This window comes from Mercenaria mercenaria, chromosome 11, assembly GCF_021730395.1.
Source record: "Mercenaria mercenaria strain notata chromosome 11, MADL_Memer_1, whole genome shotgun sequence".
Taxonomy (NCBI): domain Eukaryota; kingdom Metazoa; phylum Mollusca; class Bivalvia; order Venerida; family Veneridae; genus Mercenaria; species Mercenaria mercenaria.
In genome coordinates, this window is record NC_069371.1 from 27,920,535 (window position 1) to 27,990,554 (window position 70,020).

General features: G+C 34.9%; 3 protein-coding genes and 1 long non-coding RNA gene across 6 annotated transcripts in view; 1 reads left to right on the top strand and 3 right to left on the bottom strand.

Moving 5' to 3' along the window:
* Nucleotides 1-1,125: 1,125 nt before the first annotated feature.
* LOC123531279 (uncharacterized) lies at nucleotides 1,126-3,362 on the bottom strand. Its single transcript, XR_006682386.2, has 4 exons — nucleotides 3,186-3,362; nucleotides 2,607-2,716; nucleotides 2,166-2,260; nucleotides 1,126-1,154 (listed from the first exon to the last, which is right to left on the bottom strand). It is a non-coding gene; the product is annotated as an uncharacterized LOC123531279 (long non-coding RNA).
* Nucleotides 3,363-13,766: 10,404 nt separating this feature from the next.
* LOC123532962 (solute carrier family 23 member 1-like) lies at nucleotides 13,767-30,676 on the top strand. 3 transcript variants are annotated; one of them, XM_053518792.1, is made up of 13 exons: nucleotides 13,767-13,884; nucleotides 14,130-14,318; nucleotides 17,841-17,998; nucleotides 18,714-18,811; nucleotides 20,421-20,521; nucleotides 21,911-22,092; nucleotides 22,332-22,452; nucleotides 23,270-23,426; nucleotides 23,756-23,905; nucleotides 24,277-24,380; nucleotides 26,143-26,416; nucleotides 28,700-28,795; nucleotides 30,176-30,676. In XM_053518792.1, the coding sequence occupies exons 1-13, from the start codon at nucleotides 13,837-13,839 to the stop codon at nucleotides 30,370-30,372; spliced, it is 1,875 nt and encodes a 624-aa protein (XP_053374767.1). In that variant the 5' UTR covers nucleotides 13,767-13,836; the 3' UTR covers nucleotides 30,373-30,676. The 3 variants fall into 3 exon arrangements, with proteins under 3 accessions (XP_053374767.1, XP_053374769.1, XP_053374770.1); XM_053518794.1 differs by having other exon boundaries at nucleotides 22,332-22,422; XM_053518795.1 differs by lacking the exon at nucleotides 28,700-28,795.
* Nucleotides 30,677-37,356: 6,680 nt separating this feature from the next.
* LOC123532042 (uncharacterized) lies at nucleotides 37,357-42,440 on the bottom strand. Its single transcript, XM_045313379.2, has 2 exons — nucleotides 42,281-42,440; nucleotides 37,357-38,523 (listed from the first exon to the last, which is right to left on the bottom strand). Exon 2 carries the CDS (start codon nucleotides 38,471-38,473, stop codon nucleotides 37,379-37,381), a length of 1,095 nt encoding a protein of 364 aa, XP_045169314.2. The 5' UTR covers nucleotides 38,474-38,523; nucleotides 42,281-42,440; the 3' UTR covers nucleotides 37,357-37,378.
* A 26,972-nt stretch (nucleotides 42,441-69,412) lies between these two features.
* The window catches only part of LOC123530842 (uncharacterized), a 1,913-nt gene continuing 1,305 nt past the window's right edge, over nucleotides 69,413-70,020 (bottom strand). Inside the window, exons 2-3 of the mRNA XM_045311619.2 lie at nucleotides 69,894-69,999; nucleotides 69,413-69,578 (exon numbers count right to left, since the gene is read on the bottom strand). Of these exons, the coding sequence (XP_045167554.2) occupies nucleotides 69,413-69,578; nucleotides 69,894-69,999 (272 nt within the window). The remainder of the gene's footprint in view (nucleotides 69,579-69,893; nucleotides 70,000-70,020) is intronic.

Sequence of the window (70,020 nt, forward strand, 5' to 3'; positions counted from 1 at the left end):
AACTGTGAGTTTTCAAAGTACTTTGTAAATTAATATAAAGCTGGTTTTTCATTCATGACAAATATTTCTTTATCCCTAATCTCTCATTTTCCCAATTTGTGTCTGGAAATTTGATTACACATTTCTGAACTTCCATTCGTTATTGTGAGATTTCAGTGTATTTTGCAAATTAATCTAAGGCATGTTCTTCATGCATGATGCATTTTTTCCTCTCTCCCTAATACTTTATTTTTCTATTTCTCTGATTCTGGAAATATGATCGACATTCTGTATGTTCCATCTAATAGGTCAGTTTTTTGTTGACCTATGCTTTAAGGTTTCGATGGAGGCCTTGAGAAACAAAAATCAAACAACACCAAATCATAGAAAGAAAGAGTTGTTTGACATGAAAATTGAACAGCATGTAAAACATGTATATTACTTTACGAAACAAGTGTCAGCATACTGATATAAACATTGAATTCCGGAAAAGGGCTGCCTAAAGGGGCTCCACTTCTGGACAGTTAAACGCATTTAAAAACTCACCATTTTCAAAGAACTGTTACACATGTTTGTTTTGATGCATTTGCAATAGCGTGCGAGTGGTGAAATTTCACGTAACAAGGTGGAACATAGTTTGCAGCAATTGTTTATCTTTTTTTCTTTACAAATGGCATTCATTTTCAAAGGGAGACAACTTTTTCTCAAAGATTACTTAAAATAATCGGAAACAGTTGTTTCCCTTTGAAAATGAATGCAATTTGTACTTAAATAATCGGGAACAGTTGTCTCCCTTTGAAAATGAATGCCATTTGTAAAGAAATAAAGATAAACAATTGCTGAAAACTGTGTTCCACCTTGTTATGCGAAATTTCACCACTCGCACGCTATTGCAAATGCATCAAAACGAACATGTGTAACTGTTCTTTGAAAATGGTGAGTTTTTAAAGGCGTTTAACTGTCCGGAAGTGGAGCCCCTTTAGGCAGCCCTTTTCCGGAATTCAATGTTTATATCAGTATACTGACACTTGTTTCGTGAAGTAATATACATGTTTTACATGCTGTTCAATTTTCATGTCAAACAACTCTTTCTTTCTATGATTTGGTGTTGTTTGATTTTTGTTTCTCAAGGCCTCCATCGAAACCTTAAACACTTGTGGTCCATAGATGAGCATCTGAAATGAGAACATTTAGTCATTTTTACATTAGCATATTAAATTCTTCATGTTTCATTTGTTCACAACTACTAGAAATTTTAGAATACAAAATGTAAAATGTTATATCTTAGAATTATAACAGTATCAGTCTGACAGATATTATAAAGAAAATGTCATGACTTAATTAAGAAGTGGTAAACAGTACTCTGATAAACATATGAGTTTCACTATGCACATGATCACTTCATGCTGATAATGTATACTATTTCTTTTGAATTGTTTGAAACTGTGAGTAGGCCTACACAATGTGCAAATGTATTTCTGATATTTTAAAATAACCTGAAATTGCGGTCTGGCAATACGTGCATGCCCACTTCATGTTGATAATTTCATTTCAACTTACATTTCCATTGTGACACAGTATGAAAAGTGTAGGAGGAGAGCATTACATTAAATACAAATATAATAGTTATATTTTAAAAGGGGGCATAACGTCCCTAAACTAGATAAAGGCCCTGACATTTATGGTAAAGATGTTTATCAAGCTACAAGAGTATTGGATAGAAAGTGGTGCAGGAGCTGTGTACATACTGTTATATTTAATCCAAAGTCTAAAAAAGGGCCATTATTATATAACTTTAGAAATGGGTCACAAGGTGTAAAACTCACTATAGTATGTGTATGTTTGCTGCCTGGCCATGAAGTGTACCATGATCCATTTGAATCTGATTGAATTTGCAGAAGTATTTTTATGCACATGGTATCAAAGTAGCTGGGATATGATAATTCAAAAAATAAACAAATTGAACATTAACTGAAGAAACAAATAATCAAACTTGACAGGCCTGCCCACTTCATGTTGATATTTTACTTTCACAATTAACTGTGTTTTCTCTTTAAAATATTAATGCTGACACTTTTAATATATCAAAACAATTCTAAGAAATACATATTTATCTTAAAATCAATTATTATGGTTTGTTTAACACTGCTAAATGTCACCTTTATTTTCAAAACTCTGACAACTACCTGTATAAAAATGGTGTGTAAATATGGCAGTCTTCTTCTTGATAATTACAGCATTCATTGTCCCAATATTTCTTTGGATCAGCTTACATCTTTATCTGAAATAAGTAATTTCAAAAATGTATATGGAAAGTATTCACATTATATGGAATCATGACAAGTGTTAATTTATGTAAGGTAGCTTTACTTCTTTAATTAGGTCTACAGCACAGTTGATTTACATATGTAGTTGAACAATTCGTGCATGCCATGAAAATGATTATTGTTCTATTTATTAATCTGGTGTAATATATGTCATTCAACAAGAATAAATTTGTTGATATTTTAATGCATGGCCATGCTTCATTCAAACCATTGACCTTGTCATCTATGCAGAGGTATCCTTTCTTTCGCTTACTTACAGACAGGAATATTGTAGATTCTTTATAGAATTTTGACATTTACCTTTCTGTACTCTTGGTCGCCATCATGATAGGACATGTTGGTGCCGAGGACAGGTTCCATGACAGTTTACAAATTAGATCTACATTATTTCCATGGTGCCAGGTATGCATCTGAAACAAACACAAGACGTTTAAATGCGCGGTAATTAACGTTACTTAAGAAATCTTTTAAAATGTTTTTTTTTTATTCATAACCGGATGATACAGCCTCACGTTTAATCACGTACATGTTTTATGAAGAGAGTTTCTGGCCGTCTTCTGTTTAAGTTTCAAATTGTGTCAATTTGAATGCAAAAAGTACATAAACGTTTTCCTGCTATGGCAATGACCTATTTCTGATTGATTTATATCTATGGAACATGTCGTTTCTTCTGCCTCTAATGGTCTGATGGTACTCAGTACTGTAAACTCTGATGACAGTACTGTCAGTATTACACGCATGCATATGCTATGTTCTCCACCCTGAACATACGTTTACATGACTGGGCAAAGCGTTTCAAGGTCTTGAAATACAGACGACTTATTATCAACATTGTTTTTAACTCGTTGCGAAATAATTAATTTATAAAATTGCACTTACCGTTGTTTCCGCCAGAGCAACTCGACCTGTCAAATTATGTAAACACATGGGTGGGAGGCCTTTTGACAGCACAGTCGTGTAAACATCCGAAGGTAATAGTCCAAATTTATTCCAGGTACTTCCATATGCGATACTTTCGTGAATTATTTTCATATGCATAATGTATCGCATTTACATTTAAGCATAAATTCAATGTTTGTGAATCCTGTTCTTTAACTGTGTTTACGTTAAGCGCCGAAAATAATGTAATCCATAAGGCCATGTGCTCAGCCTGATCACATTTCTACGCACAAACACATTTTTGTGTGAAAAAAATATGCTGACATTTACATTTTATTCTGTCAATTACTTTGTGAAAGCAACCGTTCTAAAAATAAAATTGTCATTTCTGACTTTTATGTGTATCGCCCTTGTAATGTATTATGGATTTTTGTCATAAATACACATATTTATCTCAAATCAATAGTGAAATGATGGCGTGTGTATGAAAAAAAAAAGAGAATATAAAAGCTATCTGAAATGATCGGCTCAAACAGGCCTGTTCATATTGATTGCTCGCAGGAAGTAGATATTTTATCTACGTAAGTTTTGGTCACAATTTTAGACAGATTACTGAAAACATGACTCTCTTTCTGTCTTCTGTCCGGATTTTCAGGTAAAAGTTGGCAATTATTTTTCAAGATATATACTTCAAAAGAAAGCTCAATCATTTTCAATGGGCGTTTCATTCATCAAATTGTGTAACTCTTCAGTAAAAATTCGCAAAATGGTAGTTCAGAAAAGCACTAAAAACTCGATATTTTGGCTATAAAATGTACCTTAATAACAAATAAATAAAGTAAATTATTGTTTTCGTAGTTTGTTTTTAGTAACTGAAACCGTTTTGAGTATTTTCAAAATAATTTAGCCTGGTGTTGGCGATAGAATGAAAAATAAACTAAAAAATGAGAAAGTTGTATCTTTGAATTTGTTGCACCGATCATATCACTTTCATGGTCACGTGGTATTTATTGCGAGCGCTTTGGCACACCCTATTACCTGATTTCCACCACGCCGAGGGATGCGTCTGCCACAGAGGTAGAAAATCAATAACGGTGAATAGTGGTGTTAGTTTTTTTAGCTGTATTTTTGTACCCCCCGACAACAAAGTTGTAAGGGGGGGGGTATACTGGTTTCAGGTTGTCTGTCTGTCTGTCTGTCCGTCTGTCCGTAGACGCAATCTTGTGCGCACCATCTCTCCTTATCCCCTTGACACAATTTAATGAAACTTCACACAAGTGATCAGTACCAACAGTAGTTGTGCATGGGGCATGTTAGGTTCCTTTAGGGAAAAAAATTGCAGAGTTATGGGACTTTGTTTTTTTGTTACTATACTATATACATAGACACAATCTTGTGCACACCATCTCTCCTCATCCCCTTGACACAATTTAATGAAACTTCACACAAGTGATCAGTACCAACAGTAGTTGTGCATGGGGCATGTTAGGTTCCTTTAGAAAAAAAATTTGCAGAGTTATGGGACTTTGTGTTTTTGTTACTATACTTAATATACATAGACACAGTCTTGTGCGCACCATCTCTCCTCATCCCCTTGACACAATTTAATGAAACTTCACACAAGTGATCAGTAACAACAGTAGTTGTGCATGGGGCATGTTAGGTTCTTTTAGAAAAAAAAATTGCAGAGTTATGGGACTTTGTTTTTTTGTTACTATACTATATACATAGACACAATCTTGTGCACACCATCTCTCCTCATCCCCTTGACACAATTTAATGAAACTTCACACAAGTGATCAGTACCAACAGTAGTTGTGCATGGGGCATGTTAGGTTCTTTTAGAAAAAAAAATTGCAGAGTTATGGGACTTTGTTTTTTGTTAACATACTATGTACATACAGTCTGCATATGCAATCTTGTGCGTGCCTAATCTACCAAACCCTTGCACACAATTTAATGAAACTTCACACAAGTGATCAGTACCAACAGTAGTTGTGCATGGTGCATGTTACATTCTTTTAGATAAATATTCTGCATAGTTATGGGACTTTGTTGTTTGTTACTATACTGTATACATACAGTCTATATACATACAGTCCACATAATTATGCAATCTTGTGTGCGTCAAATTGCAATGTACTGTGTCAGTGCATGCGGGGGGTACATTCATCACCTTTAGTGATAGCTCTAGTTTCATTTCGACTTTCCATGAAGATACTCTGGTGCAGGCATACGTGTAAATGCCTAAACATATTATATGATTAATCCTGGTCGTCAACTTTGCGAAATAAAGAAGTATTCAGCTGTTTAAATTGGACATTTATTAAAATTGATGCGAAAATCATATTCAACGGCCCAGTTCGAAGTGTTTACAAAATAATTTGATCGGGTTTACCTCACACGTCAAACGATCAATCATCTGAGGATAATCCTGGCAAGTTTCAAGTCTGTCCGTACGTCTACACCGACGTTCTGACCCTCCAAAGAGACCCGGGTATAGTCACGCATGATAAACTTTACCGCAGAGGGTATTTTTATATGATGCCCATCCCGTCGAGGAGTCAAAATATAGGATATCGTTTACGACAGAGGGAAATTTGGTGTAAAAACGTCTATTTTAGCTGTTTGTTTTGCTTTTGAGACCTGGGAGGTCATGGAATTATTTGCAGTATGCATTGTTTATACGCGTGTTTAATAATAGGCGATTTTCAATGGCGAACACCGCTGTAACACGGTGTTAATCAGTCTATATTGAACTTCTATCTATCTCCTACGTTGTTTTGCTAATATCCTTAGGACGGCCAGTACATATTTATGCAATCTCGCCAGGCATATGTATGTTTTTGACAACACAGAAATTGACGTCACTCGACCTTCAGCTATTTCCGGAAGTAAATAAAATGAAAGTAGAAATGCTAAACTTGAAAACGAAAGCCGCATTTTGATTCGTAGATAGTCAGGGGTCACGCGCAGGGGTCACCCCGTCTAAATGTATGCGCGTGGACTTCTTTTTTTTTTTTTTTGCTATTGGGGAGCCAATTTTCAGGACTTTATTACGAATTGAAATTACCTGGGCTTTAGTACAGCATGTCAGCTTTTAATCTATGAAAAAATATTTGAGCTCTGGATAAACAGAAATCCTACAGGGGTCCGTAACGGACCAAGGGTACATTGATAATTTTGAAACTTCATCAAATCGCTCAAAATGTCATTTTTGATGTTGTCTGAGAGTGTCAGTATATGCCTCAGATGTAAGATATAACCGTATTTGAGAGCTGCAGACCTAGACATTTCAGAAATATTTTCAAAATAAGTTTCGTGTAATAAATGTTGTTTCTACGGAAGCGTGAAAGGGCCATCACACGCTAATACGTTTTAGTACGTTAAGGCTGCGGAAAGGATATAAGTCTTCGTTTTGTAAACTCATTTTTTTTTCAATTTCTTTTATCATGAAATATACAGAAATAATGATATCGCAAGTCCTGATGGTATCGGTACTTGCGTTCTTGCTGGATTCAGTGTTGAATTTACGGTTTATATTAAATGATAAATCGTTTTGCAATCAGTCTAGATTGTATTTATATATATCTCCTACATTGCATACAAACTGATACTGTACATGTATAGAGTTGTTTTGCCACTGAAAGGCTTCGTTTTGTAAAATCATTTTTGGTTCTTTTTATCATAATATACAGACATTTGCTGCCAGCAATGAAATCCTAAGTCACTAACAATCCTAACTTGCGTTCTTGCTGGATTCAGTGTTGAATATAGGTTAATATTAAATATCAAATTGTTTTGCATTATCAAGCTTTCATACTAAGAGGCTACTGATAGTAACATAGTTCTACATAAAAGATCAGTTAGGCTAGAAAATTTAAATATATTTGTTGTCAGTGGCATAAGTCAATTGATCGGTTCTAAATAAAGCTGTTATTCATTAATCGTTTACAAAAATGTTCTAAATAATTTATTTTGTATTCAATTTCAGAACCAAAGATGAAGGCATACATGTGTTATTACTGTAACAATGATTTTGAAGTTAACACTGGAGTAATTGATCATTTAGTTAATTGTCATGTCAAGAGAGATCTATCAAAATGCAATGGAAATAACTAAACCACCTGTTATAACCGAGTTACTATCTGAAATGAAGATTTCATTCTGATCGATCTCTCTTGACAACTTTAAAGATGTATTCAATTTTGATATTTTGCTCTGTAACTTCGATAAATGCCCACACGCTGGTCACTAGAAATGAATATTTCACTGGTGGTATTTTATTGGTGGTGGCCTAAGGTTGATGAGGGGATGAGAGCGTTGTGGATGTGGTATGTTTGTGTGGTAGTGGTGTTGGCAGTGGATGGGTGAAGGGGTGGGAGCGAGGTGGATGTGGTGTGTTTGTATGGTAGTGGAGGGTGGGTGAAAGGATAGGAGCGAAGTGGATTTGGTGTGTTTTTGTGGTAGTGGTGGTGGTCGAAGGTGAGTGAAGGGATGGGAGCCGGTGGATGTGGTGTGTGTGGTTGTGGTAGTTGCCGAGGGAAGGTGAGGGGAGCGAGGTCGATGTGGTGTGTTTGTGTGGCATTGGTGGTGGCCAAAGGTGGTTGAGGGAATGAGAGCGAGGTGGATGTGGCGTGTTTGTGTGGTAGTGGTGTTGGCCGAGGATGGGTGAGGGATTAGGAGCGAGGTAGATGTGGTGTGTTTGTGTAGTAGTGGTGGTGGCCGAGGGTGGGTGATGGGCTGAGAGCGAAGTGGGTGTTGTGTGTTTTTGTGGTAGTGGTGGTGGTCGAAGGCGGGTAAAGGGATGGGAGCGAGGTAGATGTGGGGTGATTGTGTGGTAGTGGTGGTGGCCGAAGGTGGGTGAGGGAATGAGAGCGAGGTGATGTGGTGTGTTTGTGGCCGACGGTGGGTGAGGGGATGGGGGCGAGATGGATTTGGTGTGTCTGTGTGGTAGAGGTGGTGGCCGAGGATGGGTGAGGGGATGATAGTGAGGTGGATGTAGTAGTGGTGGTGGCCGAGGCTGGGTGAGGGGATGGGAGCGAGGTAGATGTGGTGTGTATGTATGGCAGAGGTGGTGGCCGAGGGCGGGTGAGGGGATGGGAGGGAGGCAGATGTGGTGTGTATGTGTGGTAGTGGTGGTGGCCGAGGGTCGGTAAGGGGATGGGAGCCGGTTGATGTGGTGTGTTTGTGTGGTAGTGGTGGTGGCCGAGGGTGGGTGAGGGGATGGGAGCGGGTGGATGTGGTGTGTTTGTGTGGTAGTGGTGGTGGCCGAGGGTAGGTGAGTGGTTGGGAGCGAGGTCGATTCGGTGTGTTTGTGTTGTAGTGGTGGTGACCGAGGGTGGGTAAGAGGATTGGAGCGAGGTAGATGTGATGTGTTTGTGTGGTAGTGATGGTGACCGAGAATGGGTGAAGAGATGGGATTGGGTGGATGTGGTCTGTTTGTGTGGTGGTGGTGGTGGCCGGGTGGGGGTAATCACTGCTACAGAGAATTTCGGTTTGACTTTGTACCGACGGGCAGGTAAGCGCATCAACCATGGCGACAAGACAACATTAAAAACGTATCATTCCATAATCCTTTACGCAGGCAGATTGAATTTCTCAGAATATGATATACCAACATTGTCTCCCGTCGTCGTAAATTACTATTGCTTCAAAAACAAGAAGTAAAATTTGCAAAGGTATTATTTCAAAGTTTCAAGTCGTTGTGAAACGATTTTTTGTAAAAGAAGACAAAAGGTAAGCATAGCCCAAATAGGATATTCAGTGACATTATCAGTGTGTTATTCACAAACACGAAACTTATGGCGTGGTCACACTACACGTAGTTAATCGTAGTAAGGAATGATCGTAGTTGATCGTAGTTGATCGTACTAAGCGTAGTTACACGTAGATAATCGTTGTCAAACGTAGTAATGATCGTAGTTCGAACTTATGATTTGTCCGTAGTAAGTAAATAATTTTTCGACATGTTCAAAATCTGACTACGATTAACTACGATGTTTTGACCCTACTGTGACCGTAGTTTGAACGTACTTGATCTTAGTTAAACGTACTTGATCGTACTTAACAGTAGTGTGTATTGTTTTTGATCGTAGTACAAGAAAAACACGGTTCAACTACGATCAACTAGGGCTCCACTACGGCTTAACTAAACTAGGGCTCCACTACGGCTAAACGCTTTTCCGTAGCTCAACGTAGTTGATCGTAATTTGTCGTAGTTGTTCGTACTTCGATCGTAGTATATACGTAGTGTAACGTAGTAACTCGTGGTAAGACGTAGTGATACCCTAGTTAACCCTACCCTATTTACTCGTAGTTGAACGTAGTTGTTCGTACTTACACGTACTTCAACGTACGACAAACTACGTTTAAAATGAACTACGACCAACTACGTGCGTGAACGTAAATGTGACCATTGCTTTACTGAATTATGTGGGTTTAATTTCAAAAGACAAGTACTAACAATATTTCTTATATCCAATATACCTTCGCATTTTACGTTGCATAAACGCATTTAAAATCAAAACATCCTATGTGCATTTTCATGCATTTTGGTATATTTAACGTTCTATTGAAATATTTAATATTGTAATACTTTTCTTAACTTGTTTACAGCACAATCTATACATATTAGATAAATAAAAGATTAAAGAGAGTCAGGACATTAACAATAATTATACAAGTTTAATTATGCAAAAATATTAACAGTAAATATTCCTTGTTCAGGTATAATATTATGCATAAGATAAATTGTTTTCCATTTGGCATGCAATTGTCCTATTATTTAATGTAGTTCATATAAACCACATGCACACGTCCTGTTATAATGTGCATGACCTCCAATGTTAACTATTGTCCTTACTGTAGGTAATACACCTCGCTATTATTTCGCCGAGTACCTCAGTCATGCCGTACATTAAAGACGCGCCACAGTATAAATGATTTTTTGTGGGTTTCCATGATGATAATTATTCATCATTTGCATACGTTTAGAAATACAAATATTTAATTACAATATATAAGGCCAAGACTTTGTGTTTAATGTCAGTGAATGTAGCTTGATACACAGTACTTGGTGTATTAAATTGAGTTCACTATGTTTCTATAGTGTATAATGTTATTTATCTATATTTTTAAAACTATACTGAAATGAGATTGACTGAATAAGTTTGCAGATGAAGTTTTGAAAGCACATTAATACAGGGAGAGCTGAATTGTCCACCTGTCGTCTTGTAGTACAGTGGTACCATGCCAGTATTATCAGAATGATTTTCACTAAGTTCCTCTGGGAGAAAAAAGTAGGTCACTAGGTTGTTGTGGGTCTTTGCGCCTCAAAAGCCTAATGGTACAGTGTCTACTTTGAGTGCTGAAGGTCAAGGGTTCGATCCCCGTCTGTGTCGCACAAAAAACTTAAAAATGGTACAAGTAGCTCCATGGCGCTCATCATTAAAAACTTAAATAAAAAGGGGAAACCGGCTTCACTTGTATCATACCTTCGTGGCGATTGGTTTATCAGAAATGAGGTTTCGAGAGTGATTATTATATATTGCAGAACTTACTTCATAATCAACAACTTAAAAATAAATTAGACTAAGTATAAAAATCATTGACACCTTCAGTTTTCCTCTCCGTAAAATTGTTCGTTTGTTTGGTTTGCCGAAAGTCAGTGATCTTTGGCGGTGGCGGATGCTGAAAAAGACTTTTCAGAAGTATTATAGTGATGTCTTAAAAATATGTCAATTTTAAGCCAGAATTGAAAAAGTTTACACTTTATGTTGAATATTTTAAAGTAAAATAGTGGCAAGGCTTCAGTCGTGTGCAATGATGAAAAATGAATAAGCACTGGGAGAAAACTTGTACATATAACCAACAGTAATGTAAATCAATATAATTAGTGCAAATAACAGATTTAATAAAACTTAAATGATTCATGCATACTCGAAGGCAATGAACAGCCTAATAGACAAGGGGCAGGACGTGAAGTGGTTGCAATGGTTGTATTAAACGATTTCAAACCAAAGTCAATTGCATTTGGTAGTGATAAAGTGGAACTAGGGATTCTCAAAGAAAACATAGAAATGTCTGCCGAGTTTGGTGCTATTTTTCCCCATCAAACATAATTGTGAACGACGTATCTTTCATTGCTTTCCCATAATTTTCTATGTTTTCTGTTAGAATCCCAGGTTCTAATTTATCACTACCAAATGCATTCATTGATGGTCAAAAGCCACGCATGAATCTGACAACTTGTCCTCAATAATCTCTGGCCTGCCCAAAAGAACTCTTTAGTTTCTTTAGAATGCCTCAATTCAGAAATCGTTTTGCAATCATACCATTGTAAGGTATCTTTGAACAACTTACATGAAATATTTGGTTTAAACAATATTCATTTTCCAAATATGCATTTCATACAAACATATATTAATGTGATAGGATTGAGGAGTAAGCTAAAAGCTTGTATTAAAACCTCTTTCCTGGAATAATGAAATATTTGATGTAGAATATTTCCAATCCCATCTTTTAGTTTCAACTGTTTCCTCTTTATAGAAACCACTAAATGTTTGAACAGTCCATCGTACATTATTTGTAAAACATTCTTGTTTAGGAGTTTTTAATAGCGAAAAAGTCATGTGCCTCTTAGACGGAAATCTGCACTTCATGAATCTTGGAGTGGAAATAGTGCATATCTTTTATAAAATATACATGTCCGGCAGCTCTTTATGTGCCGTTTATTGCACTTACATTTCGTTTGCTAAATTCAAGGAACTTTGTTTACAGCTAATTTTATTATTATATAAAATAAAAAAGTGGAAAACACGACATAAACGAAAATGCTGCAGGCTCGGTTTGATTGAGCCTGTTCATGGATGGTAGTGGAAGTGCAAAGCTACCGTCCACGCCCTCTAGCCCCGGTTTGTGCAGAACTCAACATTTACACATGTTATAAGTACCAGAATGTAATTTAGATGTATTTATACTTCGGTGAACATGGACCCTTCAGAATGCGATTCCATGAAAAGCGGCGTATGGTCCCCAGATAAAAAAATAATGGTTGTGCCCTAAACGAGAAAACAATGGGCAGAACTAAACAAACTGGAATTTAGGGAGGGGATCTGTGGTTATGGAGCCTGCATATCACAGAAACTGCCAAAAGACAAAAATAAAAAGCAGGTACCATATCCAAGGGGTGATTAAACAATACCCAAAGCTTTTAAAGCGGGAGTATTGGATTCACCCAGGCCGAAATGATCAAGCTGAAAAATTAAACAGTACACTAACACAACATAAATGTCGTGCTGAACGATCCGAAGAGATCGAAATATAAAAGTTATTATAAAAGTCAGTGAATTCAATTGTAAGTCGCGCAATACTCCCTACCAAGTTTCATGAAAATATGACATGGTTTTTATCAAACAAATTGTTATTTTAAAACATCAAAGGGCCACGTGATGCTGCACAAAATGTATAACGCTGATCAGACAATATTTTGTACAAGTAACACAATCAACATGTTCTGAGTGTTGGACACTATTTCCAAGTAAAAGTTTGCGTCCGAAATTGCTTGAAGTACATGTTTGCAACAAAAAAGATATATTTGAGTATAAAATTATTTATGAAACATGCATAACCGAACTTTTATGAAATTCTTCAAAATCAATTGTTTTGTCATGTTTAAGGACCTCAGAACAGGCTAGATTGATCATAATGATTAAAAAATTGGCAAGAAACGAGCCCGTTCAAATATCAAAATATGCACATGACCATTTTATACCTTCAATAACTTCGACAAATCGAAATTTACGACGATGAAACGCAAAACCGTGTGTTACGTAGACATAGAACTGATGCATGCACATATCTGTAGAGTTCAAAATACCATTGAAACCCACTTACTTGATGAAAAAGCAAGCAAACGTGCAATAATTTTAGCAAATATCCACCATTTTGCAAGTTTGCAGCTATTTCGCTCGCTGGAAGTAAGTGTGCAACCACTTCACGTCCTGCCGCACATTCCTGTAGTAACGCTGTGACGTACGTTTTTAATGAAATTCCTATTGTCCTCCATGGTCTTATGCGCCTTTAATGAAACCAAAAACTTGAAAATGAGACTACTGTTGATTGTTTTCTCGAAAGAACACGTGACCGATGACGTAGTATAGCCAGAGAACAGAAAGTTCAGAGGCGATCCATTCTACATGCAAGCTCCTTTCGACTTAGTGCAGGAGTGTACTAGGAATAAGGTAAGTTTGGCCCATTATCATTTTTGATTAACCAATCTTCCACAATTTACAGACAGTAGAGAGTAGTACTTTTAACTTAATTTTTCGAGGTATAGGTGACTTGGTAAAAGCATGTAGCAGTTTTTTAGTAAACAGTATCACTGTATCGGAATCGGAAAATCACATCACATTGGGCAAAGTAAGTTGTTTATAGATGGGGCACAGTATAATAAAGTTTATATTCTTGACTGAAGCTTTATGGGTACAAAAATGTTACATGGACGATGGTATAATGATTCTAAAGCAAAACACTACCATGACTATGTTATGGTTATTATATGTGCCCTCAGCGTTCATTAAACGTGACTAAAATTTATCTTTATTGAATTAAATTTGTAACCGTCTATCATTCCGGCATACTAGTATGTATGTTAGATGCCAGTAATTCTAAAGACGTGGATAACGTTGAAACTGTGGTAAACTTCTAATATATATAATAATTTATTTAATGTATGCTATCTTAATACTTAGTAATGGACTTAAAACCAAACGCGCGATAATGTATCACGTAAGAATCCAGCACTAAAATAAAGTCAGAAATTCAATGATTTCAATGTTGTGGAATGTGTGTATGTGAGTATTCTATGTAATACTTTTGCATGACATGTATCAGAAATAATAATTACTACATAACTTTTACTTACTTTGCTATGAATTGAAGGCAAACAATAATATGGAAAAACACGAAGACACCATTCAACTTAAAGATGCAGGAACTACCAATGGTGATACATGCCCCGAGAAACAGCGAGAGACTTTAGTACAGACAGACTTTGAGGAGGAGAAACTTTTTCACTATGACGTGTTTGAAAATCCGCCCATTTTTTTGGCTATTGTCTTTGCAATGCAGGTAGGTCGGGCAAGGACCTCTGACAATTTGAAATGAAATCTAAGTTTCTAATCCTAGGTTTGAAGCATGACAAATCACTCGTAATCTACGTAAATATTTTTTTTTGAAATCGTTTTCAGTTAATGCATTACAATAATAAATATATCAGGAAATGTTACAAAATGCTTTAGAGTTAATTTCTATCGCTTTTACTTGTTGAAAAGCTCTTATTGGTTGTTACAAACACTACAATTTCATTTGTATGTTTCCTGTCGATGATTTCATTTTAATTATTAAATGATGAATGTTACTAGGCAAAAAAATAATGTTTTTTTTCTTAATTTTCAGATTATCAATAATACACTTCATATGTTATTTTAAAGAACCCGATATTTAAAATGTGCACTTTTGTTCAGTTACGATAAAAGCCGCTTAAACTGTAAGAAAATATATATTATTATGTGCCCTTGAAGGATAAATATTTAACAGAAAAAACCCACATCTTCTAAGAACTCCGCCTCACGAAACACAACCTACAGAAGTGCATTAATAGGCGTGCATATGACCAACACGTACCACGCACGCACGCACGCATATTTTGCTGATATAAAAGATCCTGTATCAAAACATACAATTATAAACAGTGTTGTTAGTAAATTGATGGAAAATTGTGTAACAGAATGGAAAACGGCAATAAATAGGCCAGATAGTTCTAACGGTAGAGGTCCAAATAAGTTAAGAACGTATTGTACATTTAAAACAGAATTTGCTGTAGAACACTATTGTAAGTTAATTCTTCCCCCGCAGTCACAGGTCAGCTTTAAGTAAGTTCCGTTGCGGTGTAGCCCCATTACGGATAGAGATGGGGAGGTATGAGAACCTTGCAGTTGAACAGCGTAAATGTCCGTTTTGTAATAACATAGAAACAGAAAACCATGTACTATTAAATTGTAGTTTGTATGAGGATATACGTTTGCAGTTAACCCAAAAAGCAACAGACGTCGAACCAGTTTTTTTAACATTTTCAGATAAGGATAAGTTGAAACTATTCCTCAGTGATTCGAGGTTAATTAGATTAAGTGCCAAAACCTGTTATAACATTTTAAATAGAAGAATGTTTTATATATGTAAATAATGTCCATACAATTTGGTATTTTAACATGTATGATACTTTGTATATTACAAGAGGTTGCTGCTAATCCGGTCTCTTATGATCTTACTAAGGTGACATTTGGTTGTCATTGATATTTCTAAAAAAATATTGTAATTCAGCTGTAAGCCTCTTATCTTCAATGCATTTTAAATTAGGTATCAGCAACTCATTTTCCTGTTTAGCTCGACCTTTCGAAGGAAAGTATGCTTTGTGCTGGTGTCACGAGTTTAAAGTCTTTCTAAAGCAAGTTCTTTCACGAGCTATACTAAACTAGTGTGTTTACTATCGTAGCAGTGAGCAACCATGCCCCAAACTTTACAGTGGTGCCTTAACTTAGAATTTTGGTTAGGCGTTGACACAGTCAGATACCCTACCATCAACTCTTAATAGTAGAGAACACCGCTACACCAGTACAATCCCTTATGCTGAGCGCCAAGCGAGGAAGCTAGTACCATTTTTTTACGTCTTTGGCATGACGCGGCCGGGAATCGACCTCCCGCACTCGAAGCGGACACTCTACCACTAGGCTAACGAGGCGGTTCGAAGAGAGCTATTGCACTCGCCCTGGCGTCACCGTTGCCGTTGATTAAAGTCTTCGGTAAAGTCAAGTGTCTCTGTTACTATCGAGGATGTTGATTTGAAACTTAAAGTGGTTGTTTACTATCAAAGTCTACGCCAGATGGACAATCCCCATAACTCTGATTTGACTTTGACAGAGTTAAGTGTCTTTTAAACTTAGAATTTTTTGGTTAGTGTTTTTGATAAAGTCAAATATCTATGTTACCATCAAAACTTCTTAAAGTAGTTAAGTAGTTATTTACTATCAAAGTCTACACCAGGTAAAACAATCCCCATAACTGATTTGAACTATGACAGGGTTATGCTCGTTCTTTTTTTGTTTGTTTTTGATAAAGGCAGATTTCTATGTTACTATCATAGCTTTTTAATTGAAACTTAAATAGTTATTTACTATCAAAGTCTACATTAGGAGAAACAATTTCCATAACTCTGATTTGAATTTTGACAGAGGTCTGTCCCTTTTAATTTGGAATGTATTGGTTAATGTTTTTAATAGAGTTTAGTATCTCTGTTATTATCAATGGCTTTTGACGTGAGACTTAAACTAGTTATTTAATGTCAAAGTCTACACCAGGATAGACAATCTCCAGCTCTGATTATATGTTTGAGGGAGGTAAGCCCCTTTTAATGGCAATGCTCTGGTTCAGAGTCAAGAACTGAGAAAGGTCGAGTGTGCTGTTTTATGGACAGTTGTATTGTGCTTCAATGTAATTTTAGGTCGTACTTTTATTAGTTGTTGTTGTTTTTTTGCTGTTTTTTTTATTAGCGATTAGCAGCAATATCTTGGTTTTATCACTGTAATTATATATGTACATGTGAATGATAGACATACCTAGTGTAGTATTACAAAAGTCTCTTATAATCCTAATGTTTTGAATGACTGTGTACGGATGTTTTTAATGTGTTAATTATTTTATGTATTTGTATTCTTTGTACACAGATGAGACTATGATAAAGAATAAAACTATAAAAATATACGAACCTCCACTTTAGAATATAAAACTTTTCTGTAAACCTAAAATTTGTCCCACTCCAACATCGTGACATTGTAACACTGCGTGCGCAGGTTTTGTTTTACAAGATGGACTGTACTAAGAATCAAGCCAATTGTAAATACATCAGTAAATTACAACAATTTGCTGACCAGTTAAACAAAGTATTTAACATTTCTGAAATAAAATTCATGAAATAATAACAAAATAATATTCAATGACATCAGTTGTAATGAGAACTTCGTAATATCTGACCAGTTTTGATAGTAAACAAAGTCATTTAGACCAAAACTTAGGACTAATTGACAAAACATTCCACCATCGCGATATTTGCAAGAGAAGTAAATTTCAGCAGTTATCTAAACATGCAAACAAAATTATTAGTATTTTCTATCCAAACCAATAACAGATAAAATAAACACAATGATCTTATTAATAATCGAGAAAAAAAAACATGCAATATAAAATATTCTGTTTATATGTCCAATTAGAATATCTTTCTCTGGTGAACACAACTTTTGATTTAATATTTGAATCGGATGCTCACTTTATGAAATGTTTTTCGAGTTTTCATCGAAACAAAGAAATATCCTCCATACCACATTGTTATTGTTAAAGTGACTAACCCACAACTTAAAGGCGAAAAATAATTTATCTCAAAAATCCATAAAAATTGAGTTTCATTTTCACCCACTTAAGTATTTTTCAGTGTCATACTTACATTTTATGCATACCTTGGTGGAAATGAACATATTGAAAAATTTCACCAAAGCTGTGGGAGAGTACGTCAATACTACATTTGTTTATTTTTTTTTCTAGCAAGTGTTAATGTCATTGTCGAGATCACTATCAACGGCGTTACTTGTGGCTGATATTGTTTGCGCACGGACGGACGAAAACTTTAAAGCACGGCTACTAAGTACAACACTTTTTATATCTGGCATTACAACATTTCTGCAAAATACTGTTGGTGTCAGGTAAGTTCATATAGTTATAGCAAAATATGACATATATCTAAAATTACTTGTAATTCGTGAAAATTCTGAAACTTGTTTTTTGAGGGTATATTTGAATCATTTCTATGAGATTGTTGTTTCATTTATGTCGCTTTATGCTCGATATTTATAATCGTATCGCTAAAGCTTAAGAATGAGGATGCTTATATTTGTATGTTATTTCTTTATAATCGCATTTTTATATATCTTTTGTTTAAAGAATGATCATTAAAAAAGTAATGAAGAATATCGTATAGTTTTGCCGATTCAAAATTTGATTTTAAATACGCCGTTCAAACTATATCCAGCTCTTCCAATGTATGTTAACATTATTTGCATCAAAGGAAGTCAAATATTTACAAGAGTATTTTAAACTTACAATGACTATACCATGGCACTTCGAGTAATTCAAGATGATCCCCCAAATACAGCTGCTTAACATAAACAAAAAGCTGTACAAATGATTTTCTGATTGCAATAAAACGACGTTATGTTTTGATAATTTGTAACAGCAGGTGAAACTTACTTAGGTTGATATACACTATCATTGTTACAGTTTGAGCTAATTGACATGATTGTCACTCTGCCAGTACTTTAAATAATAACATCATGTACATGTTGTAAAAGAAAGATTTCTTAAATTAATGAATTTATGATTAAATGCTTTATATTGTAATAAAATTTGTTTTGTCGGTAGATTGCCTTTATATCAAGGACCGGCAATGACCTACCTAGTTCCTTTGTTGGCTATGTCCTCATTACCAGAATGGCGTTGCCCAGATTTGACATTCCAAGGTAGGAAAACCTTATTTATCCGAACTGTCAGTCAAATAAAATGATAACCAATATGCATATTATATTCTTCAAGTCGATTCTGTATAACCAGAGTGGGGTTGACATATTTAACCCACCATTTTGGCATTCTAAGCTTTCTGACTTACGGTTGGTACAATGAGCTTACTGCACTGATTAATGAAAACTCGAGATTTTATTATATGTTTCTATACGTTTTTATAGAATTGAAATCGTATCAGTTTATGCAAAGGTACTGACCTGCTTATCGTCAACACCTCTCAGTATCCGGGTGGATATGTAAATATACCTAAATTCAGAAATATGTTTATATTAGACTTTATGCAGGGGTCACAAATACGTATGAAATGAATACTTTTACACTGAACTTATGAATAAAACTGGGTTGATGCCGGTTCATAGGAAAATAATAAAACATATTTACACAAATTTTATTTCAGAATTTATGAAAGGTACCTGAACATTAGAGGTCTTTTGCAAGTGAAAAAACAGAACGTTGTGAACATCAGTCACGACATATTTGTTAGAAAAAATAAACAGATCCGTGTGCTTCTTTATATATATGTGCTTATTTCTATGTTTTGAAAAATTTTAGAAATGCGCCACTCACCGGGTCCAGCGGTTTATGCGCAATACATATTACTGTTACATTTATATTCGTTCACTGTCTGTTAAGAAGGTTTATTGGGAATGCCACATAGACTGTCACATTCATTCGTGTACATACCTTCATTTAAGCACATTACAAAATTGACAAGAAGATACTCTTTGGTTTCCTTATGAAAACATGTAAGTAATTCTACTGATATGAGGTCGTGACATAAAACACTTTTGGTCAAACTTTAAGATAAAGATACAGTTTTGTAATCTGACAAGGAATGACGTTACGGGGTTTTTATGGTGCTACATAACACTGGTTGCACCATCATATATCCGAATGATCAATCATGATAAACTGAATTTGATAGGTAAAGAGCATAGATATATTTATATCAAGCAAGAAATATTAATCATATATGCCTTTGAAACAATACAGGACACGCATCATAGTGCGAAGAAATACGTCTCCTTTAAAGATATCTGTCCAGCATATTCAAATTTACAATGTACCCCCTTACTTATATGCTTTTCTTATGATGAGGGATATAATTAAAGAACAATTCTGAAGCCATGCGTGACCATTTTTAAAAGCAAACAAATTTTTCAATTCAACGTTGACGCATTATTTTGCATTGGATATTTAATTTAATTTCTGTTGTTTTTTTATACCATTTCAATTGTATATCTATCTTAATTTAAGGCTAAATCTAATTATGCCAATGTTCAGGAATTTATGGAGAGAAACGTTTATCACTCAGACCTCAGACAAACTGACTTGTCACCTGTGTCATTTACAGTTAGTCTGTTACAGTACAGTAGGAAAAAAATACGAGGGCTTAGAGCGAAACTGCTCTATCTGTATATAGAAATTGAAGCAGATAGACCAGTTTCACTCAAATTCTTGCATAACATGATTACTGAAGTGTGATGTATACTCGTAGATGTTATTATGTATAGAGTAATGATAAATGTTATAGTTTCTTCCAAACAGATACACCAGATATAGCCAATACCACTGGTTTACCAACAATATCCAATGCGTCTGATTCGATGGCATATGACCAAGCATCAGTTCTTGACAAAGTACAGAGGGTAAGTGACTAATTGAGCCGCGCCATGAGAAAACCAGCATAGTGGCTTTACGGCCAGCATGGATCCAGACCAGCCTGCGCATCCGCGCAGTCTGGTCAGGATCCATGCTGTTCACTTTCAAAGCCTATTGCAATTAAAGAAACTGTTAGCGAACAGCATGGATCCTGACCAGACTGCGCGGATGCGCAGGCTGGTCTGGATCCATGCTGGTCGCAAAGCCACTATGATGGTTTTCTCATGGCACGGCTCACTTTACTTATTAAACATCTACTAATGAAACTGATCCACCAAATCACATTCTTCGTAAATGTCATTTCCATTTTGCAAGAGCCACGTGATAGAGAAAAGTTTGAACAACTTTATTGTCGGAATTCTATGTAATGTCCGCTCGTGTGATGATTTATGTTAACTTAGATATTCTTAAAGATTCATATCGAACTAGCAAAAATCACAGGTAAAACTACACTTCTTCGACAAATTTTCAATATATATGAAAATCTAAATTGAAGGTGAATGAAAGTTTTTGCAGCAAATTTCCAAAACATAGAAAAGACAATCCGTGCTTAACTGATACACGCCATAATGATGCATAGTGAGTCAGATGTCAATGTAAGCTTATTCAACGAAAAAACCGTTTCAAAAGTTTTGATTATAAAGGAATAATTTTTCTTTGCCTAAGCAGTAGTATTGTAACATTATTTGTTATCTTTTGTCTCATGAAAGCAGCCATCTTATATTTGATCCGTTGTATTTTGTCCAATCTTTAACAAGGTTACAGTACTTTTTGTGATAGCAGGTGCTTTACATATGCTGGTGGGCCTGAAATTATTTTAGTTCTTGTACTTTGCTTTAGCCGTATCAGTAGGCCTACTACCTTACGTTTCAGCTCAAATATAGATTCACGATAGGAGGTACTCTACATACGTTTGTGGGCCTTACATTTGATCTCTTGTACGTTTATGAGTTCTGACAATGATACACTAGTTTTTAGTTTGAAGGCATTTACATCGTAGCGTCAGGTGCTCTAAATATTGGAGGGCCTTAACCTTATTGATCTCCTGTACTTTGTTTTCAAATATAAACAATGTTATACTACTTTTTAGCTTGAAGACACTCTTGTGCTACAAGGTGTTTTTACATATGTTGATGGGCCTTGTATTATTTGCTTTCGCTGTAATAGGCTACTAGTACTTTATTTGCCAGTATGAAGGTAGTTTCATGATAGCAGATGCTGGACCTTAAATTTGTTCTCTCTTGTACTTTGATTTTACCCAATATGTCAACTTGAAGACAGTCTTAAGGTAGCAGGTCCCCAATACATGTTTGTGGGCGTTGCATTTGATCTTTTGTACTTAGCTTAAGCTTTAACAGCATCACCTTTCTTTTTAGCTTGAAGGTAGTCTCATGATAGCGGGTGCTTTACATATGTTGGTGGGCCTTACAGGTATCGTCGGTCTTTTGATCAACTTTATTGGACCGGTCACCATTGTACCAGCCCTAACCGTAATTGGAATATACATCTACAAGGCAACAACGAAGTTTGCAAAGACACAGTGGGGTGTTTCAATGCTGTACGTATTTAGACTTCCTGTTACACTGCTATTTGATAATATCATAGGATATTCTAAAGATTTGTGAAAAACCCCTGTATCTGATGATAGCGAAAGTATTCGATCACAAAAAAGTTTTTTAAATGTATACATGAAAATTATTTCTTTTGTTTTATCAATAAAGTGTATTAAGAAAATATTTTGAAGCTATATTGGTTGACAAACTATCAAAGAAACTAAGTGATAAGAATATGTTGTAGGACTGTGTGCTTAGCTATGGTATTGTCGTTCTACCTGAGGATGAAGAAAACGCCTATACCTGTATGGTCACCTGGGAGAGGCTTTCGTATTGTGCGGTTTCCTTTCCATCAAATGTTTTCGGTATACTATTTTTTTTCAGAAATGATAATTATGAAATATACTGTTTTAAACTGGCAGCGTTTAGTCTGTTTGATAAAAAGCGTTCTTTTCACTGAAATATAAAATCTGGCACTGATTCTTCACAAAAATGGAACTTCGCAAAAAGATAATTTCAGTCTGCAAGAAATAAAGATTTAGTTGTACTATTTGCCAAAATCAGGCACACTGTTTGAAAGGTTATAATTGGATACCGTTAAAGCACTGTTGGATATTGTCATTTACAGAGTGTTATGGTGCTCTTTATTAGACTAGGAACGTATTAATCCTATTTTAGACTTCCTACGTTCCGTTTTGCTTAAAGTGTATGGGTCACTCTTTCAAGCATCTAGTCGACTTTGTTTCATGCTATCTTTGTACGTTTTTTGTATCATGTGACCTAATAATAACTATATACGTCACACTTCTTTACGTTTCAGCTTATATTGGAAAGGAGAGAGTTTCAAATAAGCTTTCAGCTTCCTACTCAATCCTGTATGCTTTTTTGATATATATACATGTTGTAAATGAATTGTGATTAATAAAATATTGTTTAGACCAAGCTTATATTGAATATCAAAATCATTTCCCGTTTTGTCAGTAGAAAAAGAATACTGGTAAACCAAAATGTCGTAGAAGGCGTGACAACAGTTTTCTATTCACCCTATTACGCCTAAATTTGTCAGATAGCGGTTGTATCTTTCGCATTATCTAACTTGTATCCTATATTAAATATCATATTTTACTAAATATTTTATGAAGATGCACTCGTTTTGAAAAAAAAATTCTTGTTTTATTTTAGGTATTGATTTCATGTATAGTCGGTTGGTTGGTGAGCGCGATTCTCACGGCGTGTGATGTAATTCCCAACGATCCATTAAGTGATAGTTACTATGCCAGAACTGACTCCAGACTTGAAGTAATAGGAGAGACGAGTTGGTTTATTTTCCCTTATCCTGGTAAATTATTCTACTGAAAGCATTCTTACATATATATACATTTGCAAAATATTAAAATGATAAAGAAGGCGGTGAATAAGAAGTTCAGTTCAGTTTTTCTTCTTTCAACAAGACACTTTTGTTAGAGGACTATGCAATCCTGTGAAAATGGTTATGTCTACATTACTGTTTTTAATTATTTTATTTGTTATTATTATATCATGTGTGTGTGTTAAATTTCATAGTGTTTTCTGTCTAGTCCCACGGTGACGCAAGTTTTTCTTGCGATATCTTGATTTCAGCCATGTTTTGTTGAATATGATAATGTTTTGAAAATTGATCGCTTTTAGGCCAATTTGGACCGCCGGGATTCGACACGGGTGCTCTGATAACTTTCCTGATGGGTACGCTGAGTTCAGTAATAGACTCCATAGGTGATTACTACGCATGTGCAAAAGTTTGTGACGCTCCTCCTCCACCTAAGCATGCTGCTAATAGAGGTATTTTCATTGTGCATACATTAGTTTAACATGCTGATATTACAACTATAACGAATTCATGCTAATTTAATCCTTTACGGAGAATTTGATTTTTATTACCACCATGAAACGTTCAATAACCAAGTGTGAGCCTTCCAGTTATTGCTATTATGTCACACAGATTCCCTAATTCACATAAAAACTGTTTTACATCCTTTGGTCATGTATTACTTTAAACGATGAGTGTTTAAAATAACTATACTAAGAGATAAGCATATTTATCATTTATTTTTATTGTTAAGTTTTTATTCAATGATATCAGTATGCCATACGACCATAAAGTTCATTGACGGAAACTGGTGTTTTGTTATCAATCCCGTTTTGACTTAAAGGTATAGCTATAGAAGGATTTATGAGTTTTATTGGTGGATGGTCTGGTGCGAGCCATGCTACATCAACTTTTGGCGGCAACATAGGAGCTATTGGAATTACTAGGGTATGATTACAACTGATGATCAAATTAAACTCAAATCTTGTTTTTTTTTCCAGTACTTTGAAGTCAATTTACAGTCTTTATGTTATTTCTGGTTATTTTGGGACCATGAATTCTATTCAGTATTCTATTATAAAAAGTTCCAGTTAAGCTCGTAATGGGTGAAGTGATAGGTGTTGCTGTTTTCATTTCTGTCGTGAAAAGACTCAGTCATACTCAATATACTAGTAATAAACTGTCGAGCATAACGTTTTCATATGTGAAATTATGTTATTTATGCAAAGATAACATTTATATATTGATCTGAAGTAGGATATACCATTTATATATTTGAGCCATTCAATTAGGAAACCTGCATTAGTAACATGGTATGATCTTGCATAGCAAATACTGTACAATTCTCGAAAGTCATTGTTTTTCTTATGCACATGCAGAAATTAGCAGCTATTATTTCAAAGACAAATCAAATCCTTCCATATTTTACATATTTTCAAATAAATGTTATTTTTGTTGTCGTGGTAACGAAAATTCCAAAACGCCTACGAACCATGAAAATTCAGAGGATTATAGATAACAGGTTCGTGATGAAAGAAAAGGGGTTGAAGCTATTAACAGCCAAAGAAATTTATCTTTGTAACTCTTTGTATCAGCTAGATCATTTCAAACTATCTAAATATTTAAATGTACAGGTCCGTTTTAGAAATTTCACATAGGGACAAATGTCACTTTTTTTCTCGCATACCCCTCTATGTTTCAGGAACGCACAAGATTCTTTTTTATGTAACATGTTCAATACTTCCACTGATAATATCTGTCACTTTATTATTGGTTGTAAGTTATCCTTTTCCTTTTGCTTCCTCCTCTTTTCATCTGCTTACTATCGTTTGGTAGATTATGCTGAGGACATCACAAGGAGTTAGTTGTTGTCTTAGTTAACTATCACAAGACATAAACCCAAACTTGCATAGTAACTTACATTGCCAGATAACTTGTTATACTATGTAGATCAATAAGTCCGCCCTATTTATATTGAATCCATGATAATACTTAATTCTGCAGCTTGATTTACCTAGGCCTTTCGGTTGTTCCTCAGTTGTTTATGCTTTTTCTTGTTGTTTTTAATATGACCTTCAGCTTGTATTTGTGAGGTAAACAACAACGCAAACTTTCTGATATTCAACGAACGGGTTCGTTTTGAAATTTGCCATCTTTTAGCAGCGGGTAGTGTATTCTTAAACAAAATATTTAAATACAGTAAAGAAAATGTCGTGGTGTTGATTTTACGGATCTAATCACCAATATGCAATATCCTTGTTTTATAATTAGCACAAAATAAAAAGAAAGTCTGTTTGTTTTCAATGAGATATTGAAATAAATCTTGACCGATAATTCTGATGTTTTCAATCCGACTGTAGTTGGCCTAGAAGAGGAAAGAAATAGTTCCAAAGCCTTTAATTTACAGCTAAATATATTTGCAAGAAAAACGTTAATAAAGACTTCTAGTACTTGATGCTATCACCTAGTTTTATAGATCTTAGTTTTGATTTTTGTCACTTACACAGGTTTTTCAATGAAACGTGTCATATTTATTTCCAGTATTTGGGGATACCGACCACAAAGAGCTTAGCCTTGCTTTCCCCGATTAAATTGGTTAATGATATAACTAACAATTATAATAAATATATGATGAAAACAGAAAAGTCTTAGACGTATTTATATCTGATACTTTGATTTAACAGTCCAGCTAATGTATTGTTTCATTCAGGTGGCAAGTCTTAGGGTTTTCCAATTAGTTGGAATTATTTTTACCGTCTTTGGTGTGATTGGGAAGATTGGTGCTATTTTCGTCACTATTCCATACAGCGTCATTGGCGGGATGATGATGATTAATTTTGGCGTACTGATTGGAGTGATGCTATCCAATTTACAATTTATAGACCTGTCCTCGACAAGGAACCTTGGGATTATAGGAATGTCTATACTGATGGCGATGATGTTACCATACTGGGTAGAAATCACACCAAACGCGATACAGACAGGTAAGTGAGAGTGATGTTGTGATCATCACAACAAATGCAGTAATAAGTGATAAGTGATGGCAATGATGCTTTAATAGTGGACATAAATCACACCAAACGCAATACAAACTGGTTAGGAGGGGCACTATTGTTACCATACTGGATCGTATCACACTAAACGCTATACAGATCAGTAAATGAAGGTGTTGACGTTACCATCACCCTAAATGCATTAATAAGTAGTCAGTGATGGCAATGATGTTACCATGCTTGAACCAAAGCACACCATAACAATATAAATTTGTAAGCGATGGTGGTAAAATTACCAGTATGGATTCAAATCACAACAAATGCGATACAGACCGGTAAGTAAGGTGATGATCACACTAAAAGCATAACAAGTGGTCTTGGTTTGCGTTGATGTTACCATACCGAATACAAATAACACCTAACACGATACAGACAGGTACGTAAAGGTGATGATGTTACCATACCGAATACAAATAACACCTAACACGATACAGACAGGTACGTAAAGGTGATGATGTTACCATACCGAATACAAATAACACCTAACACGATACAGACAGGTAAGTAAGGGTGATGATGTTACCATACCGAATACAAATAACACCTAACGCGATACAGACAGGTACGTAAAGGTGATGATGTTACCATACCGAATACAAATAACACCTAACGCGATACAGACAGGTACGTAAAGGTGATGATGTTACCATACCGAATACAAATAACACCTAACGCGATACAGACAGGTACGTAAAGGTGATGATGTTACCATACCGAATACAAATAACACCTAACACGATACAGACAGGTACGTAAAGGTGATGATGTTACCATACCGAATACAAATAACACCTAACACGATACAGACAGGTAAGTAAAGGTGATGATGTTACCATACCGAATACAAATAACACCTAACACGATACAGACAGGTAAGTAAAGGTGATGATGTTACCATACCGAATACAAATAACACCTAACACGATACAGACAGGTAAGTAAGGGTGATGATGTTACCATACCGAATACAAATAACACCTAACACGATACAGACAGGTACGTAAAGGTGATGATGTTACCATACCGAATACAAATAACACCTAACACGATACAGACAGGTACGTAAAGGTGATGATATTACCATACCGAATACAAATAACACCTAACACGATACAGACAGGTACGTAAAGGTGATGATGTTACCATACCGAATACAAATAACACCTAACGCCGTGCAGACCGATAAGTGAGGGTATGATGTTATCATCACACCAGTTATTGTTATATTTTGTAAGTGAAGAAAATGATGTTACCATGTAGGACACATATCACATCTTACGTGATATAAACTGGTAAGCGATGGCAATGATGTTACGATACTGGATAAAAATCACAATAAAAGCTAAACAGACCGGTAAGTGAGGGCGATGATGTTACCATCACACCAAATGCTTTAGCGGCCATGTTTTAGGCCAATCGGAATACTTTCATCAGTCTTTTTAATTTGTAATAAGCCAATCAAAGAGCATGTGTGTAAAATCATTTTAAAATCAGGCAAGCAGATTCTGAAAAGAATATTTTGAATTTTCCGCTAGATACATATAGAGGATAATTGTTGGTTTCGGTGTAATATCACGTTATAATTTCACCGAGTGGACACCAAAAGTGATATTTTCACGAGTGGCGCAGCCACGAGTGAAAATAACAACTTTTGGTGTTCACGAGTGAAATTACCGTGGTATTACATCGATACAAACAATTTTTCTGTTTATTTTATGTCTAAAACTCTACTTTTGCTGTGTTTATTTCAATAAAATGTCGAAATTTGCGGGAAACTTTATCAGGAAGCATCGCAAAGATGACGTCATTTTAACGACGTCATCGCCATATTGTTTCCTGCTTTCAGTACGCTCGGTAAACTTTTTGACGTTAATCCGGGTATCAGATTTGATAATTTTCACTGAGTGGCCAGTGAGTTTATCAGGATATAATTCACCGTTATATTTCGATAAACCACCGAAAAACATAAAATAAATATGAGTAAATTACCACGTACCTGATGGCTAGGATATTACCAATTGCAATAGTATCAGAATTCTTGGTAGATTATCTTCTATACAATCAAAACAGTGGTTTGAGAAATGATAGCACTTAAAGATTTTTCTGTTTTTCTCCTGTTTTTTAACCATGGTCACTGTATTTCTTTCTGTATATATATATATATATATATATATATATATATATATATATATATATATATATATATATATATAGGGGTACCAACACTTGACAGCGTTTTCACGATGTTTTTGGCAAATCCTGCATTTGTGGCATTTGTTCTCGCATGCTTTATGGATAACACAATGCCAGGTAATGATTGTTTCAAGCTTTCAGTTTTAACATATTTAAACCCGTCTTGGTAACATCAACAATATCTTAAATTTATTTTCATTTTTATCTGTACTAGTGTTAATGGTTTAAGTAACTTTTAGCCTGTTGGCGGCAAGTAAATCTGTCTTTGCGACCAGAGCAAACCAAGACAAGCCAGCACATCCGTGCTGGATAATCATGGTCTGCTCTGTTCCACTATTTAGACAGTAATTTCTCATCGAACATCACTGAATAACCTATGCTCGCGGTATTCCTATGCTCGCGGTATTTCGATAAATATGCTTTCTGCAGAAGCACTGATAAAAATATTTCATCATGCTATGTTCAACACCGACCAGTGGTGAAATGCCTTTGCAACAAACGTGGCGATAGCCGCGCGTGCCGCTCACGTGACGTATACAGCAGCCGATACATTTTACGCAATCTGTATCCGGCGCACAAATCTCACACAAATATGTCAAAATCATTAAACTAAAGTTAGTTTTTTAGAAATCATGCATTACATTCAGATATAAGATACATTTAAGAGCAAGATGTGATGAATGTGACGCCTGGCTACACTACGAGTGCCTTTCGAACCATGAAAAGATCGATGTTGATCTTAGTATTTTGACAAAGTCCAAATGGTTCTTTCTGAGATGTAGGGAGGAGTAAATTTCCTACACACAAAAGAAGTGTAGAAAACATTAGCGAGTTAATCACTGTCGTTGTTTGAATTTTTGATACTTGAACATTCTGTTTTTAAACAACATTATTATACGTTTTAAGCTTTGTTCTAATAGTGACTCCATTTCGGAAAGGGAAATATACACATAGAGGCACATACTAAATTTTATCCCCATTTATTTTGTTTTTCACATAATAAATGAGTAATGTTCTAAATATTATATTCGCATATGCTTGTTTGTTCATTTGTAGCCTGCTGATTTTTTTTTCGTCCTTAGTTTACTCGATATTACATACCGCCAGCATAGGTTCCCTTCAGCGCGAATTTTCACCTTTTCACGTATGCCGTGTCGATAGCTCACGAGACGACTAAGTCACGTGATGACGCACATCAACAATATGTTTCGATAAAAGGAGGATAACTATATGTTTTTGCATAGGCAAATCGAAATAATAATTTTTTCTTGCTTCTTAAAAAGATTATATATGTACAAAATACCGCGAGCATAAATTCCACCACTCTAATACACTGTCCAAATTCAATGATGTACCTGTCCACCTAAACATTTATCAGGCTAGAGGGTAAAATTTCTAATTGCTCGAAATTTGGATTTGTTATACTTTTGGCGTATTTGTTTTCTTTTTTCAAATTTAAGTATGTCACAGCTATTAAGACAAAATAAAATTTTGCAGGTACTGAAGAGGAACGAGGCCTATCTGCTTGGAAAGCTAGTATGGGCGTAGAAAAGGAAACAAACATATCAGAAAAGTCTACTAAGGACGAAATCAGGCTGAGGAAATTAAGGAAAACAATTTACACTGTCCCTTTTTCAAAACAACTTGTCAAAAGATTTAAATGTTTACGATTTTTACCATTTTATCCAAAATAGTCAAGGTTGTCCATGCGTCAAATAGATTTAATGAATTCATTCATTCAATTTAGTGTAAACCTCATCCTTAATGGTCCTATTAGAAAACCAGTGTGGAGAAAAAATAATAGAGTTTTTTTTCCACAAGACTTAACTGGTATATTGACTTTTTGTTGTTGAGAAAGGGAATACCCGGCTGTCGTCCTAACGAGGCTCTTTCGTGTTAAGGAAAGCACATTTTCACTCAGTGAAAGATCATTTTCTCGCACAGTTACTGTTTCCTTCAAGTAATAGAAAAATGAAATAAAACAATGACGCTCTTTAACATGTTTAAGCACTCTTTATAGCGGCGCATTAAATCATTCATGATCAGCCTGTTCATTCTCAAACTACGTCAAAACTGACGCAGTAAATGATACCATTGTAACATGCCCCCAAATTGAGAAATTACCATTTAAATGGGATTCTTCCAGTAAGACAGCATTTCAGACACATAAAAATTTCAATTTTATATAGGCTTATCCAGTCCATTTTCTAACAATATTTCTTTAGACACACCTTCACCCCTTGTTGTATTGCATTTAGAGGCAAAATGCCCACTGACACCTACTATTCTAAATACAGAATTGTTAAGTCAACCATTCAGCCAGACACTAGTAAAATGTTCCAAATTTCACAGAAAACATATTGCCTGATTTTGACACAAATTTTATGATTGTGAACATAACCTTTTCATCCAATCAGCTTACGTCTCATTGAATCTTACGAGTTTCCCTACATTTCTTTAAAACTTTCCAAAAGAAAACAGGTAAGGGTAGATTTTTCGGAAGTACAGAGCACCTAAAATTTGCAAAGTAGGCTCACAACAAAAGGAAGCTGAAATGGAAAAATATTATAAACGGGTAGCTTTAAACATCTAACAAGTACATATTAATTTATGTGAAATATAGATAGAGGGGGAGGAAGTGGTTAAATGGTAGCGGGGGTGGGGGGGGGGGGGGGGGATGGTGGAGGAGGAATTTGAAGGGGAAAAGATGAACAAGGATGAATATACAAAGGGAATGCCACGTTCCTTAATAACAGTCACATTACCACATTCTAACGTAAACCACAAAAGCGCAGTCACATGTATGCACTAAAATCAAATACACAACTACACACAACTAAATAACATAGAAAACATTAAGGCACCGTCTTATACACAATCACACCCATATAAGCAGGGAAAAAAACAACAATTGTATACCGCCTTAGGATTCCGTCAGCATAAATAAAAGGGAGCCACGAAAACTAACTCAAAGTAAAGGGGAAGGGATGCAAAAAGTCGCGCAAATGCAAGGGGAAAGGTGGGGTTGGGGGATAAGAAGGAGGTAAAATACGCAACAGACAATACAAGACAGACAGAAAACCAGTTGAAAATAGGGGCATCGCCTTGGAACGGTCAGTAACCTTTATAAAAGAAACTGGGGTTTTTAACGCGTTTAGGGCATGCCAACCTCGCACTTACCCTATTTTCAGCAAGTTAGACAACACAATGTATATAAAATTCCCGCTGAGAAAGGCTCTAACATTAGTGCAAAAATAACAGATTGATAAAGTAAAAAATAAAATTAAGGTAATTTAAGGTATAACAACACCATTGTACTCAACAACCTTTAAGGCCACGACTAAGAAAACTGCAAGACAAAAGTCAACTCCTTTCGTCCATTGCTTTTAGGATTCAGGAGAAAAGCATCATGGAGTCTTACACTTTATTGGTCATCACCACATCATATAGGAAAGCGTAGCGATTAACTGTAGAGGGGCCATTCAATAAACACGCACTGTGCTTTACGATTTTCGCATCGCATCCTCTTTTGATCAACTTTTTAACCCATTTTACAAATATTTGATTAAAATAAGGACTATGTTTAATTTTCCAAATTCATGAACTAAATCTCCATAATATTCCGGGTGTGTAAGTCAAAGCTTTAAAAGTGCTTTTAGGTTCATATTGTATTTTTCTAACAGTTCCGACGATCCGTAGTAAAATTTACTGAAAGTTGTCCGTAGCTTATGATAACAGTAACCCTGTTGTAACAATGTCTTGGTGATATGAATATTTCTGTCATTAAAATCTTCTATCTTTGAGTAAGTTCTTGCAAAACGAATGAGTTGTAAAGTATAGACTCAACAAATCCGTCTTCCAGTAAAAATGTCTGACCTAAACAGATACTTCTGTCCTGCATGGACTATACGCCGCTTTTCATGGAATAATGCAAGTATATCATTGAAGGTTCCATGTGCACCGCCGTATTAACACATATGTGGATGTCTTCTTTTTTCTCGATGTCCGGTGTCCGTCGTCTGTCGTCTGTCGTCTGTCTGTCGTCCGTCAACATTTAGCTTGTGTATGCGATAGAGGCTGTATTTTTCAACTGATCTTCGTGAATTTTGGTCAGAATGATAATCTTGATGAAATCTAGGCCGAGTTTGAAAATGGGTCATCTGGGGTCAAAAACTAGGTCACTAGGTCAAATCAAGGAAAAACCTTGTGTATGCGATAGAGGCTGTATTTTTCAATTGATCTTCATGAAATTTTGTCAGAATGATTACCTTGATAAAATCTAGTTCGAAAATGGGTCACCCGGGTTCAAAAACTAGGTCACTAGGTCAAATCAAGGAAAAACGTTGTGTATGCGATAGAGACTGTATTTTTCATTTTATCTTCATGAATTTTGGTCAGAATGATTACCTTGATGAAATCTAGGCCGAGTTCGAAAATGGGTCAAATCAAAGAAAAACCTTGTGTATGCGATAGAGGCTGTATTTTTCAACTAATTTTCATAAAATTCTCATAAAATCTAGTCCGAGTTCGAAAATGGGTCATCTGGGGGCAAAAATTAGGTACTAGGTCAAATCAAAGAAAAACCTCGTGTATGTGATAGAGGCTGTATTTTTCAATTGATCTCCATGAATTTTGGTCAGAATGATTGCCTTGATAAAGTCTAGGTCAAGTGTGAATATGGGTCATCTGGGATCAAAAAGTAAGTCACTAGGTCAAATCAAATAAAAAACCTGTGTATGCAATATGGGATGCATTTTACACCGGATCTTCATGACATTTATTCAGAATGTTTGTCTATATGAACTCTAGGTGGAGTTTGAACATGGGTCATCTAGGGTCAGAAACTAGGTCACTAAGTCAAATTAAAGAAAAACCTTGTGTACGCAATAGGGGCTGCATTTTACACTGGATATTCATAAAAGTTAGTCAGATTGATTGCCTTGACGAAATCTAGGTCAAGTTGGAAAAATATGGGTCATCTGTGGTCAAAAACTAGGCCAAATCAAAGAAAACCATTGTGTATGCAATAGATACTGTATTTTTCAATTAATCTTCATGAAATATGGTCAGAATGCTAGCCTTGATAAAATTAAGGTCAAGTTTGAATATGGGTCATATGGGGTCAAAAACTAGGTCGCTAGATATATCAAAGAAAAATGTTTTGTATGCGATAGAGGCTGTATTTTTCAATCGAGTTTGATGAAATTCAGAATGATTGCCTTGATAAAATCTAGGTCAAATTGGAATGTAGATCTTAGCTCAAAAACTAGGTCACTAGGTCAAATTGAAGAAAATGCTTGTTTACACTTAAGAGACCACATTTTTAATGCAATCTTAATGAAAATTGGTCAGAATATCTGTTTCCATGAAATCACTGTGTCAAACTTGTTTGTACTTGTAACATGTGTAAATGATGAGTTCTGCTCAACCATGGGCTAGATGGCGTGGACGGTAACCTTCAACATTTTCATTTTTGTTGTTCCTCTGTAACTACATAGTACGTATGTATAAGTGTATGGCATCCAAATGACTAAACACATGTTTAAAGGTTATTTAAGTGGATTTCCATTTAAGTGGTGATGATGGTGTTAATTTTGTTGCCTTTAACGAATTATTTAATTTTAATCACATACCCGATTTACTGTTTTAGTATTTCAACTTAGTTTTTAAAGGTGGCCAATCACATTTGAGCAACATATTATAACATTTAACAGTTTTCATATGTTCTGTTAGAGCTTTATTTAAGGGACAAAAAGACCCATTACATCGAGATAGATCTCTACCGGAAATGTATAATTTATATTACTATTTTTGAAGAAATTTTGTAATTAACTCCATTTGACATAAAATTATTGGAAAAGGGACTATTTCTTTTGATTTCAACTTAATTTCTTTGAAAACTTTGAAAACATTAATATAATATTGCTTATGTTCAAATCCTATTCTAGGCAAAGTATGTATATTGAATTAATACTACATGTAATGCCAAAATAACAATGACAGTGTGTGTTTGCCTATTTGCTTTTCTGCAAAGACCCACTCTATTTCGTCTCTTTTTGACATGAATATAAATACTTAAAACATGATGTATTTTAAAAGAGGATTTTATATCCAGATTCCTCTTTTTCAACAAAAACCTTAAAAATTTACATGCTTTTTTTCCAAATTCTGACGTTTTTTCTTCGTACATGTAATTTTATTTTGTAATTGTGTATTATGAAATAACTCCAGGTTTACATAACCCGGTTTATGTCTATAGTTCCCTTACAGTGTGTATATACCACGTGGTATGTGACGTCATTTTCAGGTATTACGGCAAGAGGATTATTAAGCATATTCATTGATTCAGAATTTAAAAGGACCCTAAGTATTTCATTTTTTTACTGATTTGATTAAAACTTTTACGAGGCTCAAGCCGAGATAGTGGGTCATAAATACAAGTACACATTTTTCTGAAATTTTATGCAGTTTTTTTTTTAAAAATGTTGGTTCCAACCCTGAGATTCGGCAAATTCTTGGATGTTAATACGGCCAGAAAAATCCGTGTTTTAAAGAATAATGCAGGATTGCCTTCCTTAAGTTATTGTGCCTTTCACCGCTGTTTATTTGGGTTCCAAGAAAGCATGCGAGCCACTGTTTGTATAGTTGATTTAGTGCTTAACGCTGTTTCTCAACAGCATTTCAATTTTGTAACGGCGGGCAGTTAGCCTAACTAGTGTTCCTGGATAAACCTGTTCTCCGCAAGTAATTGCCAACTTCCCCACATGAATCAGAGGTGGGGACGATTGATTTCAGACACGAAACCTTTTATCAAATCGTCTTAGAGAACATACGCTTTGTCCAGGGCTCCAATTCACGTCCCCGAGATTCGTAGATCTGCGCTCTCCCTATTGAGATAAACGTGCAGGCTTGCGAACCACTGTACTGGAAATAAGATTGTAGGTTTCTCTGTGAAAAAAAAAACAAAAACAAAAAACAACGTTCTTTCAAAATGCTAATACGGCAAAAATTATATGACGGCAAGTCCGCATACGTTGGTATTGCAATTGTGTTGGCTTCCGAGGACTGAAACTCTGCAAGTCCATTTTGCAACTCTCTTTGAGTCTCTTTTAAGGTAAGTATGGGGAATAAAAATCTAATCAATGCATGCAAGTGATAACGGTTTCTAACACATTAAGGAGACCCGCAGTCCAATATATTGCCACACCTGTTATCAGGCCGGACAACTTAAAGAACATAGTCTACAGCCAATTGTGAGCCGGAACTGTATTTTATCACAGCAAGTGATAAGGCATAGTATATTGTATATAACGGTCAGGTACTTTGTATGAAACTTTCGGTTGCTAAAAAAAGCACACAGACACTCCCTTAAGAACCAAAATATATCACTTTCACATCTACGCCAATCACTTTCTTTGATCTCAATGGTCTATACCTAGCTGTTGATCTACGTTTAGGCAACACATTATATCATTTTTCTGAAACTAACGACTGAAAATTACAGGTAAAAATCTCCTTTGAGGGTGATGTTTCTGACAATTGTTTTAACTTTTACCTGGTGCTCTAGCTCGAATGAACTGTTAGCCGTTAACCAGATGCACCCACCTTTAACCGGTTAAATCCCTTGTGTTGTTTTAGCTACTGACCGTCAAAGGCGGTATTCCTATTTTCACCTATGATTTATGTTTGTGTCCTGTATTTACATTTTAGTGTTTTAAAACTGACCTAGACCAGCCATTCAGCAAAATGCTGAGAATAAATTTAACTGTACAGAAACTATTGGTATTCTAGGTAAGTGTGTTAAATGGTAAAATTGGCTTTGATAATACAGCGTTCGTCCTGGTTTAAAGTGGCATTATGCGCATCAAAATGCGACTGTTTTATAAAAGCAATTTCCGGTTGCTGTGCATTTAAATGTGTTAAATTAACGACAATTCCGCATACTTATGTAAAGTTGATGTTTTAGAAATAAAGAAATAAGACTAATAAAATACTAGTTCTTTTCTTCAATCTTCTATGCAGTTATTTCCCGTACCTACAGGTACAGATTTCTGAAGTGGAAGGGAAACAACTCCTGCGAGCAGTTCGACTTAAAAAGACTGTCCCAGTCAAAAAATAAGAAATTTCATACATTTTGTATTTGGAAAGTTATTATTTTAAACTGGTAAGAGGAATAGTCTGGTATATTGCGATGCAATCTGCTATTTGTTAATTTCTCCTCCAATTTTCAACTAGATTATTACTAGACAAGTGAGCATAATTCCACTTTAATATCTAAAATTGTATAATTTAATTTTAAGTAAATATTTCTGAGTATTCATTGTTGGTTCTGATTTTATTGAAAAAGTAGCTTAACGTAAAGTGTGTGCATACAAAAGTTGGGAGAATAAAGTTATATTATGAGAGTCGTTAGGGAGTTATCGCCTATCAAAACTCTGAAATAACTTCATTTCATTTGGATTACTCGCTATATTGTTTGAGAAGTAGGAACTTTCCCAATTAATCTCTATGTGAAAAGGAAAAAGTGGGATGATACCAACTAGATAGGACAAATGTAGTATTTAGTCTACCTTGGACTATATCTGATAAGGGAGATAATTTGTTTTTTACTAATGTCCCTCATTGTTGTGTGCATTTGCAATGCTCGCATTTCAAACGAACGTAAGTAATGTAAAGTGTTCTCTTTAAAGCATTTATTTCCTACATATTTTCCTTAATAACATCCAAAATTTTTGACATATTAAGTCCTCCTTTTTCTTCTTGAATTTCAGTCCGCCATGTTGCAGTCTTTGTGTCGTAAAACATATCAAGGGCGTTAAGTGACCATGGGACACTATACCTTTTTAGCATTGAAACGAAATACTTTGAAAAACTTTCACTTTCATACTGAGATATGGCTTTCTTCTTAATATCATAAGCTGCCCAAGCGCCCCAATAGCCTTTCAGTGTACAATTTTCTTTTGCCATCTCGAGTTCCTCAATGACCAGTTTTCGTTGTTCTTCAGTTCCATTACCCGTCCAGTACCTGCCACTCGTAGCCTTTTTGATAGGTCCTGATGCGTAATGGTGGTGTTCTAGCATTAAATAGTTGTCGTTTTCATAAATGTACTTTTCTATCATAGGACACCCCGATGCGCCTTTTTTTGGCGACCCGAGAATCAAGATTCGGTTTTTATTATTCCCCCCAGTACCTCGGATTGCCTTTATTACCCTTGACGTCCAGTTGAGATATTTTGTAATGTTATTGTGGAGGGTCCCGTTAATGTTACAACCTTCAATGTTTTTGCAATGGGCACTTAAAAGTTCAGTAAATAAATTAAAGACACATCTGTAATCTTTTGTTATCAGTCTCTTTGCGACTTTCGTCCACCAGGTGACGTAATTGTCCTGGTCATCTTCAGTAGCATTGTTTGAAGCCAGAGTATTTGCCCATGAAATGATTGGGACTATTCCTACCTCTAAGCATTTGTCCACTACTTTCTCCAAGTTATCGAGGAAACGTGTCGTGAAATTCAGGGTATTATAGGGATAGGGATACATCGAAGCTGAGCACCGAAGCCGTACGTTTCTGAAGCCGGCATCGTATATGTCCTGCATATTCCTTTCATTATAGTTTTCTATTGGCTCTTTTGTTTTTTTTGTAAAATATTTCACAGCAAATCCCTGACCGATCAAGGGTTGAAAATCTTCTGGCAAAATGGGTTCGTTGTAATTGATCGATTCTGTTGCTTGTACCATTACACAGCCAACCACAGCCAGTAGAAGTAAACATATAGATGCAATTGTCAACTTCATGGTTGATCCTCTCCTTCTTCGGATTGAACACAGTATCAAATCTCCGCAGTCTGGAATGCGAAATATAATGGAAAGTTTGACTAATTGACATACAACGCTAAAATCATTTGCATCATAATAAAAGCAACGTTGTGACTTTGCAAGAAGTATGGATATAGACAACCTGCGCATCCGCGCAATCTCTGGCATTTTGAAAACTTCATGCAGAGTTGTCATTCCTTCCCTTAAAATTCTCAATGTCAAGATTGTTGACATTTTTCATAAGGTTGATATAACCTGTACTAGTATATGTTGATAAGATAAGATCCCTTAGCAAAATCAGTCACTCATTACACAAATCCACAAAATATATTTTGTTACCTGTAGTAACTCTGTAAGTTGTCCCTAGCTTTTGACAGAGGCCGTGGGGCAAGATAATGACCTTGATGCTCGAAGTCGAGATCATATTCCCCCATACCCTCCCCCCAAAATTTGCCCTGTAAGATAGTATGTTGATTCGTTAAATCCTCCAGTGCGAAAACTGCTCATTAAATTACCTTACTAATTCAAGTTATCGTGAGCGCTTAATAAAGGGGTCGTTGGTTCGAGCCCCACTTGGGTCAAGACCATGAGCTCTCATATGACCAGTAACCAGGAAGTTGACTCAAGAGTGGTCCCAATAAGCTTGAAGCTTTCATCACAATCGAACTAAAACAAATTAGTATACACTAAAATAAGTTTTCATGAATAATCATAGCTGAAACAAATTTGTTAGAGTCAGAAAATAACAATTAGCTTTTGTCAGTTATACAGCATTCAGTTAATATCGTATCCCTCTTTTGAATAACATATGATTAAGTAATATTTACGATATATTAAAATATAATATTTCATTACTTTAAATCAAGGTTCAGATCGATTTTTAGTAGTGTTTGTTCTTTGTTAGACTTTTCAACAAAATTTCGGTCCTATACAGGCTTGCAGTTTATATAATTATCGCGTCTGGGAATGAGCATTATAAGGCCCCTAGCGTAAGTCATGGTTTCGATCAGGGCACGGATCTGTATTAGATGTTTAATTATTTAAAATGAATTTGTATCTCTGTTTACAAAATTCAAGTCAATGACATTTATTTTATATGTCAGGTAAAAATAAAATCAAGAGGGGGCGTTTATTTAAGATATTAAATACAATAAATATACTTCAATCACTAAACAGTCAAACAACTCTTTTGTAATGCTTGCCCTTGTTTCCGAAACTATATCGGTTCAAGGGGAATATTTTTTTACAATACTTTGACCATATTCTTTAATATCTTCTTCCATACCAACAAAAAAGAAAGGGAGATAATTTGTCTGTCATATAAATAAATACAAATTAAAACTGCATTTTAAAGGAAAAGATAAATATTTATACTAGTTCAATGCTATTAATTAAAGCCCAAACATTATATTAACCCTTATCATGCTGGGCACGATGGTTTCTGCCTTTGTAACAAGTGTAGATCATGATCAGCCTGCACTTCCTTGCAGTCTATTAATGATCTGCACTGTTCGCCATTTAGTCAGTATCTTTTTGGTTTGCATCCCTTTTAACAGTTAATGACAGGGTCCAAATCAAAAGATGGGCAAGTTCGCTAGAAAAATTTTGTAGGATAAAAGTTAAATTCTTTTAATCCCTACAAAGCATACCACTTTATCAAGTCTCTACAATACAGTATTTGTATATATGAAACTGTCTAGAAAAGAAAAGAATTACCAACATTCTATCAATAAAATATTCATGAACAGTTTGCTCAAATGCGCAATTTTGACGTTGCTTTTAAAATAAGAATCCGACTCTATTGACAGTTTATGGGTAAGAGAGGTAGATGGACACGTCCATACAATGCAACTCCGCTGTTCTATTGCAAGTTAAGTTTTAGCTCCTTGGATACCGCTCTATTTTGTGAGATATCTGCACGTCTTAAATTCTTCGTTGTTTTTCAAATTACACATTGATTGGGATTTGAGATTTGTCTACTGTTATGTGCAGCAATTCAAAAAAAAGGAAACTAATGAAGCTGCTTCTCAGAGCCTATACGCAGATGGAATCTTCACTTCGCTAAATTGATTGGTTTGAACGTTATAACGTAACATTGAATCCATAAAGCAAATTAAGAATGCAACAATAGCATAACCGTTTTGCCAAATCATTATTATATGTAAAAACCGGAAAACAGGAGTAAATTAATAATTAAACGCACCTGTAGTTTGCTATGGTATTCCAGATAATGGTCATTTTTGGGCCATTCGTACGGTTCTGTAGGGGATTTTATGCTGATTTACCTAGTGTTATTGGTCGTGATTTGTGTTGAATATTTAAAATCCTGCCATGAGATATGCTTCCTTCATTAAATAAAGATTTTATTTATTTATAATTTTATTACTATCATTTTTGATTATATTATACAATGTATTCTAACATATTATTATGAACAGACCAAATCGGACTGAGCGTGCTACTACGTTGCTAGATCGCTAATACATTATTATTAAATGTTAGATTTCATTATTTAGTATTGTTCTGTACATTTTGCAGATATGTATTTGAATTGTACCGAGCCAAAACAGATATATCTGAAATAGCGACAGGATAGTGCGACTGCTAGGTATCCCGTAATGTAAATAAATTCAGAGCGAACATTGTGCAAAACGGTTTATCAAATCGGATTAGTCCCAGTATAAATACCAAACTGAGTATACATTGTACATGTTATATTCGGTTCCGCAGCATAGAAAAGTTTAACTGTTACAGTGACATTCTGATGAATTGACATACTAAGAAATCCTCTTACTTTTGTACCCCGTCATTTCTACATGTTATAATTGTGCACTATACTCCAAACATCAAGCTTGCAGTCACAGAATGTCAATTTCAAGAATGTGCCAAAGAAACGGCCAGCCAGGTACTAGTGTTTTCAAATCTCAGCTTTTAAATACTCTGATCATTTAAAAGTTGTCTCGAAAACTGTTTTTTCTTTTACCTGAATGAGATTATGTAATATCTAAACTATTTATATTGCATGAACTTCGACTATAATTGAGTTTATTTCATTTATATGTTTTTAAGCTCTATTTTCTATGTTTTAAATAATATATAAATATGCAATATGCAAGTTCTATTTCTTGTATTTTGATTATTCCAATTTGTTTGGCTATGATACACTAGAATTGTTATCCTGATTTTTACTTTGTATGTCTATTGTGTTTAATGTAGAAATAACATCATCAGCTTTGCCAAATATAAAGCAATTGCAAGAAACAATATTGGCACACGTATATGATTTGCACACGTTCATCATTGATACACATACAGCAATGGTACATTTGAATCCTTGACAACCGTTACTTTTCTGTAATTAACTTTTAAAAAATGTTAATACACACGAATCATTCTTACATGTTTGTTTACTGATGCATCACCTACATATTTCTTTCATTGATGTAGTAATTCTCTGTATGAACGTATTATATAGATAACATTCAGAGAAATAACATATGATTTGGTCGACCTGTTCAGTTTCCACTTTTTCATTCTAAAATGTAATTCACTTAATTCGTTTATGTGTATATTAATGATGTTGTTTGTATGAACAGACAAATTACATAAATTAAAAATAGCATAAACTCTTTCCTCTTACTGATGTTGAATCTTTCTTCAATGTGATTTCATTTATGTACTGAAATAATTACAATATAAACAACGTCGTTTAGTCTACCTTTTCCCAAAATCTACCATTATATTACCAACTTATGTTTTATTTAAGTAAATATAAAGCAGACTTACCTTTATGTATGTTATATCTGTCTGTATGTGCACCGCTGTAGAATATTGTTTGTTACAAGATTTCAGTTTCTTTTATAGCTTGTACAACCCTTATCAGTAGAACTGAAGATATGTTCATACCTCAATTAATTATCAGATCTTATTGATATAGGCAAACGAAAAGTAATCACAATGGAATCTTAGGAAGATAAACAAAGACAGACCGGCTCTGCACGAATCGTTTCATCTGCTTATATTAGACACTAGAATGTCGATGAATTTAAGCGCAAGAATTGACAAATACATCAAAGTTTTCTGTGTTCTTAGTAATTTCTTAGAGCAAATAAGTAATCGTCATCTTAGTCATCAGTCAAGTTTCCATTTTGCAACTTAAAATAATAGATATTTGGAAAGAAAATAGTAATGTCTGTTTAAAAGATTTTGCCAATTTCTGTAATAATGCATTTTATAATCATAATTCTTTGATGTCTATCCGAAACCATTTTTAATCATGTTGTTTAACATGTCTTTTAGTATATTATAAGATTGTATTTGAAATTGTAGATGTATCATGCACACACGAAAAGATGTTTCCAACAAAATAAAAAAAAAAATTGCAATTTAATTGTCCATGCCTTAAACGGGTCAAAGAATTTTGGTCTGTGCTGTCTGTTCTGTATGCGAACAAACATGTTTGGGAATAAATACTAGTAAAGCTACGCGCAAACTTTCGAAGTCGACGGAGATGAAATATTTAACGATACGTTTTTGCAGTTATAAACTATAAGCCGTGTGGTAGAATAAAATAGTGTTATTCATCGTTATTTCATGCATTTGGTAAAGGCTGTGAGAAGTAAATGACAAAGACGTAAACCCGTTCAATTCGCATAAGAATAGACCACAGTCATACTAAATCCAAATTATCAAAAGTTAAAGGATTTTATACTATTGTGACCACAATAAGTTGTTAAGGAATTTGAGTTTGTTACTTTAAGGGTTTGTTTTGTTTGGCACAATGGCAGCTTTGCAGAAGTACATATTTACATTTATTATGGAAATATGTCATCTTTGCCAACAAAATAACGCATGTTTCTTTCAAGATCAGTGCATATCTTAGTTCCAGGGACAAAACATTTTCTACAGTAAATGTTTTTATTGGTGTTTTGACGGTTTCTATTTACAAAAAAAACCAAAAACTATTGAACCAAATAATATCAAATAAAAAACAATGCCAAAGGCTTCCAACTAAATGTCGAACTAAACAATTCATTAGAAATAGGTCTTATTAAAATTTTGCGGGATGTGCCGACTTTTCTTTTTAAGGCTAGATACATTTCTTTACTGCTCTGTTCAAACGAAAAAACGTACAATACAAGAATGTTTTCTATAGTTAGTTTCATAGTATAAAGGACAAGGGTATACATTTAGGAATCGTTTTGACCGCTGACTTCGAATAACTTGCCCCTCATCGATAAGGGTGCGACACATGACATGGGGTGTAGAATTGGTAGTTTTACCCAGGTTCCCAGAAGTGCCTGTAGTAATGCTTCCTTAATCAAATGCCGAGGTCGGAGCGTCGAACTTACAGAATTTTCCACATACAACGTAATATAATGTAATCTTTCATCCATCTTTCGTGAAAACATATTAAGATAAAGTTTATCTTTCATCTCCTGCTTAAATTCTATATTTGTAGATTGTATGCGAATATTGATTTGGTATATTACGGTTTCGTATCAGAGTTTCGTGTCCCTATCTTATTTTCGCGCTTTTGTGTTTTGATTTCATTTTCAACGAAAGGAAAACTCATCAAGACAAGCAGTGGCAATCGTAACATGTCAGACGTGACTGACAAAAGTATCTTAATTAAATCTCAAACCTGTATCATATCGTAACTGAAGACAATAGAATATTATCATCTGAAATGATAAAATTGTTTTCATTACCCGTTATCAAACTTTCACGTGATGATATCCATTTTTATATTTTGATATGATCTTCTTTCAGATTTCTTGCAATCATGGCTAGCACAGCACTTTCATGTGCACAAAATGATAACGATGATATATGTAATTTACCAAGATCCTTAAAACGTTCCGTCATTTTTATTTACTGTACAAGCAGCTATTCCAGCATGTAAGACGGTAAAAGAAAATTATAAACAAAGTCTCTATTAATGACTAAAATGTAAAAGTATTTATGTCTCCTTTAAAAACACATTCAATTAATTTAAAAAAGGACATTTAAACAGAAACAAATGACAAGACAGTGAAAAATGTCAAACGCCAGTGACAAAGTCACTGGAAAGTGTTAAAAAAAAAATAAAAAAAAAATAAAATCTGGAAAGTAGATCCCTCGGAAGCACCGAAAACAATGCAAAAGTCACAGGACAGTGTAAAACATTACAGGACAGTGTAAAGGTCACATGACAGTATGAAAGAATTCGCAGATCAGACAGTGTAAAGAAAACGTCTCAAGATAGTGTAAATAGTCACAAGATACTGTAAAAATATAATCTGGAAAGTAAATCCATCGGAAGCACCGAGAACAATGCAAACAGTGAAAATTGCAGACTCGGTTTGATAGAGTCTGTTCATGAGCAGTAATGGAAAATGCAACACTGCCCACGCCCCCTAGCACCGGCTCACAGGACGATCTGAAAGGACTGTAAAAGTCACATGACAAAGTAAAAAAAGTCACAAGACAGTGTAAAAATGCAATAAACTGTAAAAAGTCACAGGACTTTGCAAAACAGGGACAGCTTAATGCATAAAATGTCATATGATAGTTTAAAAGAAGTACAAGAGGGTCGTGATGACCCTGGCTCGCTTACCTGAGTAATATGAGCTATATGTTTAAAATGTCAAACTGATGCTAAAATATTAAGAAAGTAGGTCAGTAGGTCAAATTTATGGTAACTGTGTAAGTCCGTTTTAAGATGTGCATGCAAAACTGTACATGTCTTCCAAATTTCAAGGCTGTATCTTAGAAAACAAGAAAGAAGGTCAGTTAGGTCACATTCATTAATATTGTCACTGAAAGTCAGTTTTAAGACTGGTGTGCTAAACTGTACATGTCATTAAAATTGCAAGGCTGTATCTTAAAAAAACAAGAAAGTAGGTCACATTCATGGTCACTGAAAGTCAGTTTAAAGATCGGTGTGCTAAACTGTACATGTCATTCAAGGCTGTATTTAAAAAAGAACAAGAAAGTCGGTCAGTAGGTCACATCCATGGTTACAGGAAGCCAGTTTAAAGATCGGTGTGCTAAACTGTACATGTCGTCCAAATTTCAAGGCTGTATCTTAAAAAACAAGAAAGTAGGTCAGTAGGTCAAGGTCACAGTCAAGTGATCCCTAATCGCTTGGGGTCATTAGGTATTTATAATCGAACTGTCTAGGAAATATGATCTGATATTTTTATAAGATTTGTTTCCTTTATAACTAATATAACAAGTGACCCGCAGGGTGGGGTCTCTTTTCACTTAAGGGACATAAGTTGAACAATCTTGCTAGAGATCCACTAGGCAATGCTTAATATCAAATATCAAAACCTAGGCCTTGAACTTTCAGACAAGAAGATCTTCAGTTATTTAAGCTATACAAGGCTATGTTAAACTTGATACCACTAGGGCAGGGCCTCTTTATATCCAAGGGACACAATTTGAAAAGAAATGGTAGATAAACTATAGGAAAAGTTACATACAAAATTTCGCAAGCCTTGGCCTTGCAGTTTCAGGCAAGAAGGCTTTTAAAGTCTTTTTTCTTTTTCCTATATAAGTCTATATAACAAGAGGGCCAAAATGGCCCTAGGTCGCTCACCTGTGAAACACATCATAACAGAGTAAACATGTTTCCAAGACGATCCATATTTGAACATGGCCTAGATTTCCGTCTTTATTGGAATTTATGTTTTGTAATATGTCATTTACAAAGAATAAAAATAATAAAGTGGAACTGGGGGCCCCTATTGCATACACAAGGTATTTATTTGATTTGACATAGTGACCTAGTTTTTGATCGAAGATGACCCATATTCAAACTTGACCAAGATTTCATCAAGGCAATCATTCTGACCAAAATTCATGAAGATCAGTTGAAAAATGCAGCCTCTATCGCATACACAAGATTTTTCTTTGATTTGACCTAGTGACCGAGCTTTTTATCCTAGATAACCCATATTTAAACACCTTCTTGATTTTATCAAGGCAATCATTCTGACTAAATTTTATAAATATCCAATGTAAAATGCAGCCCCTATTACGTACACAAGGTTTTTCTTTAATTTGACCGGGTGACCTAGATTTTGACCCCAGGTAACCCACATTCAAACTTGGCCTACATTTCTTCCAGACAAACATTCTAGTCAAATTTCATGAAGATCTGGTGTAAAATGCCGTCCCTATAGCATACACAGGCTTTGATTTTGATATGACCTAGTGACCTAGTTTTTGATCCCAGATGACCTATATTCAAACTTGACCTAGAATTCATCAAGGCAATTATTGTAATCAAAACTCATAAAGATTAATTGAAAAATACAGCTTCTATCGCATACACAATGTTTTTCTTTGATTTGATCTAGTGACCTAGTTTTTGACCCAAGATAATCCATTTTCAAACTTAGTTGAAAAGTACAGCCTCTATCGCATATGCAAGGTTTTTCTTTGGTTTGATCTAGTGACCTAGTTTTTGATCCGAGATGACCCATTTTCAAATTTGGCCTACATTTTATCAAGGCAATCATTCTGACCAAAATTAATGAAGATCAATTGAAAAATACAGCTTCTATTGCATACACAAGGTTTTTCTTTGATTCGACCTAGTGACCTAGTTTTGACTCCAGATGAACCATTTTCAAACTTGGCCTACATCAAGGCAATTATTCTGGCAAAATTTCATAAAGATCAGTTGAAAAATACAGCTTCTATCGCATACACAAGCTAAATGTTGACAGACAGACAACAGACGACGGACGCCGGACATCGAGCGATCACAAAAACTCACATTGCTCAGGTGAGCTAAAAATGAGAACCCTCCCCCTGAGCAAAGGCTCTTTTCACCCAAGGGGAATAATTTGAACAAATTTGGAAGAGGACCACAGGGCAGTGTACATACAAAATATCAAAGGCATAGGTCTTGTAGTTTTAGACAAGAATTTTTTAAAAAGTTTTTCCTATACAAGTCTTATATGTAAAACTTATGACCCGCGGGGCGGGGTATTTTTTTTTTTACTTCAGGGGCACAATTTGAACAATTTTAATAGACGACTATAAGAAGATGTCCCATGCCAAATATCAAGGTTCTACGCCTTGAGGTTTTGGACAAGAAGATTTTAAAAAATGTTCCTTCCGGTTGCCATGGTAATTCTGGTTGGAATTCAATTCTTTGAATAATTTAAAAGGAGGCCTACCAAGGATCATTCCTGTGAATGTGGTGTAATTCTGCTCTGTGCTTTTCTAGGAGAATTTTTTTAGAAAATGTTGACGGACAGACGACGCACGAAGGACTACGGACATTGAGCGGTCACAAAAGCTTACCATGAACCTTTGGCTCAGGTGAGCTGAAACGTTATAGGAAAGTGCAAAAAGGTCACACGTAAGTGTGAAAGAAGGTCATTGGGCAGTGTTAAAAAGTCATTGGACGGTGTATAAAGATCATAGGACAGTGTACAAAAGTCAAAGACAGTGTGAAAAAGACATACCAGAGTGACATTTGACAGATAAAAACGCTCACAGGACAGTTTGACAAAGTCACTGGACTTTGTACAAGTGTCTAAGAAAAGTGTGAAAATGTCAAAGGACAGGGTAAAAAACACAGGACAGTGGAAAGTCACAGGACATTGTAAGAAGATCACAGGGCAGTTTAAAAACGTTGGATTACTGTATAAAACAATTCATAGGACAGTGAAATGAAAAAGTCACGTCAGATAGCACAGTAAAAAGTCACAGGATATTGTAAAACAATTCATAGGACAGTGTACAAAAGTCACAGGACAGTGTAAAAAAATCAAAGAGGAAAGAGTTAAAAGATCAAACGGCAGTGTGAAAGGAGTTCATAAAGCAGTGTTAAAAAAGCCATTGGACGGTGTGAAAAGAAGATTACATGACAGTGTAAAACATATTTGACAGATAAAAAGGTCAGAGTACAGTGTGAAAAAGTCACGGGACTGTGTACAAATGTCTCGGAACAGTGTAAAAATGTCAAAGGACAGTGTAAAAAACATAGCACACTGAAAAGTCACAGGATATTGTAAGAAGATTACGGGACAGTTCAAAAACTTTATATTACTGTATAAAACAATTTATAGGACAGTGTAAAGAAAACGTCACGTCAGAAAGCAGAGTAAAAAGTCATAGGATAGTGTAAAACAATTTACAGGACAGTGTAAGAAAAAGTCACGGGATAGTGAAAAAATGTCACAGACAGTTTTTAACAATTGACAGGACAGTGTTAAGAAAAAGACATATGACCGTATTAGAAAGTATATTTTTAATAGGACACTCTAAAATAGTCAAATGACGGGGTGAAGAAAAAGTGACTAGACAGTATTTAAAAGACACAGGATAGTTTACAAAACTTCATAGTTCAGTGTAAAAACGTCAAAAAAAGTAGGAAGAAATCACAGGACAGTATACATAAGTCACAAGACAGTGTCAAATAATTAAAGTATAGTGTAAAATGTCACAGGACAGTATAAACAAGTTACACGACAGTGTTAAGAAAAAGGCACATGATAGTAAAAATAAAATCATCATACTGGATATTGAAACATGACCAAACCTTTTATATATAAATAATTTTGACCTTGATATCATATCATAAATTGTTGCAGAATGACAAGATAGATTTTTTTATCAAAGCCATCTTAATTGTACACCCCTTATAATTATCTTTTTAAAGGCAATGACCTCCGAATTTTGGCTACATGACCCTTTTTATAATCTAAGTGTGGTGATACTATAGGCATTAGAATTTGAGTTTTGGTTTCTAAAAATCTTAAAAATGCAAAATGAAGAAAAAAAAAAATGCCGACGTCAGGAATCGAACCTGGGCTGCCGCAGCAATAAAAGCACTGTCCCTTCCACTTCTGCCATGGAGGATAATGTTTACAACAATTCTTAGATATAGATATTTATTATTAAGGCAGTTTATCGCGAGTAAAGCGCTTGTAAATTTTCTATGTAAAAATTAGTGAAAACAACTCATTCTCATGTGCTTCCATATCATATACATGTAGTATGTCAGTAATTAGGTTTCAATGCATCCTTAAGAAATATACCATATTTCCTTATACTTGTTTTTTTCTTCTTTATTTTTGTTATCGAGCAATCAAGAAGCCAGTGCCTTTAATCTTATTATCTTGATAAAGGAGCAACACTGCACTTCTAAAAGAAGCCTACTTGTTATCATGCTGATTTCTCTCTGCCACATCTAATGAAGTGCATGTGATTAAAATTATCTATTAATGCTGCATGCCCTTGAAGTTATTTGGCTCAAAAAGAACGATATTTCGGGCAAATTTCATGCAGTGAATTAAGCTGTCTTTTTCCGATTTAAGTCTGCTGTTTCTCGTTGTTATGAACAATTTTTTTATCGATGCCATTCCGGGGCCTATAGTAACATTGTATATATTTAAATATTTAAATATGTCGAGTGGACATTAAGAAATCATTAATGTACCATTTCTTGATTTGGTAATTTCTTTACAAATGTATGGAATGATATAATCGGCATAATCCTTTACACAACGTATTGTACAGTGCGTATTGTACAGTGCAGGTGCCACGATGTGCTCGGTGTCAACAATTCTGCGTGGTTCATTCAGTCCCTTGCGCTTTTTTAAATTATTGTATAAGAGAAATACATTATACTCTTAATGAAATTTCTATGACTTTTCAGTTTTTAAATCAACTTAGAAAATTTTGCTTTGCACCCTGCCCCGTCTCGATTAAAGTTTGACAAAACATAAAAAATTGATTGATCCAACATTCATTTTATCAACTAAGATTGGATTTATAAACTAAAACATGGTTGAAGAGATCTACAAATGAATTGAAAAGTATCAAATGAATTCCTCATGTTCATCAAATGTTCAATCTAACGATGGAACAATATATCAAACAAAGTTTACAGCTAAACCTTTTCAAGTTTGACATATATGTTTGACAAAACAAATCAGTAGGCCACATAGATGTGTTGTGGACAGAAAAAAAGTATTAGTTTAAGATTTAATGTTAACATGTCGAGAAAAAAAAAACCAAAATTGATTCGGGATCCAAATTTGCTTAGTTTTATACGTTTGACCCGCAAAAGCATAACCAAAAGAAGTTCCAAAACGTTCACAAACTGCATCTCCTTGTTTGTACATGTTTTTCTCTGTTTGTGCATGGCCCAAATCGGAAAAAAAAAACAAACAAAAAAAAAAAACGTTCTTAATGGACATACATTTGTAGTGAGATCATGAGTAGATGTTAAATTGTTTGTAAATTATAAGTTAACTTGCCAATATTTAAGTCATGAGCATCTTTTATTAACAAAACAAATAATATTCTTGTATGTAATACGGTACGGAAGTTGTACAGAGATAAGGAATGCACGTACCTAGAAGCTCTACGCATTTTCATTACCGACTTCTATTAATTGAGAACAATGAACACTTAGTCGTTTGCCACGACCGACAATCGTTCTTTTTTCTTAGTTAATGGGAATTTCATCCCCATGAGCTCTCGTGCTGTGTATGTGCGTGATGACTATTCAGGAGCTCGACTTAAATTTGTACTGGAAAAAAGTGAAGAACAACAAGTGTCTTTTGATTGTTTGTTTTGGGTTTAACGCCGTTTTTCAACAGTATTTTAGTCATGTAATGGCGGGTAGTTAGCCTTACCAGTGTTTTTGGATTCTGTACCAGTACAAACCTGTTCTCCGCAAGTAACCGTCAACTTCTCCACATGACTTAGCGGTGTAGGACGAATGATTTGAGACACAATGTTTTTATCAAATCGTCATGGAGAACATACGCATAGGCCAAGGCTCGAACTCGCAGCCCAGTAATCCATAGACCTGTGCTCTCCCTATTGAGCTAAGCGGGTGGGCTGTACGGGAGTCGGACGTATACGTTTCATACAGTAGGCATGCTTCCATCGTGAATGAAATTTGTAGCTGAAGGAATAAAAGTGTAAGAGTAAATTGTCATGGTTACGATAAAGAATAAAAAAGACAATTAGTCAAACAGAGTTATTAAAATATTTGAACTAGAAATAAATGTGGCAGTAAAAGTTTTTATCTAATTTTTAAATGAATTAACACAATAAGTAATGACTAAGTCTGTTTGTACTACAAATGTAAATGTCATATTGCTAGCTGTCACAACTGCCGATGCATTTGTGTAAACTAATTAATGTTACAAACTAAATTGTGATGAAAGCTTCAAGCTTATTTGAATGAGTATTGAATCCGCTTCCTAGAAAACAAACAGTACTTGATATATGAGAAGGCATGGTCGTGAACCCTGTCGGGCTGAAACCCATGAACCCTCTGGTTGAGCGGTCAAAATTTTAGCTACTAGACCACCACTCTCCTAAACACATTCACAGGAGTTTTTACTAATGCAAGTTTGTATGTATAAAGTCTAAAGAATGTTGTCTAGGAACTGTTCAAAGGCAACATAAAACAGGTATAAAAAGTTATATGCTACAAAATATGTATCGAGAAATTCTGTAATGGAGATATTGTACGACCACAAGAGACGGCGAATATCTATTTCGTGAAAGAATCATGTCAAACAACCGAAATGGAATTTAGCCGATACTAAGGAAAATATTCACCTTTATATTCCAAACTGAATATAACATTCTTTTAGAATAAATACGTGATATTCTTATTATACGATAATGTTTAAAAAGCGAAAGGGACTGAATGAAATACGCAGAATTGTTGACCCTCAGGACCTGCACTGTACAGTATGTTACGTAAAGTCAGGATGACGTAGTGCTGTGTAAAACTCAACTTTTCATTATGTACCGACTATATCGAAGAAAGCACGATGGGAGTCACACTTACTTTCCATAGATTTGGAAAGAAATTACCAAGTCAAGAAATGGTACATTAATGATTTGTTAATGTCCGCTCGACATGTTTAAATATACACAATGTTACTGTAGGTCCCGGAATGGCATAAATAAAACATGTGTCCATAACAACGTGAAACGGCTGACTTCGATCGGCAAAAGACAGCTAAAATCACTGTATGGAATTTGCCCGAAATAGGTAACCTCAAGGGCATGCATCATTAATAGGTAATCATAATTACACGCACCTCATTCTATGGCAGAGAGAAATCTATGGTGGCTGATTTCTGCCATTTCGTGTTTTCGTGTTGGCGGGTCGAAAACACCCCAACACGAAAACACGACGATTAGAGGGCACCGACACGACACATTTATTTGTCGAGTTTTCGTGTTGGCGGGTATGAATATGTCGTATTGGCGCCCTTTATTTGTCGTGTTGTTGTCTTTTCGTGTTTTCGCCCCGCCGACACGAAAACACGAATACTCGACAAATACCTTATTTGTCGAGTATTCGTGTTTCCATGTTGTCGTGTTTTCGCCCCGCCACCATGAAAACACGACAAATGCCTTATTTGACGAGTTTTCGTGTTTTCACTCCGCCGACACAAAAACACGACAACTACTTTATTTGTCGAATGTTCGTGTTTTCGCTTTGACATCTTCCCTTAGACATGCGCACAATAATTACTGAACTGAACACAACATAACTGCATGCTAGAAAATATAAGTTAAAAAATTTAAATTGACTTATGTTCTATGTATATTTCGACCGAATGCCTTTTTGTTAAATAAAAAGATATCGAGAGACGAAGGTCGAATATCAAAATAATATTTTCTCACAATTGAGACCCAAAACATGCACCCTTGCATTCCTAAATTTCAAAATTGTCCGTGGGAATACCATCTTACCCCCTCACGTACCTCACATTTTGGACAAAAATGCAGCAGGGACCACCATTTCATACCTTTATTTCAAAAATGACAAGAGAGAGGCCCTGTTATTCCACTGTCAGGAGGGTTTTAACCCCCGTACCTCAAACTCTGGTCTCAAAAATGCAGCAGGGGTCACCATTTTATTTATATATTTCAAACATTTCCAGGCGGACGCACCCTCACCTACCTAACATGAGGGGTTACCTCCTTCCGTACCTAACCCCACTCCGCTCGCCGATGCCGCCTTCATTCTTTAACTGTTGCCGCTCACCGCACACAAATGAACTATTTCTGGAACCGGGTCTGTTATACATACACTTTGTATTCTTAAAAAGATAATTGACATCTGACATATTATTGTACTGTTTTATAATCTTATATCTTTAGTGAATATAAATAAATTCTGAATTGACGGTACGTTCGAATAGAAAGAAAAATGCTTCTTAAACCCTATGACGCTGGTTTCAGGATAAGTTAACACTACGTTTTATAAGAGATGTCTGAAAAGTATTTGTCGCGAAAACTCGACAGATAAATGTTTCGTGTCGGCGCCCTCTTAACGTCGAGTTTTCGCGTAAAATGTGTCGTGTTTTTGCCCCGCCAACACGCCAACACAAAATGGCAGAAAACAGCCACCATAGAAATCAGCATGATAATAAGCACTATTAGATAATGATCTGCAGATTGCTTATATGAGTTTGCAATAGAAAACTCTTTGTATAATATAGATTAGTAAAAGTTGGAAACATTTTTCTTTTTAAAAACAATTTTATTTTCCAGTTTTAAAGTATGGCAGATGTGATAAAAAATCAATAGCAAAGGGTATGAAAATGAAACAAGTTTTATCTACAATAAATGTGATTTATCAAGATATTTTTACTATAAAACAATTGTTAAAATTAAGAAATATTTTTCAGCAAAACTGTGTTTTAGCACTATTTATACATGATGGGAGGTTATACGTCGGGCATATTAATTTGACGAGGGCGCAGTTCCTTTAAAGCTTTAGGCAATCTAAATGTATATATAAACACATTACACATGTACCTAATATTTTTTATGGATTTGAAGTTCGTGTACATTTCAGTAAACCTATATTATCAAATATTTCTTAGCATTCTGTTATGCTGTTACTTAATGAATAAGATAAAATTTGACTTTTCCTGTGAAAAAAGTCTGTCTATTGCTTGTACTAGGAGTAATAAATTAATCCGGAATTCTACAGGTACAAATTCGTAGCCCTAGACACTTCCTAATTATTATCTAAAATTTAACTTCCAGGACTCTATTATCTGAAACAAATATTGAAAATATTAAAAAGTGTGCATATCTTCAGTCTCTTTAATTTTGTTAGTAAACAGCTATTTCACACAGTGATATTTTTATTTTCCAGAAAGAGAGAGAGTTACAAGTGTTTCCGACATGCGACGTTATTTAACGTATATCTTTGATACATCTTTTGCTGAAATTACATATTCGCTAACGTAAGATAAAGTTTATCTTTTATTTTTTGCTTAAATTCTATATTTGTAGTCCGTACGCAAAACATGTATTTGGTATGTTATGGTTTCGTATCATATGTTCGTGTTCCTATCTTACTTTCGCGCTTTTGTGTTTTAACGTAGTTTTCAACGAAAGGAAAACTAATCAAGACAAGAAGCTGCTATCGTAACGTATCAGATGTGATTCACGAAAGTATCTTAATTAAATCTCAAACCTGTATCATATCGTAACTAAAGACAATATAACGTTATCATCTGAAATGATAAAATTGTTTTTATTACGCATTATCAAACCTTCACGTGATGGTATCTATCCTTTACATTTTGATATGATCTTTTTTCAGATTTGTTGAGAACATGGCTTTCCACTACCGTCCATGAACAGAATCAACAAACCGAGTCTGCAACATTTTCGTTTTTGTCGTTAGCATGTATTTCCACTACCGTCCATGAACAGGTTCAATCAAACCGAGCCTGCAACATTTTCGTTTTTGTCGTGTTGAGCGACCTGTGAAGTTTCTACTTTTTCTATTTGCATAGTACTTCCATGTACACAAAATAATAACAATGATTTATGTAATTTACCAAGATGCGTAAAACCTTTCGTCATTTTTTATTTACTGTACAAGCAGCTATTCCAACAAATCAGAAGCTAAAAGAAAATTACTCGTATAAACAAAGTCTGTTTCAATGACAACAAGAGGACCATGATGGTCCTGAACCGCTCACCTGTCCCCACATGACCCAGTTTTAAACCGAGTATGACATCGTTTTTTTTCTATTATTTGACATTGTGACCTAGTTTTTGAGCTCATGTGACCCAGTGTTGAACCTGACCAAGATATCATCAAGATAAAAATTCTAACCAATTTTCATGAAGATCCATTGAAAAATATGGCCTCTAGAGAGGTCACAAGGTTTTTATTTATTATTTGACCTACTGACCTAGTTATTGAAAGCATGTGACCCAGTTTCGAACTTGACCTAGATATCATCAAGGTGAACATTCTGACCAATTTTCATGAAGGTCTATCAAAAGTATGGCCTCTAGAGAGGTCACAAGGTTTTTCTATTTTAAGACCTACTGACCTAGTTTTTGACCGCAGTCGAACCAGTTTCAAAAATGACCTAGGTATCATTAAGATGAACACTCAGACCAACTTTCATACAGATCCAATGAAAAATATGGCCTCTACAGAGGTCACAAGGTTTTTAGTTATTTGACCTACTGACCTAGTTATTGAGGCATGTGACCCAGTTTCGAACTTGACCTAGATATCATCAAGATGAACATTCTGACCAATTTTCATGAAAATCCATTCACTAGTATGGCCTCTAAAGAGGTTAAGAGGTTTTCCTATTTTTAGACCTACTGACCTAGTTTTCGACCGCAGTTGGCCCAGTTTCAAACTTTTCCTAGATATCATCAAGTTGAACATTCCGACCAACTTTCATACAGATCCTATGAAAAATGTGGCCTCTAGAGAGGTCACAAGGTTCTTTTTATTATTTGACCTACTGACCTAGCTTTTGATGGCACGTAATCCAGTTTCAAACTTATCCTAGATATCATCAAGGTGAACATTCTGACCAACTTTCATCAAGATCTATTGAAAAGTATGGCCTCTAGAGAGGTCAAAAAAATTTCCTATTTTTAGACCTACTGACCTAGTTTTTGACCGCAGTTAACCCAGTTTCAAACTTGACCTACATATCATCAAGATGAACATTCTGACAAACATTCATAAAGATCCCACAAATGTAACCTCTAGAGTGGTCAAAAGCAAAAGTTTACGCACGGACGCACGCACGCACGGACGACGGACGACGGACGCTGCGCGATCACAAAAGCTCACCTTGTCACTATGTGACAGGTGAGCTAAAAACATAAAAAGTATTTTTTTATGTTTCCTTTAAGACACACATTCAGTTCATGAAAAAGGACCTTGAAACAGAAATAAAACAACACAGGACAGTGAAAAAAGTCACAGAACAGTGACAATAAAGACACAGGAAAGTGTTAAAGTCACAGGGCAGTGTAAAAGCATTGCAGTATAGTGTAAAAGTCACATGACAGTATGAAAATGTCACAGAACAGTTTGAAACAATTCACAGGACTGTGTAAAGAAAACTTCACAGGATAATGTAAAAAGTCACAGAACAGTGTAAAAAGGTCAAACGACAATGTGAAAAAGTCACAGGACTGTAAAAAGTCACATAACAAAGTAAATAAGTCACAAGGCAGTGTTAAAAGTCACAGGACAATGCAAAAGAGTCACAACACAATGTAAAAAGAGAAAAATGTAAAAGAAGTACCTGGACAATGTACAAAAGTCATAGTGAAGTGTTAAAGAACTACCTGGACAATGTAAAAAAGTCATAGGAAAGTGTAAAAAGGTCACACGACAGTGTAAAAGAAGGTCATAGGACAGTGTCAAAAAGTCACTGGACGGTGTTAACAGGTCATAGGACAGTGTACAAAAGGTACGGACCAGTGTAAAACAGTCATAGGACAGTGTAAAGGTCAAGGACAGTGTGAAAAAATCTAATGACAGTGTAAAAAGACATTTGACAGATAAAACGGTCACAGGACAGTGCAAAAAAGTCACAGTACTATGTAAAAGTCACAGGAAAATGTAAAAGGTCACACGACAGTGTAAAATAATGTCATAGGACAGTGTAAAAAAGTCATTGGACGGTGTAAACAGGTCATAGGACTGCACAAAAGGCACGGAACAGTGTGAAACAGTAATAGGACAGTGTAAAAAGTCAAGGACAGTGTGAAAAAAATGACATGAAAGTGTAAAAAACATTTGACAGATAAAACGGCCACAGAACAGTGTGAACAAGTCACTTGACAGTGCACAAATGTCTTAGTGTTAAAATGTCAAAGACAGTGTAAAAACACAGGACAGTGAAATGTCACATGACAGTGTAAGAAGATCACTGGACAGTTTTAAAACGTAAAACGACTGTATAAAACAATTCATAGGACATTGTAAAGAAAATGGCACAAGACAGTGTAAAACAATTCACAGGACAGTGTACAATAGTCACCGGACATTGTCTAAAATTCAAAGATAGTGAAAGGATAATACAGGATAGTGTACAAAAGGCACAAGACAGTGTCAAAGAAGCACGGGATAGTGCAAAAATGTCAATGGCCGGTATATAACAGTTAAGAAAAAGACACATGGTAGTGTAAGAAAGTAATATGACAGTGTAAAAGAGTCACAGGACAGTGTAAAAAAAGTCACAGGACAGAATAAAGAAAATAGTCACAAGACAGTATTTTAATACCATTTTGAATACAAATACTGCCAAAAAAAATGGAAGGATTGATAGCCATAATAACTGAAGACAGAAAAGAAATAATATCATTAACTTGGGAATTTAATAGATATTTGGAGATTGAGTGTTTAACGCACTATGTTAAAAGTTGCACTATTAAACCAGGCTATCAAACAGGTCATCCTTTGGTAGGACTTGAATTTGTTTTTATTAACAAAAGAAAAAGCCCTGGTTATTTTAAACTAAACAAAAGCATTTTGCTTGAAAAAGAATATCAAACAATAATAAGAAATGCCATTCAAAAAACTGTAACAATCAATAAGGACGCAATCCCAAACATTCTATTGAAGTCATTAAAGGCACTATTTGAGTTCAAACAATAAAATATTCCACCTATAGAAAACGAGAAGAAAATAAAATTGAAAAAAAAAAATAAATAAATAAAAAAATAGAAGTACTAGAAGAAAATATTTTGAGCGAAAGTAATTATAGAACTATTTAAAAATCTTTAAAGGAAGAACTACACAAAAAACAGCAGGAGTTAAATCCAGACATTGATAACAGAATTAATGAATGGTAAACAGCAAAAGCTGTAAGTATTAAAGGAAATGAAAAATATGCTGCCTTAGAAAAAAGAAACGCAGAAAAATATATACAGATTGAAACTCGACGATAAAGAAATAACTTCTCAAAATGAAACTTTGAAGACGGAAGCAGAATTCTATAAACAGCTATATAACAAAAACAAAATAAAAAATAAAAAAGAATCCAAAACATGCGACTACATGTACGATTTCTTTAAAAACATTAAATAAAAACGAAAGACAACAATGGGAAGGGATATTAAATGAAAGTGAATGTTTAGATGCTCTTAAGGAGATGACGAATAAAAAGTAAAGGTTCAGATGGTATTTCTGTTGAATTTTATAAAATATTTCGGACAGACATTAAAACATACTTTATTCAATATATTAACTACTCTTGTAACACTGGATATCTGACTAATTTACAGAAACAAGGTATTATTTCGCTTTTGCCAAAACCAAACAAGTGAATGAAGTATTGCCATGCAATACAAAGTCCCCTACTGGAAGGCACCTAATTTTCTCTACTGCAGTATAACATAATGAACTTATATCTATCAATGATGTATAAACAATATTGATAAGAGGACAATACTTGACAGTGAACAGAAGTCACATGACAGTGGCAAAGAAGGCGCGGGATAGTGCAAATATAAAGCAGGACAGTATAAAAGAAGTACCGTGAAGTACCGAGACAATGTACAAAATTCATAACATAGTGAAAAACGGTCACACGACAGTGTGAAAGAAGGTCACAGGACAGTGAATAAAAAGTTATTGGACGGTGCAGAAACGCCATAGGACAGAATACAAGTACAAAATGCACGGAACAGTGTTTACATACCTCTTCCTTTGTTAGACAGAGGTCTATATTTTTCTGAAAGACCTCTTTGAACAAAAGAATTCTTGTGCACAGGTCTAGGTGTTCTGACTGAGACCTGAGCACGTGAAAAATGTGATAAAATAGCATGAATTAAAACACATCATATGTTTCAATAGCATGCTTTGTATGGTGATTTTATCATGATTGATTATGATAACCTTATAAAATAGTCAGTGTTAAATAAACGTATTATTAAGAAAAACTGTTCATAATTTTATTAATATTTCTTGTAATTAAATGCACCTTGCATGTATGCATGATTAAAATTAGAAAAAATCTAATTTCCATATGAAACCGTAAAAGATGAGAGGAAAAACTATGTATGTGAAACCAAAATAATAAGTGAAAATAAAGAATAACCGCTCTACCACTGAGGCAGACAAAAAAGTTTTACAGTTCACCAATTTCTACATTAACTGCAATAGAATAAATTTGAAAAATTGAATATTAAGCAACACAAGTTTTAATAATATAGACATGGGATGGTTGCAGTTTTTGCCTTTTGCTGTTTATTAATTAATATGAGCATCTCTTATTCTGCGCAAGTAATGCTCCATACAAGTTTTAAACATCTCCTGTGGAGATTTATTTTGAAAATAGTAAGCTGTATTTATGTTACGTTGTCACTGCACACCCACTCATTTTCTTCTTTAAATGTGTGAAGTATCAAGTCAACCAATTATATAGTTTTCTTGTAATACTCCAGGACGATCTTTTATACAAAGGCCAGTGAGGGGATATATTCTTAAACTTAGGTTAGGTTCTTTAAAACTTCACTTCTTTCAAAATAGGGGGACAATCTCTTACATAATTTTCGAATCGGAACCGGAACCGGACAAGTTTTTTCTTTGCCCGGGCATGTAGACATGCTTTTTACGAAAAGAGAATAAACACGCTGTTCTATCTATTACACTATCAACACACTATGTACCTTTGACCTACACGTGTACTTTTGATCTTTGAACTACGGACCGGGTCTTTCACCTGGAACGTCGGATCAATGTGATGAATACTGAGACAAGTTATTTTAAAATCCAGCCATAAATTACAAACCTCTGGTAAAGGGACGAAAATGCGAAGGACTGATGGACGGAACTGCGGAATATTTTATCACCAAAACAAGTCTTTGATCGGTAGGAGAGGAAAAATATCAACATTTCTGCAAAAAGTCATATCGACTTTTCTCATATGAAAATTAGTGTATGAAAAGTGGCATCTTGAAATCCAAGATTCCCGCACACAAGAAAAGGGTATTTAAGAGTAATAGACTGTCAGAATTACACAAGTATATATTGCACCGAGAACTTAGCTATAATGAAAATGAATTTCAGAGTGTGAAACATTAAACGAGTTCTCTTTTGATAAAGGCGACTTTTGTTTTGTGACCAAATATGCATACTTTACTCTACAAAAATGAAAGTAATTTTTACTTTAAATTTCCGATCATATTGTCTACCGATATCGAAGTACTGTTTTGGTCGGCTGGTGATTATTATTTGCATAAATATTTGAGGTAATAATTTGATTAGGTAACATACCTTCCCGGCCTTACATGTATACTATTACCATTTCCTACACCTATATAAATTAAAGTGCGAGAACAATTATAACGCTATTACTTCTACGAATAAACGTAATTTTCTAAAAGAAACATTAATTCCTTACTGAGTACCTGACGGTATGTAAGTCGGATATCGACCTCGTACATCGGCCTTTCTCTGAATGAAAGACATTCGCACGGGCTTTCCTACAGAGAAAGACCTCGTACTCGGTCGATATCCTATACAGAACAGTCACAGGACACAGGTAGTGCAGAAAAATCAAAGACAGTGTAGAAAAAGGTCATATGACAGTGGGAAAAGACGTTTGACAATTAGAAAGGGCACAAGACAGTGTGAAAAAGTCAGTGGATAGTGTACAAATGTGTCTAAACAGTGTTAAAATGTCAAAGGAGAGTGTAAACTCACAGGACGGTGACAACTCATCAAGTTAAATTATTATACATAGGGGAAGCCTATTAAACTGAATTGACCACAGTAAAAGTTCTGTTTGGATCTGTTTTCTGTTTATAGGTATTTTGTAGGTGGAATGTATGCTACATTACATAAAAACAATTACTAAAGCAACCTGATTCATTCTAAATTACTGTATGAAACAACACTATTAACACTATTAAAGTTTTTAAAGATAGTAATATGCTAGGTATAAATTCTGGTAATGATCCTAACAGGCAAGTGCCAAACTTCTGATTGCTTGTTTAAAAAACTCAGTTTTCAGGAGTATTTTTATAAATATAGGGCCATTCTGGAACAAAACGTCGATTTTTAGGACAAGGGGATTATATGTATTAAATGGATTTTTTTCAAAACAAAAAGAAGAAGGTAAAATTTCAGGACTGCACACTTTGTTCTGTTTGGAGGATTTTCTGGGTATTCGGGGATTCCGGTTTAAAGAGTTTTCAGATTGTTATAGCAAAACAGGAATTGTAAGTACATGTGTTGTTTTTTCTTTTGGTCGCAATATTTGCCGCAATCTTGTTTCTAGCTAAATGCTCAATGGTGCAACTTCTCCACCAACCTATATACCTATACGAAAATGTAATAACAATGCACTGTCCAACTGCCAGACTGTTATGATTTACGACATTTTTTCCTTTATGGACTTAAGGTGTGAATGGTTATGTCCCGCCAAATAATGGATTTTGCACGGCAGTCACGACATACTGTGAAATCATTAATATTCTTGGGGGACTAATTTTCGTGGATTTCGTGGTTGAGTCAATCCACGAAATTTAATCCCAACGAACAAGTAAATTTTCCATTCATTTTATGTTCAAAAGTTGAAATCCACGAATTCATATATCCACAAAATTGCCGTTTTGACCAAAAACCATGAAATTTCATGCCCACGAAATTAAATGATTTTTTAGTAGCCGTGAACTCTGACTGTTATCGCGGGAACTAATACTGGAAAATTTAAGGCCCGTTATAGTGGTTTTGGAGATAAAAACATCAATTACTGAAGTTTAAAAAATATTAACTTCTTTCTTACTGAACCGAATTTAATGAAATTGACGTGGAAATGTAAGTTATCAAATGCTGAAAAACATGAAATGTATTTTATGCGAAAATTCTGGCATTACCTCAATAACTCAAAAAAATTACAAACAGATGATGCAATACCTGTCTTTATACTACAGATACTTTGAGGCCCGTATACCAGTTTGTGACAGACAGAATAATTCGTCCTAAGGCTTCTGTGGAAATAGTTTTGTAAAACGTCTAAAAATGAATCATCTGCTGCAGAATTCGACTCTGCCACTCTGATACGGAGTGATCTCCCGCAAACGATTTATAGCCAGCCAATTTGTCCCTTAGTCAACCCGTACATCAGTCAACTGGTGCCCGTTTCGGTTATTTTATATCCCTTAACGATTTCGTCATTTCATTCCGTCCCTTCTACACTCCGCTCTCCGTCCCACACACTTTTCGGCGCCACCTTTTTAGTCTTACATTTGGTCAAAGTTTCCTAAATTATTATTAAAACAGTATGATGTAAAATATGTATTCTACATAAAAAACTGAAAGTTTTACTTTAAAGGCTATATGTTGCCTTACTTTATAAATACCCGATCGTATGTAATAGTGCAGAGTGCATGCACGTTTCATACTTAAAAGTGCGCATTGACAATTGCAGCTCACAGGTGCACGGCGCGTGGCCATGACTTAAACTACTACCCTCCTCCTCCTCTACAATCATCCGCACCCCCCCCCCCCCCCCCCCAAAAAAAAAAAACGCTTGTGCACATCAAATGTATTCTAAAATCTATTAAACATCATCCGAACACCATAACTACTGACAAAAGTCAATTATATGGACCAGCAAAAAATTTATACTCTTAAAACACACAAGGTATTTGACATTACTTCCAGGTCAGGATCCATGCTGTTCGCTTTCAAAGCCTATTTCAATTACAGAAACTGTAAGTGAACAGCATTGATCATGACCAGACTGCACAGATGCGCAGGCTGGTCTGGATCCATGCTGGTCGCAAATGCACTATGTAGGTTTTCTCATGGCGCGGCTCAAATAGTTATTTGACTTTACCTTATTCTGTCTCTGTTAAAATACTTTATTCTAAAGGTATTTGGGATAAGGTCTAAAACAAATGTTTGTTTCTGGTATCCTGACCTTCCCTAAATTTCTGGCCCGACCCTAAATGTTTTTACGTCCTTTTTTACAAAAAGTTGCAATCTGAACTTTTTATGCTTTGAACATGCTCAGTGATGTTAGAAATCAACTTACTGATATTTTAAAGGCAGAACCCCCTCATCTGTATTCATTTTTTGACACAAAAATGATTTCCTTATAGTCCTGCTTAAAAAAACAATTTTTACTTGCATAATTATCCAAATTGTTTTAGCATGTTACCGGAAACAAATAGCTATTTTTTTCAGGCCTTAACAGCTTCAGTTCCATGTTCCAATGACCAGTATTGATTTAAATAAGACTGGCAAAACATTAAACATTTTCAATTAATGATATATTACATTTATTAATTGAAGTATGGGAGTCCGGTGTACCACCCTATTTGCCAAATTCTAAATGATAAATAGTTATGGCAAATGGTATTTGACAAATTCAATGCTGAATGTCAAATATTTACTGTCAAACGATTATCTTCAAACGTTAATTGAGAAATGCAAAACAATAAATGCCATTTAGCATCAAATAATAGTCATTTAGCATTTGACAATTAGCATGGCAGAACAACCTTCAATAGCTATTGACTACATGTTTGTATATACTAAATGTTTTGTCTGAAAATCAGCAAACTGCATCTATCAAAAGCACATGTGACTGTTTTGCCATATTCACACAGTTTTCAAGGAATTCTCATTATGACACTTTATATATTATATACAAATTAAAAAATCTAGGTTTTGAAACTTGAGTTTTATACACACGTATACTAACTAGCACTATGCTTTTGTATAAATTTCATATTATAGTAATTAAACCTTCTAATGCCCAACCAAAATCCAATTGGAAAGTTTGGTGATACTTTTCATAATTGTATCAGTACATTAAATTTTACTAAATTGCTTACACCTTGAGACACTTCTGTTATAAGTAAAACTTATTGATAAAATTTTAACAAAAAATGTCCCAAATTTTGTCGATATAATTTCATTCATTTTACATCTACCTGCATTTAAAAAGTTTTGAAACATATATATCGGTATTATAAAGTAGTTAAAAACGCACAGTCAAGCAAATATCATTTCAACAGATACAGTTGTGTAGGTATTGAAATAATATCAACAGGACAAAATTGTTTTTGTTGTCCAGATTGTATTGCCTTATACAGAAATACACTCATTTGATTATCTTCCAACTCTGATCATGCTGGACATGATTGATTCTGCCTTTTCATTCAGTGTACATCATGATCCGCCTGCACATCCCTGCAGTCTGATCATGATCTGATCTGCTCTGTTCAAAATTCAGTCAGTATCCTTTTTAACAGTTAATGATATTGTCTAAATTGAAAGATAGGCCACTTCAGTATTGAAATTTAACAGGATAAGGGTTAAAATTGTTTGGAGGAAATAAAAATGTTATTACAGCATTTCTCCATTTTCTTGATATTTTTGTGAGTTTTTTCCCTTATACACATGTGAAGAAATGAAAAATGTGCTTAAAGTAATATGAAAGATATTGTCAAATATCCCAATGAGGTGTTAGAAGTTTTATTTTAATGTATTTGTATTAAATATATGTGGTTAAAACTTTCAACATTTATTACTTTAATTACATTAAACGTTTTATCTATTTTTTTATTTATGAAGATTCTTTTTAGGTGAATGAGAGCTGTAAAGATATTGACATTGGGTCTATGCGGCTGAGTGGTTAAGGTTGTTGACTTCAAGAAACTTGCCCGTCACCCATGTTGGTTCAAGCTGCCCTTTAGGCATAGAATTCTTCATGTAAGGACAGGTCCATTGTTTTATATAGGTGTACACCTGTGATGAAATACCGGGAGGGGCACCTAGTGTCTTCCACTATCATAAAAAGGAGTATGCATGTCATTCAGTTTCAGCTGAAGTTATTTTCTTTGACTATCTGTGTATGGAAAACATGTTTAAAATGTTTGCACTTAGCATAGCATCTCTTAGAATTGTTTGTATGTGTCACATTTACACCCCCCAACCCCAACACACACACACACACACACACACACACACACACACACACACACAAGCAAATGACATATCAGTTTAGTTATACATGAATTTATCCACTGGCAGACAATATTAAATAATGCAACCTTACAAATCTTTAACATATATTTATCAAGAAAAGGTGGTATAAAAATCTTTTTTTTTTTCAATTATTGTGTACAGGACATGATCCATAGATATTGTATACATGGCACTTTATTTGCTTCACCAAGTTGTTTTAGTTTTCTGCAAGAATTTTAATAATTCACAATTGTTCTAAACAACATGCCTATATACAGTCATCAGTGTATGGCAAATAATTTTATTTAAGCACTGCAAACATTTTGTTAATAAAGCCAGCCAAGTACTGTCCCTTGAATAGTTTACTTATATGTATAAATTACTATTTTTAATTGTATTTATTGCTGGCATCCAGACATGTACCATATACCCTCATATAAATGTTCTGATTCTGTGTTTAGTACCAGTCTTCACTTAATAATAAAGCCAAAAGTGAAAGTCATATACCAGATTTTATATTTTGTATTCTGACACTAAACTCTATCATTTTCAAACATTTACAGATCAACATATATAGAAAAACAAAGTTTTTATTTGTGGCTGGTATGCAATAAATTACCATTTTTTTCTATACCCGGTAATAAAATTGAAGCCCTTATAAATATTTGAAAGCAAGAATATTGGGTCTTTAATGAGGGTATATAGTAGAAGACTACAGAATATTAATATATTTAAAATAAATGAATATCCTTCATTGCAGGCTTTTGACCAGAGTCAAAAAAGACACAAGTGGAAGTGTGGAGGTCAATGACCTCTTCAATGCTTATAAGTTTGAAATGGAAGAGTGCGGTGCAAAAAACATTGCCTCAAAACGTGTGTTTGTCGACCACATTATTAAAGTCTACCCGACTGCTGAGAAGAAAAGAGTCCAGAAATTACGGAAATCAACTGTGACACTGTACACGGGAATAAGTATAGTACCTGTTGATATGAATACACCTGTGAATGTGAATCTGATTACAGTAAAGGACATTCTTACGAAATGTGAAAGTTATATTAAAATTGTGGAAGAAAGCTCAAATACTTTGATGTGCAGCCTAGAAACGTCATGCAAAAGTAATGGTAATTCTATAATGAAAGTGATAACTTTTACAGATTCCGGTGAGTGGAAATTAGTAATCAGTGACCAAAATGTTGATCTTGACCAGGTTCAGATATCAAATTCATATCAGTCAAACACAGAAGGAGTACACAAAGTAATAACTGCTGCCAGATAAGTGCAATTATGTGAAGGAGTGCCGGTAACGAAAACTATAATAATGACAAGATTTCATATTCTTGAAAATTGGAAATCAGCTGGAACTAACAGCAGAACTTTAAGATCAAAACTGTGTAAAAGAGTGACACCATTTAATGCACTTAACAATATTTGTATTAAGTGCCAGAAGATGACAATGATAAATGAAAAGAATGAAGATAAAGACACAGATGACAAGGAAAACAACAAAAGTTTAAATACTCAGACATTAGGACAACATGAAAAGGAAGACATGTCAAAAGAGTTACCCCAAAAATGTGAAAAAGAAGATATCAAACAATTAATTCCTGGCTCAACTGACGAAATGATGGAACTGACGAAGATCCGATGGGTAGGCGGTGGACAGAGGGTATGATTAATGTCTGTTTGCAGTGGTACTGTAAAAGTCCGAAGTCTTATGAACATTTTAGAGACAGTCAATATCTTGTCTTACCATGTAAGTCTACACTTATCCAATACAGGAACAAAGTAAAACATCAAGTGTGATTTGATGACAGCATATTTGACTGGATGTTTGCGGAGGCTAAAAGAAGAGACATACCAGAAGAAAGTTACACTGGTGGTATCATAATAGATGAAATGTCAGTCAAGTCAGACATACAGATTTGTAAAAATAACGATGCCATTGAGCTTCCCGGATTAATGGATGTTGGGGAGGAAGGTAATCTATGCAATACTCTGAGAAAAGGGAAGAATGAAAAGATCCTTGGTACGCATGCATAACATTTTGTTTTTCTTGGCGTAAATGGTTTTCGGTTTCCGTTCACCCATTTTATATCTGACGATGTTCAAGCCCCTGAGTTGTATCCGCTATTCTGGGAAGCTGTAGATCGCCTCAGTCTGTTAGGCTTTAAGGCTGTTTATACGTGCATGGATGATGCACAAAGTAACAAAACGTTCATGCACATCAATACCAGTGCAGATAAGTATTTTACATGTGACTGTCCATGCAACTTTGGAAAAATGGTATTTATTATGGACTGTAAACATGTCATAAAGAAAGTTAGGAACAATGTATTAAAAAGTGGCATTCTTAAGACATCAACAAGATTATTAACACTTCCAAATTCAGAATAAGTACAATGGCAGATGATTGTAGACTGTTACAAGTGGGACAAGTTAAATGCTTTCCAGCTACACCGAAAACTTACTAATGAAGATATGTACCCATCAAATCAGCTTAAAATGCAAAACTATTTGGCAGAAGATGTCCTAGATTCAGACATGCTGCATGTGATGCTACAGTATTAACAAAGTCTAGCGGGTAATGGTCCTGTATTGAATGACACAATTGAATTTTTGAGACAAACTTCTAAATTAATACAAATGTTTAAAGATATGCGTCCTATAAAAACATTAGATAATCCCAGGCTAAATAAATTACTCGCAGTTGCAAGATGGTTTGAGGATTGGAAAGTCAGTGCTATGTCTAATAGTTCAGTCTCACCAAAGGATAGACAGAAGCAGATATTGTCTGCACAATGCCGTGAAGACATCCAGGCATGTATCATCGGCTTTATTCAATTAACCAAATTTCTACCAAGTAAAGCAACCAGAATTTACATTACTCCTGGTCTTATAAACTCTGATGTTATTGAAAATACATTCAACCAGCAAAGGTCAACGTATCATGGTGCGAATTCAAATCTGAATGCTCTCCCGTATAGACAGCACCATCTTGGGACAAACCACAGTGTCACAAAAAGCCAAAGCCGGGAAAAATCGCGAAGCGGCTGTTCCATATAACTGTGCTTTAAGAAAACAGGTGTCAGCTCAAAAAAGAAAATCAGAAAATAAGGAATTCACCAAAATCAAAGTCATCAGAATGTAAATATTTTAAAATGGTAGACAATATATTAGTTATACTCTATAAATTAGAAAAAAAGTGGAAACTTCACAGGTCGCTCAACACGACAAAAACGAAAATGTTACAGGCTGGGTTTGATTGAGCCTATTCATGGACAATAGTGGAAATGCATGCTACCATCCAAGCCCTCTAGCCCCGGTTTGAGCAGAACTCAACATTTACATATGCTAAAAGTACAAAAAACAATGATTAACTTGTCAACCTGTAGTGATATTCTGATCACAACAACACCAGTATGAACTTTGATACTCATCGGATTATTTACACATATTCAGTATACCAGGGAGATATACTTTACCATTTATAAATCTCACCTTCCTGCTTTACCAGTCATCCTGAATGGAAGATATCTTCTGCCTAGGTACCTGATCAATTATGAGCTTTGAACTTTGTTAAGTGAAATAGTTTAATCATATATACCTTTGCTGTTTATTGTTGCAACATCTTCTGTCCTCTTCAAAATCAGCAGATGAATTTTTGCAGGAAATTCAGGACACTAGCAGGCTGAGGGATTACGCTTTGTTTTGCATTAAAGTTGATCACTAGTAGACCCTTTGTTTCCGGAGCTCGACCAAGAGCAACGCCAAGTTTTCCCGGCTTGAAGATCTGGCGACAATCAATTTCCAAACTGCAACAGATTGATAAATGCCTAAATGCAGTAAAAGAGCAATACTATTTATAGAAAAGTATTTTAGCATAAGGCATGAAATATTTCTTTGTTTCAAGCATATTGAGAAAGGGGCTGGTATTTTCAGTTGAATTATTTCCATTTTGTTTTGTTTTAAAGCAAATTTACATGCACTGGTATGTTACTTATTTTTGCTTGCATTTACTGATTTTTGCTTGTAAAATATTGAGTGAGATTAATCATAAGTATGTGTTGAGTTGAAATTGATTTAGAAATTCGTGAAACATATTTATTTTATGATACTGAATAATTTACCTTTCCAGTGTTAAGCCTTGTGACTTGTGTATGCTCATAGCAAAGCTCAGTTTTACTGGATACTGAAGTCTTATGGCCACATCAGTGTTTCTTGATGGACTGAAAACTGAAAAATGCATTTTAAAAT

What these genes read in the sequence shown, in the direction of transcription:
- LOC123532962 (XM_053518792.1), top strand. Translation starts at nt 13,837, where the DNA reads ATGTTAGATGCCAGTAATTCTAAAGACGTGGATAACGTTGAAACTGTG. An exon ending in CCCAGATTTGACATTCCAAG is followed by an intron (nt 18,812 to 20,420) that starts GTAGGAAAACCT and finishes TCTTCCAAACAG; the next exon opens with ATACACCAGATATAGCCAAT. An exon ending in CAGTGGGGTGTTTCAATGCT is followed by an intron (nt 22,093 to 22,331) that starts GTACGTATTTAG and finishes AATATGTTGTAG; the next exon opens with GACTGTGTGCTTAGCTATGG.
- LOC123532042 (XM_045313379.2), bottom strand. Translation starts at nt 38,473, where the DNA reads ATGAAGTTGACAATTGCATCTATATGTTTACTTCTACTGGCTGTGGTT.